Consider the following 72,089-nt stretch of genomic DNA (forward strand, 5'->3'; position numbering starts at 1 on the left):
GGAGATGGACAATTGAAACCTGTCTCGGTGTTGATTGTGTTAAACCCGAAAAAATAAGACAGACATTAAACTTGCTCGAGTTGAATGAGTTAAGCTTTTTTTTAAAAATAAAGATAAGACATTGGTTTTGTGAAGGGGTTATTTTCTTGCTTCCATCGTGTGATGTGGACTATTAAAGAAAGTGGTAAAGTGTGACCCAAAGGCCTTCTAGTAATAATTGGGGTTGTGGGGGGTTAAGTCATTCTCTTCTTATGTTGCTACTTTGTTAGGATCAAGTGCTTTTTTGCCGCCTCCTTTTCCTCTTCTTCTCCTTCTTCCCACTCGAGAGCTCATATCAAGCTTGGAAGGCTATGGCGCCTCACAATTTGAAGAAGAAGAAGCCCACGCCCAAGAGAAAGGCCAAAGTGCCTGCTGTGAAGAAGAAGGCCTCGGCTCGCGGGAAGAAGGCAGGCACCACCCCTGCGCTGAAGGCCTGCGACTCCACGGCCAAAAAGGGCGGCAAGAAGCAGCAGGCCAAGTCCAAGGAGGAGGCCCCTCCCCCTCCTACCACCACCGACGCTTGATTTGGGTTTCTCTCTCTCTCTCTCTCTCTCTCTCTCTCTCTCTCTCTCTCTCTCTCTGCGTCTAGCCTTGATGTAGCCGCCATAAGAGTAGTTTGACTCTCTCTCTCTCTCTCTCTCTCTCTCTCTCTCTCTCTCTCTCTCTGTGTGTGTGTGTGTGAAGAATAGCTCATCATATGTACAGGCAACAAAGCTCTTAAACAGGATGTACTCTTCCTTGTTTTAATCAAGTGCCAAAAAAAAAAAAAAAAGGTATTCAACTGTGCTTTTCCCATCTACAAGGCTTCATGCCAAATTGAAGCTTGGTGTGATATAAAATATTTGACATTTTATTTTCTTTTTTGTTGTATATTTACTTGTTATACACACGTGGTTTTTTAAGGGTGGTTTGAAGAGGGGCTTTAGATGATAACTTGATCCCAAGAGGTCTTTCAACTCCACTATTCATCCCTCTTCTAAAGCCTCCAAAGCCTCTTAATTATCTCCCTCTCTCCCTCCCTCTGACCAAACATGCCTTATGTGAAAAAGGCATAGGCCTCAGTTGGAGTGAAGCAAGCACCATGACCCCATTTTGAAGGGTGTGACTCCATGCTAAAGAAGAATCAACGAGTAGGCCAAACCTAAGAAGGGGCCCACCTCTCTCCCCACCCAAAAAAAAAAGGTGTTCCTCAATATGTACAAACAACAAAGTTCTCAACAAAGATGTACTCTTATCCTATTTGTTGTGATTTCTCCTTGTAATTGCTGTTAATCTTCTTTGATAGATAACATTTTATTTCATTAAATGAATATTTATGTAGTAGGGAGTTGTTTTGTTTCAAAAGTGCCAATAACGCATGAAGGTTTGTGTGGTGTAGTGTCGTTTTGTTTCACTATCCTCTCTATATTAAAGAATGGGGAAATTTGAATTCGCCTTGTTAGTTTTTCCTACAATTTCCTTGACTTTTGCTTCATAAGGTTATTCTTTCCCACCAATTTTCTAGATTTTTGTGTTAATTTCTTTGGAAACTTGGACCCAAGAAACTTCTAATCTCTATAATGCATCTCTTATAAACCCTTCATCTCTCTTTTTTCCCTTCCTTTTAAAAAAGTAAGGCTCTCTCTCTCACCATGGAGGTCATAATTGCTTTGAGATTGACTCCTAGCAATCATGCTCACCATTTTCAATGTGTGCTTTCTCAATTTTATTAAGATTTTTTCACCCCATCAAAAGATATAAACAATCGTCCTTGGCTTACCTCACCACTAATCACTGTATAGAAACAAAGCATCCCATCATGTAGGCTTTTTTTGCAACCAAAGTATTACCACCATTGCCATCCACTACCAAACATATGGTATGTGAAAGAAAGTCAGTGAGTCTATTTCCACACTACATATGTGGCTAGGCACACCGGTGACCGTGGTGGTTGAGAAAGATAATCTAACTATGGGTTTTCTTGAAAATTCCATTGCTAGTCCAACCTCTTGCTTAAAGAGGGAGGGTCTTCATAATTACCCTTGCCAAAAGAAAATTTGTTGAAGATACAACCTTTTTTGGGGGGGGGGGGGGTAGTGTTCACTAACTGAGAATACTTGAGCCTTGCAAAATAGAGAGAAGGATGCAAGGGTCTTATACCAGTTTGTACCTCAAGCCACTCTTGGTAGAGTAACTCTCTCTCTTGTGAAGAGCTAGGGTCCTCAACCTTGCCTCCTTAATTGTCACCACAAAGGAGCATTGCAAATGGGTGGGGAGCAAAGAGAGAGAGAGAGAGAGCTATGGAAAGGTCAGCCTCTACTTCGATGCCATGGTGAGTGATGGCATGAGAGAGTAGACAAGAGAAGGAGAGAGAGAGAAGAGAGCATACACCAATACCATCACTCACCTACACAATCCCTAAGCATGCATGCAACAACAAGAAGAAGAGGAAGCATACAAGCTATTTCAACCACAAAAGCAAGAAGAATCAAACTCAATTGTGCGAATGGGATTACTTGTTTTTTCATTAGTCAAAATGTCTTATATATAAGACTCATTTGTAAAATCCCCAGCCGTCGCGCCTAAATAATGTTCAAGACCAGCATTACACAAGTCGTAAGCTCAGTGTTTGACTATCTTCTGGCATTACATAAGTCATAAGCTCAGAGTTTTTCCATAATCATTTTACGTAAAATGCATTTCACAATACAAAAATATGGCTTGAAGATGTTGTGCATTTTGGACTATTGTTAGCTAATGTGGTTAACATACCCCCTCCCTAATCACACTTCTATCCCCAGAATCGACAATGAAGCTTCAGAGAGGCTAGTGGTAGAAGTTGCAGAAGGCTGTCTCGAGCATATCTTTGAATGTGAGAATGTGTTACACTATGGTAGCTATAGGGTTTGGGGAGCTCTTCCCATCCCGTGGTGTAGTAGAGGATCCTGATGGACCACGATTGCTTCGAACTTGCGGACCAGATTCACATAGATATTGTGGACTTTGTGATGGAAATGGTCGGCCCAACTCACTGGGCCCTTGCTTGAGGTGGGCAAGGAGGGAGAGGTTGCACCTACCATACTTATCCATCCAGCAAATATTGATCAGCAGCATGGTGAGGACTCAAGCTAGGGTACGTAGGTCAAGTTGAGTAATGTCCTCCCATTTGACTCCATCTTTGTTGAATGGGCCGCTAATAATATCTCTGACCATGCCTTGTTCTCTGCACGGCTTTTGGGGAAAGGCTCTATAGCTTGAGGTAGGTGTAAGTCTTCACAGACCACAGTGAACATGAGGGGCAATGTTAAGTCGACACCTAGAACGTCACAGACTGTGCTAGTGCTGAGGTGGGTATAAGAGGAGATGAATCTAAAACAAGTGCTAAGGTCGAGACCCCAAGCAGGAAGAGCTGCCAACCCAGCGAATCCAAGTCTATGTAGGTGCTCCATGACTTATGGTCTCTTGGAAATTCGGTAGCACTCTTGGATGTGGTAGAGCTTAGGTGTCAGACTAGATATGATTATGAATCATGTGGGGCCATCGACTTCACGAAGTAGCTCCACTCCCATTGGGGAACAATAGTGACCTGGTATTCCAAGAGCTTGGCAACCTTGGTCACCTTCCTCTTCTTGGTGGATGTGAGGAGCACAATATCTGAATAGGTCTCAAAGGGCCCTACTGTAGTTGCCATGAGGATAGTGAAGGAGGTAAAAGGCTAGGAGGCAGGGAGGATTCTAGATAGATTTGGCAATAATTCGCTAGCTAGAGAGTAGTAGAAAATGAGAGAAGGGCCCTCTATATTTATAGGTTTTTCCTGGGAACGTAAGTACGGAGTGGTGGGTACGTACATTCCATTCTTTGAAACATGATACATAGAACATCGTACATGCATTATTAACTCTGAATGTGTGTGCTAAGATGTGAATGTGCATACACAAAAAATGTGGAAATATGCATACGCAAAAATGAGAACATGCATGTGCATATGAGAATGTGCATGTGCAAATGTGAATATGCATGCACAAATGTGAATATGCGTGCGCATCTTGTACTTTTTTTTAAAGAATGATGCAGTGCCTTACGTAGTGGTGTTCTTGATCACTAGGAATCAGGGCGATGGACCACATTTTCACCTGCCATGACCTCCCATCCTAAGATGTACCTAGAAGGCTAGTGATTAGAGAACCATTCGACATAAATAGTATTGGCTTTCTTTTGCCGAATCTCCTTCCCTTTGGTTTCCTTGACTCTTTTTTCTACTTTCTTTGACATTTTTAATGAGTTTTTCTAATGGGTATCCCTCGTCATCTGGCCAGAGTGAGGTACCTATTTTTGGCCCACTTAGTGAGGCTTAAGAGGAATGCCAGTTGTTATGGTAGGGAAATGGGTGGTCCAAAGCCATCTACTACATCATAGGCTTCTGAGTTGGAGGTGGAAGGATTATTCTATGCATACTATGTTTGGAGATGGTCATGGGGCTCTTTAAATTGGTCCATTTTTGCCTTATCCTTTGCTAGGGTTACACCTCGGGTTTCCATGTTGTTGGTAGCCTTGGGTTGCCATTGCCATCTCTCCTCAGTTCTTTTTGTGTGACTAAAGAGGTTGGGGGATCTGATGGTGTGACCTTAGGGACCCAAATTCTTATGTTACCTTCATAATACCCTTGAGCCACTAGGATCATGTCAAGCACCCACCATCTTTAGCTAGTGCACTTTTATAGCAATTGTCTTGACATTTGATGGGTTGGCTTTAACTATGCACAACTTTGGGTACCTACAATTTTTTAAACCCTTGGGCTTCTTAACAACTCCCTTTTGATGAACCATGTTTTGGGTCTGGGATCGGGATTATGTATTTTGCTACAATTGGTGGCATGGCTGGGACTAGCATATGCTGGAACTTTCTCTTGGGCACCTAGATTTTCCTTTGCCCTTCATATAGTGACCTTATGCTCGGAGCATAACTTCTTGTACCCACCACTTATCTCCCTTACGATGGAAACATTGGTGTTGCTAGGGACTGATGGGTGGCATCAGTGGCCTTGATTTTGCAAGGTTAGAGATATTAGCAAAACTAGTGCTAGGTTAGTTTCTAGAGAGGCCACTTGTGTCCAGGGGGGAGGTGGTACTCAACAGTGAAAGCTGATCCTACTTAGGCGAGGCTTTTATTGGAGCTTGGTTACTTACCCTTTGCAATCAATAAGTATAGTGTGGGGAACCTTTGGATGTTTGATGTGTTCGAGCACTTCTTTGATGGGAGAATTGTATTGAAGATTGACAAGAAATGGGCTCCTCATCTATCATTAGGACACTTACCCATCCACGAGCAGTTAATTGCATGATGGTAGCAGTTCGCAAGTCCCAATCTATTTGACATCAATTATGCCCCATCCATACTCATCTGAGGAGCACTTCTTCACACATGGTACTTGTTGCAGGCATAACATAGAACTTTCCTTCTAAGGGGTTATTTTAAATGTGAAACATAGCAGTGTGATTCTATGCATAAGATTTTTAATGTGTCTACTCCTTCAACTCTCACTTTTGTGGGTTTCAACAAATGGTTGTTGTAGCACACACCAAGTTGTGTGGGACATTAGGTTATGGTGGCTAGTACTCGTATCAATGAGTGTGAGCTTGTGTTCTAGGCCAGACTTTGTGGTTACGCTCGGGCGGGCTTCACCTCCCAGTCCTCCTCTTCTAAGTCAACGACTTGGGCCATGTTAACAAAAATGTGGTGATTGCGTAACTTTTCTTATCTAGCATTAGCTTCTCTTTCAACCTCTGCTAAGGCTTTATGTTTTCCATTCTTGTAGAGAGCAAGAGAGTTTTATAGGCTCATTTAATCCTAAAGGTTCATCTCTCTCCATGGCCAATAACCTCACTGGCACTTAAGAGAAAGATTGAGTAATTGCAAAAGTCTAAATGGGAGTCTATAGCTTTGACATATCAATGTCAATGGCCTTTATTTCCTCCTTGGAAAAGATATAGGTCACCCCTTTTCATCTTTTTGGTCCCCAAGCTATCACCTCTTGGTCGTCAATATCACCTTCAAATTTTGGCGCATGCCACATTGTTGCAGCACTCACATATATATGGAAGTGATTTCCTTGCCATTTGCCATGGCATATCTTGTGCTTGTTCTTGTTGGGAGGATGTCCATAGTTGTAATAATCTGTATCCAATTCTTGGATTCACTCTAGAAGTGAGGCCAATTTTGGGCTCTGACATTCCTCTTCCAACATTTTATGACAAGTTTGTGTTTAGCTCAATGGTGTTAACAATTGGTGGTTATGGAGTCTTTGGCAAAAGGTCCCCACTCATAAGATGGGTTCCATTCCTTTTTTGAACGTCGATGTGTTATGTGTCCTAATCATGGACCATTCAGGTCTCTCTCAGATGAGGATATGCCAAGGATACAATCATAGGAATTAGAGAGAGAGAGAGAGAGAGAGAGAGAGAGAGAGAGAGAGAGCTATGGAAAGCTCAACCTCTAATTTGATGCCACAATGCGTGATGGCATGAGAAAGTAGGCAAGAGAAGGAGAGAGGGAGAAGAGAAGGAGAGAAGGAGAGAGGGAGAAGAGAACATACACCAACACCATCACTCACCCACACAATCCCTAAGCATGCATGCAAAAAGAAGAAGAGGAAGCATACAATCTATTTCAACCACAAGAGCAAGAAGAATCAAACTCAATTGTGATAATGGGATTATTTGATTTCTCATTAGTCAAAATGTCTTATATACAAGACTCATTTGTAAAATTCCGAGCTGCTGCCCAAATAATGTCCGGGACAAGCATTACACAAGTCGTAAGCTTGGTGTTCTGGCATTACATAAGTTACACAAGCCCGGAGATTTTCCATAATCATTTTACGTAAAGTGCATTTCGTAATACAAAAATATGGTTTGAAGATGTGAATTTTGAAGTAATGTTAGCTAATGTGGTTAACATACCCCATCCCTAATCATGGTTTCATCCTCAAAATCGACAATGAAGCTTCGGAGAGACTAGTGGTAGAAGTTGAAGTTCCAGTAAAAGTTAAAGCAATGAGACTTTATGTATTGGGTTGTTCAATGAAAGGATTTGTAGGATGTCCAGAAGGCTATCTCGAGCATATATTCGAATGTTATTATATGCTACACTATGGTAGCTATAAGGTTTGGGGAGCTCATTCCATCCTGTGGTGTAGTAGAGGATCTTGATCGACCATGGCTGCTCCGAACAACTTACTAACCAGGTTCATGTAGATGTTGTGGAATTCGTGATGCAAATGGTTGGCCTAGTTCATTGGGCCCTTGCTTGAGGTGGGCAAGGAGGGAGAGGTTATACCTATTATACATGTCCATCCAGCAAAGATTGGTCAGCATGGTGAGTACTCAGGCTAGGGTATGAAGGTCAAGTCGAATAATGTCCTCCCATTTGACTCAATCTTTGTTGAGACTAGACCCCTAATAATGTCTCCGCTACTCTACTCATCTTTGGGTATAGCTCTATTGCCTCTAGGTAGGTGTAAGGCTTCACAAACCACATCGAGCATGAGGGACAATGTCAAGTCAACACCTATAACATCACAGATTGTGCCAATGCTAAGGTGGGTATTAGAGGAGATGAATCTAAAATAGGTGCTAAGGTCAGGGCCCCGAGTAGGAAGGCTGACAACCCACCGAGTCCAAGTCTATGTAGGTGCTCCATGACTTCTAGTCTCCTAGAAATCTAGTACCGCTCCTGGGTGTGGTAGGTGAGCTTGTGCTCCACCTTCTTGTCAGACTGGATGTGACTGTTGTGAATCATGTGGGGTCATCGACTTCACAGAGAGTAGCTCCACTCCTAGTGGGGAGAAGTGAGTTATGGCAGCAACAACAACAATGACCTGGTATTCCAAGAGCTTAGCAAACTTGTTGGTGGTCTTCCTCTTCTTGGTGGGTGTGGGGAGCATAGTATCTAAAGAGGTCTCAGAGGCCCCTACTGTGATTGCCATGAGGATAGGAGCCAGAAGGCTAGGAGGCACGGAGGATTCTAGATAAATTTTGCAATAGTTTGCTAGCTAGAGAGTAGAAGAAAATGAGAGGAGGGCCCTCTATATTCATAGCTTTTTCTTATGAATCTATATATGCAGTGGTTTGGGTACGTATGTTCACAGACCATTCTTGGAAACGTGCATACGCAAAATGGCATATGTGCATTCTTAACTTTGAATATGCATGCTGAGATGTGAATGTGCATACATAGAAATGTGAAATTATGTGTACGCAAAAATGAGAGTGTGCATGTGAAGATGAGAAAATGCATGTGCAAATGAGAACGTGCATGTGCAAATGAGAACGTGCATGTGCAGATCGTTGAGATATCAAGCTCAAGTAGTGCTACGAGACGGACATTGATGACCCACCTGGGTGATAGCTTCTGCACTTATACCACTGGCATGGTTAGTGAGATTATGGTTGATATGCTGCTGCTGGTGGTGGATGACAGGCTATGTGATAGCCACTTTGGAGTACTAGAGTTATGGTATAGTTATAGTGCCATCTCATATAGTCGGGTTCACACTATGGACCAACCATTTTGTATGTTAATTTAGGAGAGTGCTTTCACTTTATGTATGTACTCTTATCTTTTAGTTATACGGTTGTAGAGAAGAGAAAATTCAACTATCCATCTCTCTTATGTCTTGCTCTCTATTGTGTGTATGTGTGTTTTTGCGTGCAAGGAACTCAAGCTCTCTCTCCCCCCCTACATTCTCTTTATGGTATTAGAGCTCTGGTTTGTGTGAGAGATAAGGAGGCAAGCAAGAGGCAAGAACAAGCAAGCAAGAAAGCAATACATGGGTAAGAGCATCATCATCTCTTTCCCTTCTTGGTTTAGGTACAATACCCCTCAATAGCTCCGAGAGCTTCACATCTCCAATTGAGGAGTTGTCTTTGCAGGCTTGGAGGTGCTTGTGCGGTAAAGTACTTTATACTAGTGTTTTGTAGCCAAATTTGTGTTTCAGGCATGTCTTAGTCTCCGTTTTATCACTGCAAGGTATTTTCAATAGTTTCGAGAACTTGTGGTGTAGAACTCTCTGGTCAAAATCTGGTTACTGCAATCCAGTCCAGCATTGCATTTTGGGAGTGCAGACACTCTTTTCACATGTATTTTTTATATTGGGTGTATGTACATGTACTCTGGTCAGATCTAGTGACCTACAGGTTGTGCTGAAGTACCACTACAGCAGTCCACAGAAGATACTATTATGTTACATGTTGCATATAGAAATTGTCAGTTTGCATGTTTGTGATTGTTACAAGAAAACATGTCTAACAGACTCAATCAGATTGTCAGTGAGAAGCTGGACAAGAACAACTTCCATACCTAGAAATTCAAAATGACCAATTTCCTGATGGTGGGTAAAGGATTAGGATTTTGGGACTATGTCGAAGGAGAAAATGAGGAGTCTCCAAAGTCGTCTGAAGAGAATGCCACCTTAGCAGATATAAAGGCATTCAAGGATTGGAATTAGGGTGCAAGGAAAGTCATGTATTGGCTTTCGATCAGTGTCACAGACACAATGATAAGACACATACAGGATGTCAACACTCTAGCAGAAGTTTAAGCCAAAGGATTTGGGTAGGCGACCTCAATTGTAGAGCACAAAAGATTTACTGTGTGCGACTGAGGTCATGGATATGGCAAGCTTGGAATGTAGAAGGCAGCATGATAATAACTATGGGATACGGAGAGAAAGAGGCTACGAGGAGGAACATGACCCAACAATGTCAGGGAATCTAAGGATTGAGCTGGAGCTAGTGAGCTGGAGCTAGAGTCTGAGCGTGCTACAGAAATAACTCGGCGCACAGCAAGAGCATTCAACGGGCGGGTGCAGCTTTTCAAAGATTTTTTTTTTTAATCACTTCTTCAAGAAGTGAATATTTCCATGTCTTTGCAAAGTTGTCATGTAAAAGGATGCATTCACATGCCGGTCCCCTTCTTGGTTGCAGCCAAAATAGTTTATATAATTTCTCACCCATAGTGTGAGGGTAATCGTACCTGAGCTCACCAAGAAGCTCAAAATTAGTAGATGTATGCATGTGTATGTCTCGATGGATGTGCAAGCAGCTAGCTTCACATGGATGCCCTACCCGAGATCGTGGATCTCAAAATGGATTGTTGATATGGTGTGTTGGTGTGCACTAGTAGATGGGGTGCACGTGGGGTGGTTCTGCCCAGGCCATTTGGTGTCCAAAATGGACTTGGTGTCTAGGTTGGCTAGGCATGCGCACATATTTTTACACATGCTAGAGCGGCATAAGAGTGACTAGCCACATTTGAGATGACACTCCAATTCAGCATTAAGGGGGGTGTTAACAGAGAGCATTCGCACATTATATCACAATGCTAAATTTTTGTATGGGTGAGTGAGATATTCCTCGCTTAAGAGGGGGTATTGAAATATGTATGCTCGGTTTATGTTTGTGTGGGAACACAACTTATGGGTGAGATGAGATATTATGTGGGATGTGATTTATGAGAGTCACACAAGAAGATGTGGGGATAGCAATTGCCACATGGCATGATGATGTGTAAAGGCGATTGGGTCAATGGCTTATCTATATTTGAAGCCACATTTGTATGGTTCATAACATCATATGCAATAAAGATTGTGTGTTGAGTGTGCTACTCTCTCTCGCTCATGGATTTCTTGGTGTGGTTCAACCCACCTTAGTTGATGCTCAATCTATGTTGCTAATCACCACATGATCAATCCCATATTAGGATTCTTAACACAGATGAGAACATGCATGTGCAAATGTGAACATGCATGCACATATGTGAACATGCATGCACATCTTGTACTTTTTGGATCGGGTTTTCACCCGAAATGGCCCCCCATCCTCAGATGTTCCGAGAAGGCCAGTGATTAGAGAACCATTCTACATAAACAGTATTGGCTTTCTTGTTGACTCTTTTTTCTACTTTCTTTGACATTTTAATGAGTTTTTCTTATGGGTATCCCTCGTCATCTAGTAAGAGTGAGGTACCTATTTTTCTTGATGACTCTTTTTCTACTCTTCCTTCACTAGTCTCCTTTCCTTTGGTTTCCTTGACTCTTTTTTATACTTTATGACTCTTTTTCTACTCTTCCTTCACAAGTCTCCTTTCCTTTGGTTTCCTTGACTCTTTTTTATACTTTATTTGATATTTTTAATGAGTTTTTCTTATGGGTATCCCTCGTCATCTGGTAAGGGTTATGTTCCTTTTTTTGGCCCACTTAGTGAGGCTTAAGAGTGATGCCGGTTATGGTACGGAAATGGGTGGTTCAAAGCCATCTACTACATCATAGGCTTCTGAGTGGGAGGAATATTCTATGCATGATATGTTTGGAGATGGTCATGGGGCTCCATTAATTGGTCCATTTTTGCCTTACCCTTTTCTAGGGTTACACCTCGGGTTTTTGTGTAGTTGGTAGCCTTGGGTTGCCATTGACATCTCTCTTTGGTTCTCTTTGGTTCTCTTTGGTTCTCTTTGTTGTGAGTGACGACTAAAGAGGTTGGGAGAGCCGATGGTGTGACCTTAATTAGGGACCCAAGCCACTAGGAGCATGTCATGCACCCACCATCTTTGGCTAGTGAACTTTTGTCGAGGTTGTCTTGTTTGATGGGTTGGCTTTGATTGTGCACTAATTTGGGTAGCTAGAGATTTTTTTATCTGGCAAAGCACCCTTGGGCTTCTTATAACAACTCCCTTTTTTTGATGAACCATGTTTTGGGTCTGGGGTTGGGGTTCTATCTTTTGATATATGGTCCAGTTGGTAGCATGGCTGGGACTGGCATATGCTGGAACTTTTTTTTGGGCACCCAGATTTTCCTTTGTCCTTCATAGTGACCTTATGCTTAGAGAATTACTTTTGGTACCACCACTTGTCGCCCTTATGATGGAAATATTGGTGTTTCTAGGGACTAATGGTGGGTGGCATCGACAGTCTTGATTTTGCAAGGTTAGAGATATTAGTAATACTAGTGTTATGTTAGTTTCTGGAGAGGCCTCTTGTGTCTAGGGGGAGGGGGGTACTCAATGGGGAATGTTGATCCTACTTAGGTGAGGCTTTTATTGGAGCTTGGTTACTTAGCCTTTGCAGTCAAGTATATAATAGGCCTCTCTTTAAGTGGCACAGCTAGAGTGTGGGGAACCTTTGGATGTTTGATAACACAAGTCATAAGTTCGGTGTTTGACTATCTTTTGGCATTACAAAAGTCGTAAGCTCGGAGATTTTCCATAACCATTTTACATAAAGTGACTACATCAACACAGTGAAATACCTCCACTCTCGATGCTTTGACAATGGCAAAATTCTTTGACGAACAGTTAACTAAAAGATTCTTAGAAGGAATCCTCGATTCAACCTTGCATATGCCTTTTGTACTCAGAAAAGCATAAAAACTTTAAGCCATGCTGTAGAACTGCCATAGACTTTGATGATGACTTCATGGGGACTTCTCTAAGGAATCTCCCTGAAGGAACCGCTTCTGAAGCATCCTTTGGCACAATATCTTCAAAGGTCGACGATAACCAAGGGAAAGAGCCACAAGTTGCACCAGCCCATAGAAGACCTAGCGATCGTGCTTATGTAACAGATGACTGAGCAGTGGTAGTGGTAAGAAAAGATAACATAGGACAACTCCATTTGTACCCCAGATGTGAGCTGGTATGGTGTTCAATATACCGCTTGTCCACACAAGCATGGAATGCCCCCACCTAAAGTTGAGACAAGGAGGAATCTGGTGTGCGTATTGCATGAGGATGAGAAATTGTGACACTACCCATTGTAACCTCAGACGCAGTGGCTAGTTGCACCAACTCTAACACCCACATCTGTCTCATGCCAACCACACAAGCACGGAATTCCCCCACCTAAGATCGAGATAAGGAGGAATCTGGTGTGCGTAGGGAGTAAGAGGGAATGAGGGGACAATAACTACCTACAACCACTAGAGCCCCAAAGTGACACAAGTCAAATCCTAAGTCACTACATTCAAGATGGCGATAGTGTTTACCTTGTATATATAGCTGTAGTACATTCAAGATGGCGATAATGTTTACCTTGTATATATAGTCGTAGTACAGTCAAATAGGGGGAGGAACGTCAATATTGGAATAGGAGATCCACCGCTCACAAATCCGGGCAAGCTTTGGATTCGGGTACTCAAAGGGTGCAAAAACTAGCTCGAGTCCCCAGCCACGATGATGTTTCAAAACATGCTAGAATTAACCCTAAGAGCAGATGACGAAGGTCCAAGAAAATAGGATAATGGGAAGAATGGGTGACATTTCAAGAGAGGAGATGGTGTCCAACATCTCTTTATCCTCTTCGAAGGAAGAATTGAATCCCTAGCCTGCCAGAGACCTGTTGGAAGAACTAGTCATAGACCCTAGCAACCTACCTAAGAAGCTGGTAGATTATACCTACCCTATTGAGGAAAAAAGTGGGCTAGAAGTACTCTAGGAATTGATAATGGCATGCTAAGTACAAATGGATGATGAACTGTTAGTAGTGCAATGGTTGGAAAGGATGCCAATGCAGAGACCACTTTCACCTTGCTCAAGAGAAGACAAGGGAAATAACCAATCCATTCCACAACCCAAGAAAACTCAGAACATGGATTAAGGGATGAGGGAAAAAGCTTTGAGGCCATGACCTCCAAACTTTGGGTGATGCCAAAGGGTCCCACAATCAAAGGGACCTATGCACATTCCATACACCATTATCAGTCCCGAAAGCTATGTAAGTGGTAATGGACAACCAAACACCTAGAGACAGCTAGACTTGCTGCCTTCCTTTCCTCCCAAGAGTAGATTTCTATTGGCTCCTTACTTCAAAGAAGTCCAAGACTATGGAAGGACTTAAAGGATTGGATGGATGGAAAGTTAAAAGCAGGAATGGAAGAACAACCAATTCAAGACTCCTCGGATGAGTCGGATAATGATGAACCCACTAAGGGGGAAGTTCACCAAGCCTTTCCAAAGGTACTGGTAATAAGCTAAGTCACTACTTTGAGATTGATGACATGAATGCCATCCTTCCTATAAAATACAAGGACAACCAAGTCATTGGCATCTTAGATGGAGGGGATAGAGTCAACATCATTACCAAGTAGTGCTGGGAAAAGTGGGGTCAACCATCACTTAACACTACCATCCTAATAGTCAAGCTCGCTAATGGGGCCATAGTGAATCCCATGGAGCTATTGAGGAATCAGAGAATTTAAACTTTTGGTCTAAGTTTCCACCACTCTTTTGTGGCGATGAACTTTTTATTGTAGCCTAATTCCTATGACTATATCCTTGGCATACCCTTCATGTGAAAGAGACATGAATGGTCCATGATTAGGACACAAACCACATCTATGTTTGGAAAATCCCTCAAAGCAAACTTACGAACATGGAAAACTCATCCTATGAGTGGGGGACCTTTTGCCAAAGACTCCATTACCATCAATAACACCATTGAGCTAAACATATGCCAAAATTGTCATAAAATGTTGGATGAGGAATGTGAGAGCTCGAAGTTGACCTTACTTCCATATCTCGCACAATCCAAGAATTGGATGCACATTATTGCAACTATGAACATCCTTCCAATGAGAATAGGAACAAGATATGCCATGGAAGATGGCAAGGAAATCACTTCCATATTTATATGAGTCTTGTAGCAAAAATGAAACGTGCACCCGAATTTGAAGACAATATCCCACGAGAGGTGGTAGATTGGGGACCAAAAGATAAAAAAGGGGTGATCTATATCTTTTCCAAGGAGGAAATAAAGGCCATTGGCTTTGGTATGTCAAAGCCATAGACTCCCATCTATAGACTTTTGCCATTAGTGGTGGTAGATGGAGCATCTTTCTGAAGTGCCAACCTGCAAAATTACATGAGCCTATTAAACTCTCTCTCTCTCTCTCTCTCTCTCTCTCTCTCTCTCTCTCTCTCTCCATATATATATATGTATATATATATATGTATATATATATATGTATATATATATATGTATATATATATGCAAGAAGGGCAAAAACAAAGCCTCAATAGAGGTTGAAAGAGAAGCTAATGCTAGACAAGAAAAGTTGTGCAATCGTGCATTTCTGTTAACATGGCCCAAGTCGTCGACTTCAAAGAGGAGATATGGGAGGTGAAGCCCGCTAGACTCATTTATTGTAACCACAAAGACTGGCCTAGAGAACAAGCTTACACTCATCGACATGGGTTCTAGCCATAACTTAATGTCCCATGCAACTTGGTGTGCGCTGCTACAACAACTGTTTGTTGACACCCACAAAAGTGAGAGTTGGAGTAGACACATTAAAAACCTTATTCATAGAATCCTTCACTGCTATGTTTTACATTGAAAATAACCCCTTTATAAGGGAAGTCCTATGTTATGCCTGCAAGCACCATGCATGAAGAAGTGCTCCTTAGACGTGTATGGATGGGGCATAATCGATGGAAGTAGATTGGGACATGCGAATTGCTACCGTCATCGTGCAACTAGCCCGCCGGAAAAGTAACTTTCCTAATGGTAGATGAGGAGCTCATTTCTTGTCAATATTCAATACCATTCTCCCATGAAAGAAGTGCTCCAACAGGTAATGTACATTTAGCCTAAAAAATTAGCCTAGACTAACTTATTGGGGCCTGGACATTATTTGGGTAGCCAGACATTATACAAATGAGTCTTGTATATAAGACATTTTGACTAATGAGAAAACCCATAATCCCATTCTCACAATTAAGTTTGAGTCTTTTACTCTTGTGGTTGAAGGAGCTTGTATGCTTTCTCTTCTTCTAGTTGCATGCATGCTTAGGGATTGTGTGGGTGGGTGATCGTGTTGGTGTATGTTCTCCCTCTCTCCTTCTCTTATCTACTCTCCCATGTGTTCACTCACACTATGGCATCAAAGTAGAGGGTGATCTTTCCATAGCTTTCTCTCTCTTTTCTCCCCAAACATTTGTGGAGCTCCCTTGTGGGTGACAATGAAAGAGGTAAGGTTAAGCACCCTAACTCTCCATCACAAGAGTACTCTACCAAGAGTGGCTTGAGGTGCCAACCGTCCTTCTCTCTATCTTGCAAGGCTCAAGCGTTCTCAATCGATGAACATCTTTGGTGCCGCTATTGAGCAAGCGACTTTGCTTAGGACTCCCTTGCTATACTTTGTATTTGTCGCAATTACATAGCCTGGTTGGAGTGCAAATCCATTGGTTTAACTTTTGTTTGTTGCTGTTTTATGGTTTATTTTTCCCACCTTAATGCAGTGGAGCACAGAGCAATCTTTCAAGCTCAAGTTGTTTCATGACTACAAGTAAGTGTTCGATTCAATTTCCTTTGATTTTGGCTAGTTCTTTCTTGCATTTGCAATTTTTTCAGTTTTTGTTCATGTTAGGACTTATTCTCACCACCATTAATCTTTGTAGAAAAACTAGTAAGTTGCATTGTGCACATCATTAGATAGGTCAGGGAAAACTAAAGTATGTTATCAAATAAAAAATCAAAAAACATGCACCATTAAGGAGAAATTAGAAAGAAATCTAGCATAGAAACTACTCTCTGGTTTACCTTGGTTTGCATGCTCAACTAGACCCACATATGCATGGTCGCATGTGGCAAATGCACGTTCCTAAGTCTAACATGGAAGATGTGCACAATATTTTCATTAAGGATTGCTCAGATAATTTTCTTGCCATAAACTACTATAATTATAAAAACTGTTGAAAACTAACCATCACGTGGCCTTGATTTCCACCATTGCAAGTGGTAGTACTTGTCAGAATTCTGTACGTATGTGCCAAGCGCAACACTAGGAACCGAACATTCGAGCGAGGATGCTAGCTTGAGTGAGGAACACTAGGAACCGAACAGTAGAGCGGCAGTGAGGACGCTAGGAACCGAACAGTAGAGCGGCAATGAGGATGCTAGCTTGAGTGAGGCCTATTATTGGGAACCTATCTCCTCAAAGAGATCTATTAATAATTTTATGCTAAGAAATATTGAAGGAAGAAATCTAGCTATCCAAATATAGGACCCATGTACTATGTGCATCCACTACATGTGCATGTGATTAACCCAACTAGCCATGTGATATCCTCATCTAACAGCAGTGCCATCCTCCTCTATGATGATGCAACATAGGGCTATGAGGTCCATGTCTTCACAGTATGTCCTATAACAAGTCATGATTTTGTTGAATTTTGGGCAAGGACCCTTTTTTAAAAAAATCAGCATGTTCACCACTACAACCAGCAAAAAAAGCACATTGTACTTAGGCTTAAACCCTTCAACCAATTGGACTACACTATAAGGAGGTGAGAACATGTCCTTATTATCAATCTACCATTTTGTCGGCTCTTTAGGGACTTTTATAGTAGATGTTGAAAAGCTCATCTTTGTCTTCGTCAAATGGGGCCATGCCAAAGTTAAGTTAATGTGATGAGTCTTCACAAGAGTTTCCCAAATAAGACCCAGTGAAATTTGATGGCATGGCAAATTGTGTGTTCTTTGTACACACTTTTTGTGGAATGTCTATTCTAAGTTTGTTTCTTGTTCTGGAAACAATGAGTTTGGCCCAAACTACCAAACTTGATTATTAAGTGGAAACAATATGTGTTTGCAATAATTGTCAACTAAATGTATTACAAGCAAGATTCTAATTGAAAGCTAGAGGAAGGGATATGGCTCAATGATGTTAACCCAATTTCCCTCACTACATAATAGTGTTTTGAGAGTGCTTGTTTGGTTGTTTGGGCAATCCCTTAATATTTTTATACAAGAAATTTGGGCTTGTTCATTTTTTTACTATAAAAGGCATTTCATTGTGCATGGGTTGCAAGTCTTTAAAGCATTTTAATGTTGAGAGGAGTGAAAATATACTTCCACTTCCTACTATAAGCTTTCTCTTGTACATAATTATAAGTGATCTTGAATGGTGTATACTACAACTATGCATATAAAATTGTAAGACATTAGAAGGAAATAACATCAAAATGTGTCCTTAGGTGGGTGATTTGTAGACTCTTAATAAGGAAGGTTTGCTATCGACAAAGTTGGGGGAGAATGTTATCTCTCATACAAAAGTTCTCTTTTACATAGGAAAGAGATCCAAAGAAAAAGCTTGCATGTATCTTCTTCTCTAAATTTGCTAGAATGCTATGTACAATTGTGCTAAATTTGAGTTTACAAAATATAGCTTGCTTTTATTTTTGACATTTTTCCTCAAGCCTAGGTTGATCTAAGTCTGGATTGAAAATCTTCAAAATTCTCCTTCGATTGTGCCTTCATTAAAATATCTACAAATTGATGATGCCATCCAATACTTTCTTCATGATGAAATAATAATGTACTTTCAAATGCTTTGTTCTAGCATGAAATATATGTGATTATGATCTAACATAATAGAACTCGTAATATCAGTGTACTGCAATTGGTTTGTAACAAGGAGGAGAGGAGAGAGAGAGAGAGAGAGACCATCACATAATCTAAACAAGTACATAACTTCACGAGTTGCCATAATTGTAGTTCAATGTTCTGCTTTTGTATTTGATAAAAACAATGGTGGGTCGCTTTTTAGAAATCCAAGAAACTATTGCATTAGAAGATCAAAAAGTGAGTATAAAATCTGAAGTAAACCTTTTATTCTTAGATTGCCAACCCAATCTGCATCCACATATCCTTGTATGTCTCGACATCCCTTTTATAATGTGATCCATTATTTAAAGTACCTTTTGCATGCCTCAAAATCCTTTTAATAGCATCCATACGTTACTTCCTCAAACTTTACATGATTTCACTCACCAATCTAATTGAATAAGGCAAATTTGGCCTTGTAAAAGTGTGGTCTCACCTTTACAAGCTTTCAAGCACTATCATACGCTTATAACTTCACATTAGCATTCAAGGAACTTGCTAGTGGTTTACACCTTGTACGACCAAGTAACAAACCTCCCATTTCAAATACCAAATAGCTACATTGCTTGTAACACTTCTATATTAAGAAAGACCAAGTAACAAATCCAAAGTATCCTCCCTTTTCAAATACCAAATAGCTACATTGCTTGTAACACATCTATATTAAGAAAATACTTGGGCTCTCCAAGCTCAATCATATGAAATGAGCTCCCATTTGCTTCTTCCAAACGCTATATGTTCCACAACATTTCCTCTGAGAACTTGTAAGAATGAGGTCATCAACCAAGATTACATCTACTTCCCTATAAACTTCATATAAAGATTAATCCACATTAGCCTATCTGTTGAAATCGATTCCAACAAGGTGTTGCGTAAACTTTTCATGCCATGTCTCAAGTGCTTGACTTGTATCATGCATACAAAGCCTTCTTTTTACTTACAAACCAAAAGTGGATATTTTGAATACACATTACCTAGGATTATTCCATGTACACTTTTCTCATTTGAATCACCATTTAAGAAAGCATTCTTTATATCCGTTTGACATAATTTCCAAGCTTACAAAGCTGTAATGAAATAATACTTCTAATTGTATTCAATTTTCACAATCAATAACACTTTTGTCATACAAGATCCCATGTACGAGTGTTTCTATCCAGTGTGTTTATCCATAACACTCTATCAATCAGCATTACCAATAACTTCTTCGAAGGGGGTTCAAAACATTGACGTAAGTCGTGTTGAGCTCCATAACCTTCGCAAGTGAATTTAGTCATTAGAGATCAAGCTCTAGCAGACCTTTGCTATTGTTGAGAAGAGGGAGGAGGAGGAGGAGGAGGAGGAGAATGGCAACGGCAACGCTGAGTGCTAGGAATATCTCCAAATGAAATCATTGTTCACATCCAAAGTATCTTCCAAAAAAAAAAACCTTTCCCCTGTTGTTGAAGTTGTTCTTCTTGTGGTATTGCTTTAATCTCTCTTACCAAGGAGATACAACCACATCTTGTTTTGCACGTCCATGATCACCTTCAATTGTAATAGAACATACGTATATCAACTTTACAACTCATCAAAGACCACATCACAAGGAATCTGTAACATCTTCAAGTCTAGTAGACAGCAGAAATAGTAAAAATCATCATTACAAGCCCGATGAGAAACATCATTTCAATTAATGGAATGGTCATTATAAGGGACTTCCACAATAGGAACTCCCACAGAATGGACTCATCTTTCATGTGGGAGCTTTGTGGTCCTAAGTAGCTGTCAGCTGTTGTGTTCATGATACCCAGCAAGTTGACAAGTGCTTACATATCTTCATGTAAAGGTAGCCGAATGTACCTTAATGGGTGGACTGTATTGCAAATAGCATTCCAAAGACAAAAATAGTATCAAAGTATTAAACTCTGAAACTAAAAGCTGCACGTTCTCGCACCATCTTCAAGGCAGGAAAAGCTTCCTCTGGGCATTTTAAGGCTGAAAAAACAGAAAAAAGAAGCTCTGACACTTCTGCAACACTCATGACATTCACTGAGCCTTCGTCTTCAAGGTACTCCTTGTCCTTGAGGTCATGCACATTATTCCTCAAACTAGGATCATTGTTTTCTTCAGTATGATCTTTAGTTGCTTGCGACTCATTACAGCTATTATTACACACACTAGTACATGCTTCGTGTAGCCCATCTTCACTTGCTGCATGTGACTTCTCCAGAATTCCATATCTTTCCAGCGAGCATGCTCGTGATCTTACTTGATCCTCCAATTTTGCAGCCATAGTTGATGCTTTTAATATACAAGCTTCAGGAATCTGCAGAAAAGAAGCAAGTATACGAAATGGCCAGATCTCTCTCTCTCTCTCTCTCTCTCTCTCTCTCTCTCTCTCTCGGTCAAAAAGGGCTGGCTGCCCACTATTGGGGTCAAACAGGGCTGCCCACTCTCCTACACTCTTTGGACTATACATTGATGAGATCTCAGGATTCATCAATCAACTGGGTGGCACAAGGCCTCGTGGCTAGCGCAGAGACGATGATACCCATTCTCTTATATGCAGATGACATAGTCCTCATTTCAGACTCAGCCGAGGGATTGCAACATCTGAATGCATTGCAGGCTTTTTGTGATGAGAGGAATCTTAGAAAGACCAAGATTATACTTTTTAACAAGTGCAGCCACACTCTTTCACATACAGAGGAGATGAGGTTGACTTGGTCAAATGATATGCATATCTGGGGATCACTTTCACTGGCTCACTATTTACCATGTCCCCGGCTGCCAAGCACGTTTGGCACGGGGATATCCCGCACTTGCTCATTTGGAGAGAATGTTTTCAGGTCCACTTCCAGGAACCTGGTACCAATTCTGGTTGGCACAGGGATATGCCGCACTTGCTCGTTTGGAGAGAGAACGTTTTCAGGCCCACTTCAAAGACCCTAGAACCAAATCCTGATTATTTTCGGACAGGTTGCCAAGGAGAGTGGGAAGCAAGCTGTAAAAATGCAAAAGACCAAGATATTAAGATTGCCAAGGATAGCATGGGAAGGAAGCGGCAAAATGCAGAAAACATGCAAGAGCAAGATATCAAGGTTTGGGTGGATGATGAGCAACACTGGTTTTCTCAATGGAGTTCTCTACACCTTCACACTGTTGCCTCCATTGAATGAAGCATTTCTTCAACAAAAATACTTAACTAGTTGGGAAAGTGAAGGCAGCTCCAAACATCAGTATTAAACATCACAGATTTGTCTTACCCATAAGCTCTCTTTTTTTTAGAGAGAGGTTGCAGGACATGGAACTAGTGCCACGATATACTTCGCTTACTATTGCTGCCATTTGACTCATTTCCCACCATTCACGGTGTGTGACGGTGGTGGAACGTGGATTAGAGTCGCAGGGGATACGCACACATTATTCCCTTGCATGGAGCAACACTCTCTTGGAATGCCCAGCTTATGCTGCTAACCGCATGCAATTCCCTCATATATTTGAGGAATGCCATGACATTCACAGTTTCCTCTCACAAGAGGAAGACCATTGCCCTTGCCGTCTTCGTTATAGAGATACTCCAGCACCACAAGGGACTCGCACTTAGCCTTTTTCTCTACCTGTACATGATTTGTTTGGGCCCCATACACCACATTTGGCCTCAGCAGATACTGAAATTATCTCTCTCTCTCTCTCTCTCTTTCATGGCGTGAAGCCCTGTAGCCCGCACTAAACAGGCTCTCTCTCTCCTTGTGCTGCCTTCCTCTCTTTGAAACCCTATTCGGCTGCTTTCTCTGTTCAAAACCCTAATTCGTCACCACCTCTCTTTGCTGCCTCCACCCCCCCTCCTCGTGTCAGCTTTCGCCCTTCGCGCTGCCCATACACGTCGCCATCACTGTCCCTCGCCATAACTGCCTGCCGCCACCGCTCATCAAGACCCTCTTTTTCTGCTGGCCGCTCTGGTCTCTCTTCCCCTTATTGTCTACTGCATGCCTGCCCTGCTGGTGTTCTGTAGGAAGCTAGTTTCTCATGCTTTCCTCCGCATGATAACCAGTCTTCTGCCCACATGACCCTTCTGCTCAGAGGCTGCAACCAGCCTTCTGCTATAAATTCAGGGCTCCATGACTCGTACCCTTGCCCACATGTTTATAAACATATTTTCTGGTACTTCAGAGTCACAACCATCATTTTCTAGTGATAGCATACATGTCATGTGCACAATGTGTATCTACCATGTGCTACGCGCACGCAAGACTAGTTTCGAGGCTTGGGGAAACTTGGAAGTAGGCAGGCTGATTGACGAGCTGAGTTAGGGATAAACTAACAGGCGGGCACCCAAGTATGGACGGACGGGCGCCCAAGTGTGGACGCCCGATGACCGGCCAAGAGCCTATAAAAGGGTGGGTGGCCAAGGTTAGTTATTGGGATATAGAGAGTCTCGCGAGTTTGTGAGAGCTCTATGGTCTTGGAGCCTGGATCTAGTGCAAACGTGCACCTGCTTTATGCAACCGAGGCCAGCAGCAATCTCGAGGCCCGCGAGGGCAGCTTCGTGGCGGTATGGGATGTCGCGAGGAGGAGATTGGTCGGTACGTCAACCTAGTTAACTCGGTGGGGACAGCCAAGACTGTGGGCTTGCCCACGGCTGTCATGGTTGGGAGGTGAGTCAGGCCTGCACCCCCTTGTTTGTTTGTTCGTTTGTTTGCAAGTTTAGAGTCTCGTACCAAGAACGATCACGAGGAGATCTGTGGGGATTTGACAGTGGTATCAGTGCATACCAATTGCACGAGCAAGTCGGTAGGTAGAGAAGATGAGGTCAAAGAAAGGTATGTGTTAAAAAGCTTGCTGTTTTTTCTGTGCATACTGCTGTTTTCAAAAATAGTATGTGCTTTTCTTCATCAAAGAAACCCATGTTGATGGGAGATGGTAGATGGTAGGGTCATTTGCGTTGCAAAGAAGAGAAGAGACTTGTTTGTGGAGTCGCATGAACTGCAAGGAGAGAAAACAGAAAAAGCACGATGCTTTTTTTTGGTTGAACGCGAACAAGAGAGAGAGAGTGCGAGAGAGAGCGTGCGAGGCGAACGCTGCACTGCTAGTCGTGAAGAGCTGCTGGTCGCGAAGATCTGCACATTGGGCAGGCGTTGGCTTTTGGTGTCTATGCAAGCGGCTAGGCTTGCAACCGGCCAAGTATTCGAAGGCGCCCAAGGCTATGTAGGCAAGCGGCCTAGGCCTGCGTAGCCAGGGCTTGCGTAGCCAGCCCAAGCAGCGCCTACACCAGGCGGGCAAGTGCCCAGGCCAGGCCAGGCGGCGCCCAGGCCAAGTACAGCCGGCGCCCAGGCCCACGTAGCCTCATGGCCAGACCTATGAGAGGATGGCACAGACGCTGGACAGCAAGTGCAGGCAGCTTCAACGACGGCAGCTTCAATCGGCGGGCTCATCCAGGAGGAGAAAAAAAAAACAAGGAAAGCATACGTTTTTTTTTGAGCTTTCGTTTTTTTTTTTTAGTTTAAACTTTTCTTTTTTTTTTTTAAGTTTAAAAGACCCCTCCTCCAAGGTTTCAAAGGTGTGTTTTTTTTTTTAAGAACCTAGAATATATATATCCATATATATATATATTAATATACATACATATATATATATATATAAACACAAAAGCAAAAGCTAAAGATAGCTTTTGGGAGCTTTTAGTTTTTTTGGGTGGAAACCTTTATAAACCCTCTTAAGTGGGCTTCTTGCTATACATCTCTCAAGTTTTCAAGCTCTCAAGCTCCCAAGTTCACTCGCACTCTTGTTGTGCAAAGATCGAATTTTCTCTCCACGTACCCTCTTCACGATGTTGACCCAAGAATCGGAGTTGGAGCCCCTTGTGGAACGCGAAGGCTTGCCGGCTACAGAAGGCACCGATGCCGATCTTTTTGACGATTTTGAAAATCAGATTTCCAAGAGTTCAAAGTAGCTCTCGAAGCTTCTTCATCGGAACGTCAGGCACAAATCGCAGCCCAGATGCAAGCTTTGCAGAACTCCATCGCTCTATTGACCACTACCCTCTCTACTTTCTTGGGTATGGATACCTTGGCTTCTGCTTTAGGCCCCAACATTACTCCGGAACCCGTTTGGGGGCGAGCAAAAGCAGCACACCAAGGAGATCGTGGACACGTGGCTACATAAGTGGCAAGTTCACTTTCAGTTTCATCCATATGATAACAGAAAGAAGATCCAGCAGGTTTCCTGTCCGACAAAGCTTTGCTTTAGTGGAAGGAACTCGATCCTAAGCCAACGACTTGGGCACAATTCGAAGACGTCTTCAAGAAAGAATTCCTCAAGAAAGAGGATGATTATGATGTTGTTGCCCGGTTTTCAACTTTGACCATGACCTCGCAGCACCTCACTTATGAGGTCTATCTCCAAAAGTTTTGTGACTTGCAGATGAAAGCTACAAAGATAGATCCCGCTACTCTTTTGGGGTTTTTCGTAGCTGGATTACCAAACTCGTACCGATTACAGGTTAAATACAAACCCGTTACCGAGCAAGGGAACAAGCATAAAAGAAAGTTCTCCGCACCTATAGCTAACACGACAGAAGGAAAGTCTTTGGACCAACCTTCGAAGAATTCCAGTTCGACACCAACGAAGAAGAAACTACTCCTTAGGGCTTTAAAGCTCAAGAAGAAAGGATGTTGTTTTATCTGCGAAGAAAAAGGACACATGTGTAACGAGTACCCAAAGCAAAAGGGTACCAAGACAAACGCAAGACCCAAGCCAAAGACAGCTAACCAGTTGTCTTTGACAGGTACATCAATTACTGTACTTTCTCGCCCTAGTACTTATTCTGATTGTCTGTTCAATTCTAAAGTGTTTGGCTTGCATGATCTTCTCCGAGTTTATTGAGAAGTGAATGGCCATAAAATTCACATTCTTTTAGACCCTGGCACTTTGTTAACTACAAACTTCTGCAAAAATTGAGTCTTGATACGACACTTAGCGACCATACCTATGAGGTACGCCTACCTGCGGGAAGGCAAGTTTGGGATCGCAAAGTGGAGATGCTTCCAATCCAGATTCAAGACTACAAAGATACTCTGGAATGCTATGTAATGCATCTAAAAAATGTAGACTTATTATTAGAGATTGAGTGATTTAAGACTCTTCAAGTCCAGATAGATTAGTCTACTCATATTTTTTCTTTTCAGCATAAGAGTACGACTATATATCAAAATATCATCCAGGAACACCACCACAAATTTTTCCAAATGTTTACGAAAAAGATCGTTCATCATTTGCTGGAAAGTGGCTGGAGCATTGGTTAACCCAAAAGGTAATACGAGAAACACGTAATGGCCAGTCCGAAAGGCGGTTCTTTCGACATGCCTTTCATGAATACGTATCTGGTGATAGCCAGTACGTAAATCTATCTTCGTGAAATATTTCGCTCCTGCTAACTGGTCAATCAGGTCATCTGATCTAACGGTTCTTAATGGTCAGCTTGTTTAATCTCTTGTAATCTATACACATTCTCCAGGTGTTGTCCTTCTTTCTCCTAAGCAACACAGGTGCACCCCAAGGTGATTTACTTGGACGGATCTGACCCATCCTCAAATAATCTTCGAGTTGTTTAGCCAACTCATCTTCCTCAGCTTCGCTCATCCTGTAAGGTGGAATACTGATAGGATGAGCACAAGGGATCAAGTCAATACGATGATCTACTGCCCGTTCAGGTGGTAAACCCGATGGCAGTTCCTTAGGAAATATGTCTTGAAACGAATTAAGTATCTTCTGTAATTCTTTGCTTTCAAACACACTTAATTCATTTACATCCATAGAAGGGATGAGAAAAGAAGAAAGTGGAATCAATACACAATGGAAAGCGGTATACAAAGAAGAATTCATTATATTTCCAAAATCAATTGTATTTAGAAGAGGTCCCTGAGAGGGATGAATACAATCACCTAAAATACTATACTGGGTGTCCCTGAGGATCATGTCAGACACCTCACGATTGTCTTATCTATTTTAAGACAGAATCGACTATATGCTAAGTTAAGTAAATGTGAGTTCTTTATGACCGACATCATTTACTTGGGACACAAGATCACTTGAGATGGATTGAGCATTGACTATGACTGAGTTCAGAAGGTTCTGGACTGGCCTATACCGCGAACAGTGAAACAACTTCGTTCTTTTCTCGGTTTTGTAGTCTTTCTTCGAAAATCTGTGCGGAAGTACTCTCAGCTCACACCATCAATGACCGACTTATTGAAAGGTCGTGGACGTAAGTCAAATCAGCCTATCACTTGGAAAGTCTGTGTGTGATGCGGATGATTTGAGAGGAAGGAAAGCTCGTTGTGCGGAGTTAATGCAAGATTTTGGTTTTGAGATCCGTTATCGGAAAGGGTCCATGAATAGTATTGCAGATGCGCTTAGTCGAATTAGAGAGATGAATTCTTTGTCGTTCACCGAGATTTCTATTGACTTATTTCAGTCGTTGAGAGGGCTTTGCAGGACTGATAGTTATTTTGGTCTATTTTGGCAGAAGATACAGGACGGGAGCTCATTGATTGACCAAGACTCGATGACTGAGCAGTGGCTGCAGGAGGCCAGTGGGATGATTCGGAATGGTTTACTATTCCGTAATGACAAAATTTGTGTACCACAGATCCCGGACATTAGGTCCAAGATTCTTAAAGAATGTCACAACGCCCCTTCTGCTGGACACCCTGGGATACACAGGACGTTATCATTAGTGAAACACACTTTTTATTGGCCAAAGATGAAAGGATATGTAGAAGATTATGTTCTCAAGTGTCAGATTTGTCAGGCAAATAAAGCTGAACGCTTTAGACAGGCTGGGTTATTGCATCCTTTGCAAATCCCAGGTAATAAATGGGAAAGTATTTCCATGGATTTTATTACCGGATTGCCAAGAACACATCAAGGCCACGATTCTATTTGGGTTGTGATAGATCGCTTGACAAAAATGGCTAGATTTTTACCGACCGGGAAGACTATTACAACTACGCAATTAGCACGGTAGTTTATCGAGCAATTGTTTAGACTGTACGGGTTACTGCAGGACATAGTCAGTGATAGGGACTCTAAATTTACGAGTGACTTTTGGAAACTTGTTTTTGAGAAGTTGGAAACAACTTTGAATTTGAGTTCCTCTGAGCATCCTCAATCTGATGGCCAGACTGAAAGAGTGAATCAGATTTTGGAGGATATGCTTCGAGCATATGTATCCAAAAGACAAAGTTCATGGGAGGATTATCTTCCTATGTTAGAATTTGCATATAACAGTACTAAGCATACGAGTACAAGGTTTAGTCCTTTCATGCTTATGTATGGTTTTCAACCAAGATCACCTGTTACAGTAGGATTCTCAGGACTTCAGCATGATGCAGCACGTAATTTTTTGCAAGATATGCAGGAAATGTTACAAGTTGCGAAGGAATCTATTAGACGTGCTCAAGACCGAGACAGGTTTTATTCTAATAGACATCGTTCACCCAGAGAGTTCTCTGAAGGAACGATGGTGTATTTGCGAGTTCCGAAAGATTCCGAGACTTTACGGACAGGTCGATCTCCGAAATTATCCCCTAGATACTGTGGACCATTTCGTGTTACACGACGGATTGGTTCAGTTGCATATGAATTGGATTTGCCTTCTCATGTGAAAGTTCATCCTGTATTTCATGTCAGTAGACTTAAGGAAGTACTGGGTGGAGTAGATCAATTAGTTACTCCTCAAGAAATTATAGATGTCGAGGACATGACATTTGTTCCGCACGAACCTAAAAGGATTCTTGGATTTCGTGAACGAAGATTGCGTAATACGCTGATCACGAAATACAAGATCAAGTGGAAGGATCGTGTTGAGGAGGACGCTATATGGGAGACATTGACTACTCTCCAGAGAGATTACCCCGGCTTTTTAGTGAGCTCAGGAATGAGCTCTTAGAGGAAGGGGAGTATGTCATGTGCACAGTGTGTATCTACCGTGTGCTACATGCACGCAAGACTAGTTTCGAGGCTTGGGGAAGCTTGGAACTCGGCAGGCTGATTGACGAGCTGAGTTAGGGATAAACTAACGGGCGGGCACCCAAGTATGGACGGACGGACATCCAAGTATGGACGGGCGGGCACCCAAGTGTGGACGCCCGATGACCGGCCAAGAGCCTATAAAAGGGTGGCCAAGGTTAGTTATTGGGATATAGAGAGTCTCGCAAGTTTGTGAGAGCTCTATGGTCTTGGAACCTAGATCTAGTGCAGCTGCACCTGCTTTATGCAGCCGAGGCCGATAGCAATCTCGAGGCCCGCGAGGACAGCTTCGTGGCGGTATGGGACATCGCGAGGAGGAAATTGGTCGGTACGTCAACCTAGTTAGCTCAGCTCGTGGCTCGGTGGGGACAGCCAAGACTGTGGGCTTGCCCACGGCTGTCATGGTTGGGAGGTGAGTCGGGCCTGCACCCCCTTGTTTGTTTGTTCGTTTGTTTGCAGGTTTCGAGTCTCGTACCAAGAACGATCACGAGGAGATCCGTGGGGATTTGACAATACATACCAATCACAGCACCACCTACACGCGACTAGCAACCAAGCCCATGCTAGAGATGGCAGATTTGCAATAGCATAGCAGCCTGGCACATTTGGTGTGCTAGATGCAACGAGGCCATCGAGGGTACCCACACTCCACCGACTGAGACCATCAGGAGCATATGGCTTGATATCATTCACACCCTCCGCGGTCAATGGGGGAAGTTACAAGGAGGTTCTGACCGCATGCGGAAGCGGCGGGGAGCTTTCTTGAGGCTTTGGAGGCTTGGCCCTTTCCTCACAGATAGAGGCGGTGACCCCATTTAGCATTACAGAGCACCTGTGTGGTTGTTTCCCCCCCCCCCCCCCCGCCTTATGAAATAGCCTTCTCCTCACAGAGCGGCCAGTCGGAGGAGAAGCGTCTCTTCCCCCTTATGATCATGTGATTCCCGCCCTTAAATGAGGCAAGTCTGTATTTAGCCCTTCGTGGTTGTATCTAGCCCTCTGTGGCTGTTTTTTCTTTAACTAATAGAAGGATCTTTTTCACAGAAAAATTGATTGTCCAAGGGGGGCATCCTTTACACGGCTGTCCACAAAGTTGTGATTAAAAGCCTTGCTTACACACAGAGCTGTAGTAGATAATCTAGCAAATTACAATCGTCTCATAAATTTCAAACATGTGCACAGCTAGTGCGTTAGTCCCACCCCACTGGCATATGAAGAAAATACCTGTGCAAGCCTGGCCACATGCAAACCAAAACTTCTGCTGGCGACTCCTTGAACAAGCTTGTAAAGGAAAGTGATTTTATGTGCAGCCTCAGATGCCACACTCTGTCCATAGCATTCTTTTGGAACTGCAGAGTCACAACCATCATTCTCTGGTGATAGCATACATGCCACTTCAGACCCTTCCATAGAATCAGATGATGGTTCTGCGAGATATGAAACATGATATGCACCAATCTCCCCTGGGAACCTCTCTCTTAATTCTGCAAGCTTGGGATAGTGGGTGACAAATAATGTGAGGCACCTGATATCCTTCAACAGATACTCTAGTGTTGCATATGCAATAGCGACCCCATCATGTGTACTTGTTCCTCTACCAAGCTCATCCATGATCACCAGAGAGTAAGGAGTGGCTCTTCGAAGGATAGTTGATGCTTCACCAAGTTCCTCCAGAAAGGTGCTTGAACCACGCTGGAGACTGTCCGATGCACCCATTCTTGTGTAAATTGCATCAAACGCATGAAGCTTTGCAGACACAGCAGGAACATATGATCCAACCTACAAAACAAAAAAGCCTTATGCTCTTGTCTCTGCTTTGAAGGTATGATTAGTTACTTTAACTTAACCTAAGTTAACTCAATTCTAAACTGTTACCTGAGCCATTATGGCTATCAAAGCCACTTGGCGTATATAACAACTCTTGCCACCCATATTTGGGCCAGTGATAATCTGGCAACGCTCATGGTCAGCATGCAAGCAAGTATCGTTAGGTACAAAGCCCTCTTGCAAAGTTGCCTCTAGAACCTGTTCAGAATTAACCAGAGAAAGTTGAGGCAAAATAATAATTGTCAAGAGCCAGTTCAGAAAAGAATGCTTCCAAGACATGGACAGATTCATACAGGGTGTCGACCACCTTCAATAATCAACTGAGCGGACTCCTTTTGTACAAAGTTTGGTCGAGTATAACCCTGCAAGCCCGAAGCATGGTTTTTTGCACAATCTTTATCAAACAGAGAAGTACAAGAGACATGAAAAGTGATCCAATTGTAGTCACCTGATTCTGGGAGACAATAGCAAGTGAATAGAGACAATCAAGGGTGGCAAGAGCATGGACTGTAGCACGGAAATCAACATAGTAAGAGGCAAACTCCGCAAGAAAAGAGTCCCATGCTTTGTTGCATTCTACAAGCAGCTCCTCTTTAGCAAGCGTGAGGACATCCAATGCTTGTAGCACCTCTGGTGAGTGGTAACGATTCATCTTCTTTGTGCTGCTGATCTTGACCCAATCTTGTGGGACACGCTGCGCTGCTGGCACCTTAACAACCACACACAAGCATCAAACATTTTGACCATTGAAGGCTTCAAAAACATGTAAGAAAGCAATTTGACAAATTACCTCGATTAAGTGAGTACTGCCAGACACGCTCATATACTGCAAGGTTGGTGTCTTCAGTAGCTTCCTATATTGAGGAAGCAAGGAATCGAGACACTGCTCTGCTGCTTTGACTGCAGCTTTGCATTTTACTACCTATTAAAAAAAATCAATCAGCAGGCTGACATTGAGACTAGGTAAAACACAAAAAGCACAAATCAGTTATAAAATGTTCAAGAATATCCTTACCATTGGAAATTTGCCACTAGCACAGGTGAATAGATTGTGTTTGTCTCCCGCAGAGGCAGCTTCTTTGTCCAGAAAAGATAGCAGCCTCAGCGCATGCTCACTCACAACTGAAGATGATGCCGCTGCAAACAGTCTCTTTAGAAGTGGACAGCTAAATATTCTCAACTTTTCCGTATGGGGCTCGACCATCTCTGATTCGTCATCATCCTCTGGATGAATCTGCTGCAACTGCTTCACTGCTGTGAGCAATGCTTGGATCACAGCAACAAACTGCATTTTGGCACTAGATGGTTACACTACTTAAAGGTAAGGCATAAAAATCATGTAGCACACAAATGTCCTCTGATTGAAGAAAGTGATTGCCAAGTAAGTAGGTTAAAGCTGTGACGATGAACTCAAAAATGATGGCGATGATGCGCAATGACTAAAACAAACAAATGGAAAGGATGTAAAAATGCAGGTTTGAAGCAAACATTACCTCTGATGCTGTTGCAGTACCATGAAAAATTCTGGTTATTCCCCGTTCAACATCTGGTATCTTCTTCAGCGCCATCAAGACGGCTCCAAGCGATCCCCGTGAGCCTTTGGTAAGCCCCTCTGTGCGGCCCCTACTGGAAGCACCAATAAAGCCACCTCCTCTACCACTACCTGGAAAGGAACCCTCACTTTGTGAACCTCCAACACTTATCATGGAGTCCACAATCTCAGAAACAGCATCAAGACGGGCTGATATGAGAGCTTGATCACGTAAAGGGTGGGTCAACTGGAAGCAAAGAATAAAGGTAAGTTCATATACTTCAATTAAAAACAACATTGAGTCTAATGTGCATGCTCAATTGAGATTACCCAATGGTGAAACAAGCGTGCACCAAAGGCTGTATGAGTGTGGTCCATAAGCCACAGAAGAGATCCTTTAGTGGTTCCATCCGCATTGTTTTGCAGTATCTGCTTGACATAACAAGATAAAATTGACCTGAGTCTGCATGTAAGAACTCAATTAAGAGACTTAAGTCTGCATGTAAGAACTTGATTAAGAGAATCTTTAAAACCTCACGACCAGCACCACTAGCACCACCAGCACCTTAAAGTCAGCAACTCATATTTACAACAATAATACAATAGTACCTCAAGTTGTTGCAATGTATTGGAAGAGAGAGACATCTCACAAACTCTGGCAAAAGGCCGGAATGTAGCACCAAGACGAAGAACTCTCTCCAGACCAAATTGCTTCAAGTGCCTTAGAGCTAAGGCAAGAGCCTGTATGACTAACTCTGGCATTGCCATAATTGCCTGTGCAAGTCCCCAAACAATTTCTTAACAACAAAGACCCAACACACAAAGTAGATAAAGCACGTAAAACCATGACTACAGCAACCTTGCCCTTCTCAACAACACAAGACCATTTGGATTGTGTCACTTACTTCCAAGCCTTCATCAAACTTTTCTTCCATTTTACACCTTTCATGATTGAAATTGGTACTCTCATTGCTCCCATAAAACCCAAGGACCTCTGACATTGCAGCACCATTTCCCAACGTGTCATGAGGGACTCGTTCTATTCGCACATTTGAGGAAGGTCCAGCAAAGTCCACGAGAAGCTACATGTTCAGCACAAGCATCACAAAAATATTTAAGCAACAAATAGACACTTGGGCAAATATCTTTCAAAACCTTGCAAAAAACATCTATATTTTATTATGGACCTTCAAGTGCATGGCAATCATAGAAAAGACTTAGCATTTGTGTTGAAATAATGCTGTAATGATTGTGTCATCTATACCAAGTTGCTATGTTCCATGATAGAGACAATGAGCAATCAATACATTCAGGGATTAGAAGATGCAGGGATCATTTTGAGATTCTAAATTCAATGGAGGAACTCGACCATGGGTGATCTAGAGGTCTAGGGTATTTGAAGTGACTCATCATCACTGCAACATCATCTTTCCGAACCTCCAAGCTCCGTTGCCTCAAACTTGAGTCTCCCTCTCTCTGGATGCTTGCCTCCCTCATTTCTCACTGCTTGCTTAGCATTGTTTGCTGCAGTCCCTCACATAGGAGGTTTTCTCCCCTCTTGCTCAGGACATGTATTCCTTTTGATGATGATATTGAGAGCAGGATCTCACCTGTGTTTCCTCTCTCTCTCTCTCTCTCTCTCTCTCTCTCTCTCTCTCCTACTCTCCTATGTTTCCACTTTCCCTTCTTCCGCTGCACATTCTATCATGGTATCAAAGCGCCGATGATCTTCAGTGTTGGATGCTCCCTCCTGCGTTTTTTGCGTTTTCAGCAAGGTGGACAGGTCTGCGTTTTTCTCAGAAGTGCTGCTGGCCGCCTGCCTCTTCCAAGCATTTCTTCTCAACAGCCCGTGGTCTTTCTTCATCAGTTTGACCTCTGAGAACACCTGTTTTCTGCACTGTTTTCAGGGCAATAGCAATAGGTTGCTGCGTTTTTCTACAGGTGGCTGTTTACAGCAGTTTGCAGCATTTCTCAGCATTCATACCCCCCCCTTAGTGCTGGTCGCCTGTTTTGTACAGGCTAGCAGCATATTTGCTGCGTTTTTTTTCTTCTACAGGTTTCTGATGCTGATTTTCTGCTCCGAGGCTTGGGTGTACCTATTTCTTCTGCATTTCCAGATTCAGCCCTTTCTACTACCCTGAATACCTCTGCGTTTTTCAGCAGGTTTCCTGTCCAGCAAAGCTTTGCTATGGTGGAAGGAACTGAACCCAAAGCCAACGACTTGGGCACAATTTGAAGACATTTTCAAGAAAGAATTCCTCAAGAAAGAGGATGACTATGATGTTGTTGCCCGGTTTTCAGCTTTGACCATGACCTCGCAGCACCTCACTTATGAGGTCTACCTCCAGAAGTTTCGTGACTTGCAGATGAAAGCTACAAAGATGGATCCCACTACTCTTTTGGGGTTTTTCGTAGCTGGTTTACCAAACTCGTACCATTTACATGTTAAAAATAACAAATGTAAAACATTGGACGAGGCCATTCATTCAGCTCGTATCTATGATGATACGATGGTCTCTTCCAAGTCAAAACCCGTTACCGAGCAGGGGAACAAGCATAAAAGAAAGTTCTCCGCACCTATGGCTAACACGACTGAAGGCAAGTCTTCGGACCAACCTTCGAAGAATACAAGTTCGACACCAGCGAAGAAGAAACGACTCCTCAGGGCTTTGAAGCTCAAGAAGAAAGGACGTTGTTTTATCTGCGAAGAAAAAGGACACATGCGTAACGAGTGCCCGAAGCAAAAGGGTACCAAGTCAAACGCAGGACCCAAGCCAAAGACAGCTAACCAATTGTCTTTGACAGGTACGTCAATAACTGTACTTTCTCGCCCTAATACTTGTTCTGATTGTCTGTTCAATTCTAAGTATTTGGCATACATGATCTTCTCCGCGTTTATGGAGAAGTGAATGGCCATAAAATTCACATTCTTTTAGACCCTGGCAGTTCGCATAACTTTGTTAACTACAAACTTGTGTAGAAATTGAGTCTTGATACGACACTCAGCAACCATACCTATGAGGTACGTCTACCTGCGGGAAGACAAGTTTGGGATCGCAAGGTGGAGATGCTTCCAATCCAGATTCAGGACTACAAAGATACTCTGGAATGCTATGTTATGCATCTGGAAAATGTAGACTTGTTATTAGAGATTGAGTGGTTTAAGACTCTTGATGTCCAGATAGATTGGTCTAGTCATATTTTTTCTTTTCACCATAGGGACACCAAGTATAGTATTTTAGGTGATTGTATTCATCCCTCTCAAGGACCTCTTGTAAATACAATTGATTTTGGAAATATAATGGATTCTTCTTTGTACACCGCTTTCCATTGTGTCTTGACTCCACTTTCTTCTTTTCTCATCCCTTTCATGGATGTGAATGAATTAAGTGTGTTTGAAAGCAAAGAATTACAGAAGATACTTGATTCGTTTCAAGATGTATTTCCTAAGGAATTGCCATCGGGTTTACCACCTGAACGGGCAGTAGATCATCGTATTGACTTGATCCCTGGTGCTCATCCTGTGAGTATTCCACCTTATAGGATGAGCCAAGCTGAGGAAAAAGAGTTGGCTAAACAACTCGAAGATTATTTGAGGATGGGCCAGATCCGTCCAAGTAAATCACCTTGGGGTGCACCTGTGTTGCTTAGGAGAAAGAAGGACAATACTTGGAGAATGTGTATAGATTACAAAAGATTGAACAAGCTGACTATTAAGAACCGTTATCCTCTCCCTAGATTAGATGACCTAAATGACTGATTAGCAGGAGCGAAATATTTCACGAAGATAGATTTACGTACTGGCTATCACCAGATACGTATTCATGAAAGGCATGTCGAAAGAACCGCCTTTCGGACTAGGTATGGCCATTACGAGTTTCTCGTATTACCTTTTGGGTTAACCAATGCTCCAGCCACTTTCCAGCAAATGATGAACGATCTTTTTCGTGAACATTTGGGAAAATTTGTGGTGGGTGTTCCTGGATGATATTTTGATTTATAGTCGTACTCTTGAGGATCATGTCAGACACCTCACGATTGTCTTATCTATTTTAAGACAGAATCGACTATATGCTAAATTGAGTAAATGTGAGTTCTTTATGACCGACATCATTTACTTGGGACACAAGATCACTAGAGATGGATTGAGCATTGACTATGACCGAGTTCAAAAGGTTTTAGACTGGCCTATACCACGAACAGTCAAACAACTTCGTTCTTTTCTCGGTTTTGTTGTTTTTCTTCGGAAATCTGTACGGGAGTACTCTCAGCTCACACTGCCGATGACCGACTTATTGAAAGGTCGTGGACGTAAGTCCAATCAGCCTATCACTTGGAATAACGATTTGGATATGGCCTTCAGACTTTTGAAAGATAACGTCAAGGAAGCACCTATCTTAGCATTGCCTGATCCTAGTCGGCCTTATGTTCTTGAAACTGATGCCAATGACTATGCTATCGAGGTTGCTTTATTTCAAGATGGTAGACTGGTTGCTTTTGAAAGTAAAAAGCTAGACGACACTCAATCTCGTTGGCCAACCCTTGAGAAGGAGCTTTATGCTGTGATTCATGCTCTCAAGGTTTGGAGACATTATTTATATGGCTCCAAGTTTGTGGTATTGACTGATCATCAGTCAATCAAGTATGTGTGTGATGCGGATGATTTGAGAGGCAGGAAAGCTCGTTGGGCAGAGTTAATGCAAGATTTTGATTTTGAGATCCGTTATCGGAAAGGGTCCATGAATAATATTGCAGATGCGCTTAGTCGGATTAGAGAGGTGAATACTTTGTCGTTCACCGAGATTTCTATTGACTTATTTCAGTCGTTGTTGAGAGGGCTTTGCAGGACTGATAGTTATTTTGGTCCATTTTGACAGAAGATCCAGGACGGGAGCTCATTGATTGACCAAGACTCGGTGACTGTTACCATATTATAGTAGTGATGTGTGTGAACACACTTAGGACCGCCGGGGCACTTTTTCCCTCACTAGGAGGTTTTTTCCCCCGTGCATTGTATATACGCCCATTATCTTCTAGGGCTTGTAATCTTTCATTTTTGGCACTCATAATACACTACTGTGTTGTGCTCAAGCTTCCTCATCTTCTTGAAGTTGTGTGTGCATTCCTGCAACCCTAATTCCAACAATTGGTATCAGAGCAGGCTTCCTCCTCCCGGGCAGCATCACCGGCACCTGCCGCTTCATCTCCTCCGATTGCGACGAGGTTTCACGAGCGTCTGCAGGTTAGTATATGCCGTGGGAGAGCCCGTAGGGCTTGGTCATTTCAGAATTTTGATCTGAAGTCATTTCGCCCTCCGTTTTTGCATTCCAAGTACTGCGCAGGCAAAATCGTCCTACTGTGCAGATTTTCTGTCAAGATTAAAATCTGCAGGACAGGTGCCCACTCGTCTGTTTTGGGCTGTGCTACATAGCACAGGTCGATTTTATACAGGTTTACCTCTTACAGACAGCATTTACATCTAGTAGTACAGTCATTGGCCATGGCTGACAACAATGATGTATTCCGCATGTTGGCTGCTGAGGATAAGTTGGATGGCACCAACTATCCATTGTGGGCATATATGATGCGACATGTATTGGTAGCAAAGGGGTTATGGAACATTGTGCAGGGTATTGATGCACGTCCTATTGTGGCTGGGAATGCTGCAAACACATCAGAAACAGGTACTGTTGATGATGGTGCAGGCACAAGTGCTGTAGCAGCTGTTCGAGAACCACCACTTTCAGCAGAGCAGATTCGTTGGGATGGTAGAGATGCGCAGGCTCATGCCTTGATTGCGCTGTCTGTCAAACGTACCATTATCCCACATATTCGCTCCTGCAGGACTTCTAAGGATGCTTGGGATGTACTTGCCACATTGTATCAGGCAAGAAATGAGGCTCGTGTTGCTTACCTCCGAAAACAGTTGGAGAGTGAGCATATGAACGAAGGTGATTCTATGGATAGCTTTTTGACAAAGATCAAGGATTTCAAAGAGCAGCTCATTTCTGCAGATGAAATCCTGTCAGACAGTTCACTTGTGCAGACTGTTTTGAATGGTCTACCAGATTCTTATCAGGGTTTTGCTTCCACTCTTCGCTTGATGATGAAAGGCAATCCCAATGCCTTATCATTTGAGGAGTTAGTTTCTGTTTTGCTGCAAGAAGACCAGTCAAGGCAAAACAGGAATATTATGCGTGTCGCAGATCAAGCTTTCGTTGCTAGTCAGAGAAGCGGGAAAGGTAAAGCTGGCTTTTCTTCTAGTAAGCAGAAATCTGCAAATGCTGCGCAACCAAAGAAGGAAGACAAAGATGAGAAGAAGGGTGACAAACAGAAGACATTTTGCAAGTACTGTAAGGAAAATGATCATGTCATCAAAGCGTGTCCTAAGCTGGCTGCGAAAGAGGCTAAGAAGAAAGAGGCTGGTATGGCTGTTGTTGCAGATGCCTCTCCTTCTAACAATGAATCTGCTAATGTTGTGCTAGATACAGAATGGACATTCAATGCGCAGTGCAGTTATGACCCATCTTTGCATGACACATGTATGTCTGCAGTAGATTCAGATGTATGGTACTTTGACAGTGGTGCCACTAAGCATATCACCTCGCAGCGCAGTTTATTCACTTTCCTTGAGTCTGCTCCCACAGGGAATACTGTCACTTGTGCCAATAACTCCTCTTATCCCGTTAAAGGAGTTGGACAGATTGTGCTGAATGTTGCAAATGGCAACACCTTTACACTTTTTGATGCATTGTATGTGCCAGGGATCAAAAAGAATCTGCTGTCAGTCTCCGCATTTGCCAAAACAGGTTTGGTTGTAAAATTTGTGGATGACAGATGTATTGTTCATGATCTCTCTTGTGGTGACATCATTGTAGCATCTGGTTCACTATGTCGAGGGCTGTATAAGCTCAATATGGATGGCAAATGTGTAGAGGATTCAGCATGTGCTATTATGGATACGCAGGCTATTTCAAATGCAAAACTGTGGCATGCACGTTTTGGTCATCTGAATTTTGCAAGTTTGCTGCGCCTGCAAAAATCTGAAATGGTGTCTTCTTTGCCTAAGCTTGAGGCACCTGTCAAGCATGTTTGTGAGGGCTGCATATTGGGTAAAATGCAGCGTGCTTCCTTTCCCAAAGATGGATCAGTGAGAGCTGAACGCAGATTACAGCTTGTTCACAGTGATGTTTGTGGTCCCATGCAAACTCCATCATTTGGAAACTACCTTTACTTCGTGACTTTCATTGATGATTTTACCAGGCATGCATGGGTATATCCTTTGAAGGCAAAGTCCGAAGTGTTTTTGTGCTTCAAACAGTTTTTGGTTATGGCTGAAAATGTGTCAGAAAGTAAGATGGGCACCCTCCGTTCAGATCGAGGGGGGGAGTATATGTCTTCAGAATTTAATGCATTTCTGGCTGAGCGTGGGATAAAACACCAATGTACAGTGCCGTATACACCACAGCAAAATGGTGTGGCTGAGAGAAAAAACAGGTCTCTCATGGAAATGGCAAGATGTATGGTTAAGAGTCAAAGTCTACCACATGGTTTTTGGCTTGAGGCTGTCATGTGTGCCACTTATGTACTAAACAGGTGTCCCACCAAAGCATTACAGGTTGTCACTCCATATGAAGCTTGGCATAGCCGCAAGCCATCTGTTGGCCATTTACGTGTTTTTGGTTGCCTGGCATATGCATTAGTGCCTGTGCAACATCGCAGAAAATTGGATGACAAAGCTGTCAAATGTATTTTTGTTGGATATAGTGCTGAGAGCAAAGGCTATCGTTTGTATCATCCACAGACAAAGCGCATTTTGGTTAGCCGTGATGTTGTATTTGTGGAAGATGCAGTTCAGCCCTTGGTTTCATGTACTAAGGAGACAGATATCAGCTCACGTGATGTCTATGATACATTGTTGCCTCTTTTCAGTGGTGCACAGTCAAGTGCAATACCTCATGAGGCAGTTTTTCAGCCTATGCAGGTTTTAAATGATGGCACAGATCAGCCTATATCTGATGCAGATGTGCATGATGCACTTGAGGATGAGAGACAAGAGATGGAGGGCTCTAGGAATATGCCTAGATGGCTGGTGCAGACTTTGCGTGACAGCAAGTTGGATACCCCTTTGTCTAGTCGCACTCGTTCTGGCTCTCATGGTGCCTCTTATGCGTCAGATTGTTATGCATTGGCTGTTTCTAGTATGTGCGATGAAAGTGAGCCTGTTTCATTTGATGAGGCTCAAAGTTCAAAAAATTGGATGGCTGCTATGCAAGCAGAATACGATGCTATTATGAAGAATGGTACATGGTCTTTATGTGACTTGCCCCCTGGCAAGAAGGCCATTGGCACTAAGTGGGTATACAAATTGAAGCGTAAGCCTGATGGCACAGTGGATCGCCATAAGGCTAGGCTTGTTGCAAAAGGTTATGCTCAAGAGAAGGGCATTGATTTTGATGAGACTTTTGCTCCCACATGTCGTATGACCACTGTTCGTAGCATCTGTGCATTAGCAGCTCATAATGGTTGGAATGTACATCAGCTGGACATAAAGACTGCGTTCTTAAATGGAGATTTGCATGAGGAGGTGTATGTATCGCAGCCTCGTGGTTTTGTTCAAAGAGGGCAGGAAAACAAAGTGTGCAGGTTAAAAAAGGCTTTATATGGTTTAAAGCAAGCTCCACGAGCTTGGTATGAAAAAATACATGCATATTTGACTGCACATGGGTTTCAGAATAGTCCAACAGAAAGCACTTTGTATGTTAAACGTGTGGATGGTGTACATCTAATCATTGCTCTCTATGTCGATGACATGCTGCTCACAGGACCAAATGAGAGTCATATTGCTGATTTTAAGGCTGATTTGAATGCCTCTTTTGAGATGTCAGATTTGGGGCATTTGCATCATTATTTGGGGATACAATTTAAGCAGTGTGATGGAGGTATTGCTTTGTGTCAGACAAAGTATATTGAAACATTGTTGCGGAGATTTGGCCTTGAAGACTGCAAGCCTATTGCTACTCCAATGGAGACAGGTTTGAAGTTGAGTCTTCATGATGCTGGAGATCACTTTGATGTCACACTCTATCAGACAGCTGTTGGTTGCCTCATTTATGTATGCATTACGAGGCCAGACATTCAGTTTGCAGTCTCACAGGTGAGCAGATTTATGCATAGCCCAGGCATTAAGCATTGGCAGGCAGTGAAGCGTATCTTTCGCTATTTGAGTGGTACTCGGCATCTTGGGTTGTTTTATCCCAAGGGGGGATCATTGCCGCCAGATTTACATGCTTTTTCAGATTCTGACTGGGCTGGTTGTTATGACACACGCGTGTCCACGAGTGGTTTTTGCTTCATGCTTGGAAGCTCATGCATATCATGGTTGAGCAAGAAGCAGCCTACTGTGGCCACTTCTAGTTGTGAAGCTGAGTACAGGGCAGCTTTCACAGCTACGGTTGAGTGTGTGTGGCTCAGACGCCTTATGGCTGATTTGGGTGTTGGGCAGCCATCTGCCACCACCATCTTCACTGACAGTCAGAGCGCATTGGCAGTTGCGCGGAACCCAGTGTTCCATGCTCGTACGAAGCACAATGAGGTGCACTACCATTATGTCAGGGAGAGACTCTCTGCAGGAGAGATCAGTTTGGCTTATGTGCCAACACAGGATAACCTTGCAGACCTTTTCACAAAGGCTCTGCCTCGTGAGAAGTTCGAAGCTTTTCGCAAAGCTTTGGGCTTACTCCCTTTTGTGGATTCGTCCACATAGCTAGACACTTCCCTATACATGAGTGCTAGCTCTTGTTCACCGCATCACTCCAGGGGGGATTTGTTACCATATTATAGTAGTGATGTGTGTGAACACACTTAGGACCGCCGGGGCACTTTTTCCCTCACTAGGAGGTTTTTTCCCCCGTGCATTGTATATACGCCCATTATCTTCTAGGGCTTGTAATCTTTCATTTTTGGCACTCATAATACACTACTGTGTTGTGCTCAAGCTTCCTCATCTTCTTGAAGTTGTGTGTGCATTCCTGCAACCCTAATTCCAACAAGACTGAGCAGTCTACTATTCAGACTGCAGGAGGTCATTGGATGATTCGGAATGGTTTACTATTCCGTAATGACAAAATTTGTGTACCACAGATCCCGGACATTAGGTCCAAGATTCTGAGAGAGTGTCACGACGCCCCTTCTGCTGGACACCTCGGGGTACACAGGACACTATCAATAGTGAAACACACTTTTTATTGGCCAAAGATGAAAGGGTATGTAGAAGATTATGTTCTCAAGTGTCAGATTTGTCAGGCAAATAAAGCTGAACGCTTTAGACAGGCTGGGTTGTTGCATCCTTTGCAAATCTCAGGTAATAAATGGGAAAGTATTTCCATGGATTTTATTACCGGATTGCCAAGAACACATCAAGGCCATGATTCTATTTGGGTTGTGGTAGATCGCTTGACAAAAATGGCTAGATTTTTACCGACCCAGAAGACTATTACAGCTACACAATTAGCTCGGCAGTTTATCGAGCAATTGTTTAGACTGTACGGGTTACCGTAGGACATAGTCAATGATAGGGACTCTAAGTTTACAAGTGACTTTTGGAAACTTGTTTTTGAGAAGTTAGAAACAACTTTGAATTTGAGTTCCTCTGATCATCCTCAATCTGATGGCCAGACTGAAAGAGTGAATCAGATTTTGGAGGTTATGCTTCGAGCATATGTATCCAAAAGACAAAGTTCATGGGAGGATTATCTTCCTATGTTAGAATTTACATATAACAATACTAAGCATACGAGTACAGGGTTTAGTCCTTTCATGCTTATGTATGGTTTTCAACCAAGATCACCTGTTACAGTAGGATTCTCAGGACTTCAGCATGATGCAACACGTAATTTTTTGCAAGATATGCAGGAAATGTTACAAGATATGCAGGAAATGTTACAAGTTGCGAAGGAATCTATTAGACGTGCTCAAGACAGAGACAGGTTTTATTCTAATAGACATCGTTCACCCAGAAAGTTCTATGAAGGAACGATGGTGTATTTGCGAGTTCCGAAAGATTCCGAGACTTTACGAACAGGTAGATCTCCGAAATTATCCCCTAGATACTGTGGACCATTTCGTGTTACACGACGGATTGGTTCAGTTGCATATGAATTGGATTTGCCTTCTCATGTGAAAGTTCATCCTGTATTTCATGTCAGTAGACTTAAGGAAGTACTGGGTGGAGCAGATCAGTTAGTTACTCCTCAAGAAATCATAGATGTCCAGGACATGACATTTATTCCGCACGAACCTGAAAAGATTCTTGGATTTCATGAACGAAGATTACTTCATACGCTTATCACGGAATACAAGATCAAGTGGAAGGATCGTGTTGAGAACGACGCTACATGGGAGACATTGACTTCTCTTCAGAGAGATTACCCTGGCTTTTTAGTGAGCTCAGGAGTGAGCTCTTAGAGGAAGGGGAGTATGTCATGTGCACAGTGGGTATCTACCGTGTGCTATACGCATGCAAGACTAGTTTCGAGGCTTGGGGAAGCTTGGAACTAGACAGGCTGATTGACGAGCTGAGTTAGGGATATACTAACGGGCGGGCATCCAAGTATGGACGGGCGGGCGGCCAAGTGTGGACGCCCAATGACCAGCCAAGAGCTTATAAAAGGGTGGCCAAGGTTAGTTATTATGAGATAGAGAGTCTCGCGAGTTCCCCGCGGATCCCCTTGTGATCGATCTTGGTTCGAAACTCGAATCCTGCAAACAAACGAACAAACAAACAAGCAAGGGGGTGTAGGCCTGACTCACCTCCCAACCATGACAGCCGTGGGCAAGCCCACAGTCTTGGCTGTCCCCACCGAGCCACGAGCTGAGCTAACTAGGTTGACGTACCGACCAATCTCCTCCTCGAGACGTCCCATACCGCCACGAAGCTACCCTCGTGGGCCTCGAGACTGCTGCCGGCCTCGGCTGCACAAAGCAGGTGCACGTCTGCACTAGATCCAGGCTCCAAGATCATAAAGCTCTCACAAACTCGCGAGACTCTCTCAATAACTAACCTTGGCCACCCTTTTATAGGCTCTTGGCCGGTCATCGGGCGTCCACACTTGGCCGCCCGCTCGTCCATACTTGGGTGCCCGCCCGTTAGTATATTCCTAACTCAGCTCGTCAATCAGCCTGCCTAGTTCCAAGCTTCCCCAAGCCTCGAAACTAGTCTTGCATGCGTATAGCACACGGTAGATACCCACTGTGCACATGACACAAGCATAGGTGGAGCAATTTGGAAATCTTGTACAGCTAGTAGGAATGCACGATCTATCACATTGTGCGGGAGTGGGGAAGACTCCTTGGCATCCTGGCTGTTGATGGAGGCGCGTTCTAGTAGCCCCAGTGCCTTGCTTTGAGCCCAAGTGATTGCTGCTACAGTAGTGGGGTAAACCTCCTCTGGACTCTCCTTGGAACAACCATGTACATTCCGACTTCTTCTAAGTCTAGCAACAAGAGCTTGATGAGTTCCCTATCCCGGTTAGCAAGGTAACCATTAAAGGGGAAGAGTCACCTGACTTCTTACAATTAGAACCCCAAAATCTCTCTCTCTACTCGTAGAACATGAAACAAAATGTTGGTGCAAGCCGATTAAGAATCCAAAAAAAGAATGGACGAGGAAAGCGCTAAAGCGGAGAAGACCAAACAGGTTCTCGAACACTTCAAAGCCTACAAGGTGGGCATTAGGGGAATTTTGGACTTAACTTTGGGCCCTCTAAGAAGTGCCAACTAAGCTTAGAGAGAGATAATCGAAAAAGCCTAAAAAAATAAGGTGAAATTGATTTTGGCGTATGTTCTCTCGACATTTTCATGAGATATAAAAGATATATTTCTATTCTTAAATGTACACAAAAATGATAGAATATGGCTATAATGGTCTCCTAGCATATACACATCATTTGAAAGCAACAAGCAATGTTTTTAAATTAGAAAGAGATTTGTTTGAGAAGGAGAACATTCATTTGAAAAAAACCATGGAGCATTGTGTGCAGAAGTTATTAAGCAATAAGGAAACCATTTTAGGGCTTGAAAAATAAATGTCTGAATTAAAACATAAGTAGACCTCATTAGGTCTCTGTAAGACGATAAAAAAAACTAAGGGATATTGAGCAAATGAAGCTAGGAGGTGGTGGCATCAAGAAGAGAATACATGCAGTCAAGTAAGCTCCTTTCTGCTATTAATTGGTTTATTGTTTTTATTGTGATATTTTATGAATAGCAATCATTATTACATATGTTCATGTATATCAATTTTTGCATTTCAATTTGATATTAGATCATTATTGTACCCTGATAAAGAATCAACGACGAAAGAACCTTTTGGCGCACATTTAAGTCTTCTTTGCAGAAGCACTGATGAACGAGAAGAAATATAAGGAGGTCTCAGAAAAGCAAATAGACGACTTTTTCAAAGAGAATCAACTCAATCCACAAGACATCCAGGCAATACTTGATGATGTTGGTATATCACACAAAGGGTACTCAGCCATTTATAAGACTTTGCAGGAAAAGATGAAGGATTCTAGTATGAAATGGGGGTTGGAATGAGCCATGGAAGTAGAGGGAATAGCCCTAGGCTCACCCACTGTAATCAAGTGAGAGGCATGGAATGTGAAATCTGATGGGGGTGGTGCAGCATACGTCTCTCTTGGACAGTCCCTAGTATAGTGATCTTTCGCCTCTGGGCCGAACTTACATGGAGGTGAGCCTTCAAGCAAGGGACACCAGGAGTAGCTGCTATAGTGACACGGGTTGTCGAAGGAGTTGGAATGAGAGGGATTTGGGAAGAGTAGGTGGAGGGCTGCACCATAAGGGGTAGTATAATGATTAATGGGGTGGCAGGAGAGTTCAAGGTAGGGAACTGTTGTTGCTGGTGCAATTGATCCCTTAAGATAATAACAATCCTCATGCTCATGCTCATTCTTCTCATAGAAGGAGTAATATTTCCACTTGGAACATTCTAGGCTGGCATGCCCAGGAGACTCACACAGTGCACATCACAAACCTTTCCTAGACTCTTGCTGAGACTTGAGATCCTCAATCTCCTTCTTAAGCTGTGCAAAAGAGCTTTCTTCCTTCTGAGACTTATGGCTCAACTTCAGTGCCTCCAGCTCAAGCTTAAGCTGAACTACTCGGAAGTCACGCGGTAGAATGGTAAGAGTTGGGGAACCCGTATCATGTTCAAAAATCATACGTGCATTTTCCAGTTGGGAGGCAAACTCCTGAAATTCCAGCAAGGTGGTGGCTGGTCTACTTTCTCGGATCTTCTGTTTGTTGTCCTAGGCAAAGCCTGCATCGTCACTGACACACCATGAAGTCCCCTGGGCATGCTGACAGGCGGGCCACCAATACGGTGGTTCGTGTCATGAGCTCCGCTACACTTTCCTCAGGCAAGAGCTTCAGCTTCCCCAGTTCTTGTAGAATGACGTCTTCATAGTTGCACGGCCGGAACGTCCTAAGAAAGGTGTCCCTCATGGTGGGCCAATCTGCAAAATGATCCACAGGGAAGTGACTGAACCGTTTGTCAACAGAGCCTTCCAATGTGGAGGGAAAGAGCATCACTCAAGCATCATCTTGGTCCAATCCCCTGCTACTGCACATGGCCCAAAGCATCGAACATGGTCATCCACGTCTTCCATGGCAGAACCTCTGAAAGTAGGAAGCTTGACATTCACCCGGCCCAGCATGGTGGTCAATGGTTCTGGAGCAGGGGGATTTCCACCCTGTTTGTTACCAGTAGGATTTCCTAGATGTGCATGTGCCATGGGAAGGGGTGGAGGAGGATTTGGGGGGGAATCTGAGAGAAATCAGAATAAGGCGAGCCGACCCTCTGCCACAAGGTCAAAGTCCAGCCTGTACTTGAAGAGGAGTAACTTCCGTGGGCCAAGGGGAAAAGAGCTGCCGGCAAGTGCCTAAGATGTGGCTTCCAAGGAATTGAAGTCAACTTGGAAAAACCCTTGTCCAAGTAAACGTGCATCAAGAAAGTGCACAGCCAGCTCCAAAGGGAGGACTGCCAGAAGCCAATCTCTAACTTGAGAAGAGCGAGAAGGGTGAGAGCCGTAGACCCTCCCAATGAGAGTGGTCTTCATTTCATTGTGGATGTCGCTTTGGAGGATGAGACGCTCGTCTTGTGAAAAATTGAGAGTTCTCATGGCCTGTGGGAGTGGAGAAGGATTGGCTTGGCAGAAGCCATAATGCCAATCAAGGGATGGGCAGCCGACTTGAACACAATTGGAGTTTTCCGTAAGGTGGCACAGGCAACAAAGCGGGAGGGGCAAGAAGAAGGGCTGGAAAAGAGGCAAAGAGGGGTGGAAGAGGAAGGAAGGCGGGATGACTACAGAACAGGCGGAAGCTGGGTGAGAAGGCAGGCAGGAGCACAGGCAGGCAGCAGAGAGAACAGAGGCGCTCAGGAAAGGAGAGGGCTGGTAGCACTGGCAGGCAGGAGGAAGGACAGGCAGGAGAGAAGGCGGACAGATGGCAGGAATGGAGAAGGCAGGCAGCAGGTGGAAGGCGCTCGGGTGCAGGGACTTGCGCAGCAATATGGGCTCTATTCCAGATCCACCCTCTAAAAAATCCCATAGCCTCTATTCCAGATCCACCCTCTAAAAAAATCCCATAGCCTCTTAAGATCATTAAAGGTGGGAATAAAAAGCCTACTCAAAATCAGTGCCATATTGATGAATTGGATAAAAAGGATGCACAGGCCAAGCTACTGGTTGCCATGTCCATCAAAGGGACATTGCTCGATCAAATCATGGAAGCATGACACTTACATCATTTCCAAACAACAGGATGCATGACTATTAAAGGGCGTTGTCTAGCAGAGAATGTTGTGGCCATTGTAAGTCGTGTATAAATGCAGGCCCTCAATGTAGGAGAGGTTAGCCATGGGCATGGGTAGCATTCTAAGGTGAGGTCAGCCATGGGCATGGGTAGCAGCCGGAGATCCTAAGGGAAAAAAGATAAGTGCGGAGTTAACAGAGCATAAAGTTTTGCATAAATTGCACTCCTCCTAAAGGGATACACCACTGGGGCAGTATACTCTGGCCATAGGACACCCAATAGAGACAAAAAGGAGCCCAAAAGGTATGCAAGCTCAACTGGACCCGCTCACATTGGCCGCACCAAGGAGCAAATCAGCAGGACAATTGACTACTAGAAAGACTACTTAAGATACCTTAAAGACCAATTAGAAGACAAACTCTAAAACAAATGAGAATTGTGAAGCCAAAAAATGCATTTTTAAGGAAAAGTAGACCGACTAAGCTCACTCGGTCATGCAGCTTTGCCATCAGATTATGAAAGCAGCTGAAAGCTCCCCAATCGCTCATACCAGCCACATGACATCCCCAATCCAAAAAGCAAGCTATTAATCAAGATTGCTCATTCCAAGTCAACATGCATTCCAGAAAATAGTAGTTTTGTCCAGGGTCTAAGAACTATTTCAAAGCCTTCAAATGGGACAACGGACAGTACCTTCTCAGTTGGGGATGCCAAAGGAGAAGCAAGGAGCAGCTCTGCAGGCGAGCAGGTGAGAAGGTGTGCTTCTAATTCTGTTCGCGTCACTGTGTCTTTGAATTGTCCATACATAACATCACCTGTGGCAGTTTCCACAGCTATGACACCAATAGTGGTATCATAGGCACCTTTTGACACTGCTTCGGTATCAGCCTTTCCTTTGTCACTTGCCCCTTGCTTGCGAATAGGGCTCTTGGCACTTGATTTCAAAGCGTCCACCTGCTCTGCAATACACATGAGGTAGTTTCTGGAACTGCCTTTCTCTGTGGAGGGTTCCCCACCACCCAAATCTGCTGCAGCCTCAAGAGTAGCCCTGCTGTATAATGCAGACAAGCCCCTTGTAAAAGGACCCAGTTTGTTACCTCCATGGGCTTTAATTGCTGCGGTTTCTGTTTGGCGAACTAGGCCCACCTTGTAGCCCGCCTCCACAAGACGCCTGACATGGACATGCAGTCGGAAAGAGGGAACACTAGCTGTTATAAAATTGTGATTATTGTAAGCAAATATACCCAAAACTCTTGCAGCAGTTTCAGCATCCTCTCCAAACATCCTATATCTGTAACCCACCTCTACCATGAGGAGCACATCCTTGTGTTTTGCCTTCAACTCCACCACTTGCTGCTCCAAGGGAGTATACTGGTCTTTAGACGGGACCTTACAGGGCCTGGATGCTTGCATCTCAGAATCATTGGAAGTTAAAAGCTTTTCCACAAATTTCTTATGCCGGATGGGGTCTGATGCCGGGATCTCCAAGCTATCTTTAGATTTCCAATATGTGGAAACACTAATGGGCTCCTCTGTCCCAGGCTCCTGAGACCCATTCTCTGTGAGAGCACTTAATGAGTTTTTTCCATCCAAAAACCCTAGCTTTGGGTACTCTTCTGCAGTGCTTTCTTTCTTGCGTCTCCTTTTATATGTGAAGCTTACAGTAGCCGACCTTGGTTCATTGTTTTCGCTTGCTACAGCATGTTCGGCAACATCATGTACATACCTTTGGTCTGTTTCTCCGCCCAGAGAGACGGCTCCACTGCAGATTTCAGGCCTGTCGAGGTCCACGGGCTCTGTGTCTTCTTCTTCTTCTTCTCGCCCTTCTGCAAAACCCCTTCTGGAATCAGGCGAGATAGGGCGTTTTCTGTGTCCAGGAGAGGCCTCCTCCAATGCTTTCTTGGTGGGCGATTGAGAAGACAATCGCTGCAGATTTCTGAGCGAAGCAGAGGTTCTTGCAGGGGGCCACTGTACTGCTGTAGAAGGGGAGGGACGCGAGGCAGGAGACGGCTTGGAACATGACTCACCGGCTGCTTTGGGAGAAAAGAATCGTGAGATAACCTGCTGTTTCTGCCTCATGACGCTGAGGACGATGATGATGAAGCAGCAGGCTATGAGGAAGGGTCACCTTCCATAGCTATGGAAAAAAGCAAGCTGTCGACGCCGCGAAGGAAATAGAATATCTAAGTCAGGACCATGCATTTGGCGCCAAATTTTAGGCAATTGGATGATTCCTAATGTGTGGTGGGTGGATTTACCCTTTATAAGGTCGAGGAGGCTAATAAGATGAATCATCAATTCTGCATCTCCATGGTGGATTTTTTTTTTGATCAATAAAGTATTTATATTAACTATTCATAATCAGACATACATCATATATCACCCCCAAAACCGACTATCAAACTCTGTCATATATCACCCCACAACCACAGTTATCTACTCTCATTCAAAAATCCCATCTTTCATCTAAACTGATCCCATGAGATCTGATATCCCAATAGTAAGCAAGCCTCCATCATGGCCTCAGTAGTGCAGCCTCGGGGAGATTGTTTTCTCCATGCTTTGACCACACCTTGACAATAGGTCTAGTGCAACAGGGTTCTCAATAAAAGCCACAAAAATATGATCCAATTAGTACCATCTCTGAGTTTTGGGGCCAAATCTGGGAGGCCTTTTCTTCTCAATCCATCACCTCACCTGCATCCAACAAATTGGGAAGTACCTTGCCACATCAAGAAAATGTAGACTAGCTACCTAAAGAAGGTGTACAAATCCCCCTACAATGTGCTTACAAGTATTCTTCAAAATTTGAGCTCAACTTCCTTCGTTTGAGCAACAAATCTTGTGCTTCAAATACCAGACTTCATCTTCATCTATTAAGGAAATCTTTAAAAAGGAGTTATAGATTCTTTCATGTGATTGACCAAGAAACCACAACTTTGGACACTGTAAGATTTAGGGCCCTCACCCATTTAAGCCCAAAGAACAGCTCCTATCATGTATCTCTTCCACCCACCCAAGGAAATAATATGTGTGTCACAAGTAATAATTGTGCTCACACTCTTACATATATTATTAATAAAAACTACTCAAATTTGATTCCTCTTCATTATGTACTAGCTAATCTATCTTTTGAACTGGAGGTGGTGCCATTGTCACTTTATGAAGAGTACAAGCTTTCTCTCTCTTGTGAGGAATACAAGCTAAAGCAAAAAGACATTGACTATAGCACATGTCACCAAATCCATGATTACAACAAATGGGATAAATTCATGACCACTGAATGGACCGAGCTGCAACAAATACAAAATGTACAAGGCTTTAGGCCTCTCTCTCATGTGCACGCGAGGATGCAACAAGCCTCACCATGGACAAATACCAATGAAGCACAAATAGGATCATGCTGATGATGAACACATGAAGTAAATCGAGGGAATGTAGGTAACAACACATTTACCAAGACCTTTTAGGTCATGATTTTGTGTATGTATTGCTTATAGACATTCCAACACTAAATCCACCAGAGTTTTGCTTTTACAAATTCCTACACTAAATCTAATAGAGTGGCAAAATTCAATCCGACCACCCCATAGCTTATTACAAGTGTTGAGGATTCATCCCACAAAATTTGAAAAGCGTGTAAAAAGTAACAAAATCATACATGATCCTTGAGTTGCCACACTGAAGTTGTATTAAGGATTAAGTGATTAGTGATGATGCCTAGTAAATGTAAGCACTTGTGAATTTTGCCCCTCTCTTGTTTTGAGAGTATCCTTGGGAAATAAAGCAAGCTTTGCACTTATCCACAATTCCTTGTTCCTTGATCTTTTGCTTAAGATTCATGCTATGTGGTTAGCTTCCACTCAAGATGCATTTTACTACTTCTTGATAACTTTATGGATCCTACCTATCCGGCCATTATGAGCATTTACCCTCTATTTAGTTGAAGTATAGCTTTAATCTTTCGAATCAAAGTAGCACTTTAAGCTTTCCTCTTGTGAGATACTTGTAATGGAATCTCTTGTAGCACCAAACTGTAAGGTACTAATAGACAAAGAAGGTGCTTATGTCAAATGGTGTTTTGATAAATGGTGTTTTTTACATTTTCATGGAGCAATTTGAACCTTATTTGTTGATGGAAGACTTTGTTGGACTCTCAAATAGTAGCCACCATTGGTATGCTTTCAGAATCTAACTATTATATGTATCAAAAATTAACATGTGGGATTTAATCAATTTGCTAAGGTTCTCGGAATAGTAGGTCCACAGGTTGAATTATCTATCACTAATTATGAAGAAGCATATATGAGCACAGGCAAGGAAAGAAAGTGTAAAAACATGTAATTTTAAAGCAACGTATGAGCAAATAAAAAGATACTTATGGCGACAATTGTTGGTGGGAGCCTACCTACCACTCCTCAATCCTCCAAAATGTGTGCCTCAGCCTCTCAATTCATGCCATGTAGCAGCTCAAGACTTCTCCATGGGAGAAAAGAAAAGAAGCGTAGCAACAATATCAAGGACAAAGATTGCACTCATTGGATGACAAACACAAACAATTTAGTGGTTGCTTTGCTTCATCAAGGTCGAAGTTGAAATTATTGAAAAAAGAAGTGTACAACGAGCAAATGGCACCAAAGCCTCTCACCACGCCTAATATCTCCAAAAGTATACTAATGCTCTTACATTCTTATGGCACTTTGAGAGTAGTGGGAATGTGGGAACAAGTCCTAGGTGGTTGTGTGGCACCCATCTGAGCCTCTCCCAGTTTTTGACCCAGAGCCAGTCGTCATCGCTTGTTTTCACCATCATTTTTTTGGGGAGAGCTACTAGCCACCGTCTCCCACTGGGTGGCACCGCCATCTTGCTAGCTGCATTCTTCTGACATAACCACCAACAACACTATCAGAGCTAGTGTAGAGCTAACCACTGCCATCGCTGCTCAGCCCGCTTTTGCCAGTCCACGCCCAGATCCGGCGGCACTCAGTTTTGCCCTGCCTTGACACTCCATCCTCCACGCTCCTCACTCCGCTTCACCATCATCATCATGCTCGAGATCTTGTTTATCTCGCTAACAAAACTGAGGTGTTTTTTTTTGGGGGGGGGGGGGGGGGGGGGGGGGGGCTTGAGTTATCCTTTTGGATTAGGCATCCATAGACACTCCTGAATTCAATGCAAATCTAAGCACTCCTGCATCGGTGCAATTAACTTTCTAGAGCATTGTTTAAGCTCATTCAAGTGTGCACCTTACTTTTAGTATGACCGTATCTTATATACGGTCGAGTCTTAGTTCCTTTTGCATGCACAGTCCAGTTTCTTTCCCCTGTACTTTCACACCAGAAGTTCCCATTCAAGGGGGGACTGTCTTGTTTTTTTGCTCATAATTCTGCTTTGGGAAATATCTTACTGTGAGGATTGCACAAAGATGATGAAATATCTTTGATTATATGATCACTCAGGATAGGCTGTGGATGGGTCTAATTGCTCTTTGTGAAGCTTTATGTTGAAAACTTTGTTAATAGCGAGAGGCTTATAGGAGTTATCACTAGGGAGGAACCTCATCCTCTTCCACCAACAACAGCTGCACAAGCTCGTATTGTTAATAGCGAGAGGTTTATGGGAGTTATCACTAGGGAGGAACCTCATCCTCTTCCACCACCAACAATTGCACAAGCTCATATAGTTTCTCAAAGATGGTAGTTTTGTTACGTCCATGGCAGTATCCAAAATCTTAACTTCCCTTCCAACCCCATGTCCTTGGTATCATCGACGAGGGATACTACTAATGGAGGTGCTCACACCAACACTCCCACACAAGCACTACCAAAATATCAAGGGGAAAAAGAAGAGACTTTGCACAAGAGCACGCTCACACTCTCACTCAAGGACAAGACACAAGAGTGGATTCCAACTTAGGGTAGAGGGGAATGAGCTCTCCCTCAATCATGCTCTATTTTATATAATAGAAGCAAGGCTATCCATATGCCACATGGCAAGCATAGGAGAGTCACACAAAATACAACCAATGAGGTGTGGTTAAGCCCATCATCCCCATTACCTAAGGTAAATTTTTTAGGCTCTATGCACCAAATAAATAATACAATGTGTGCAATGTGTAGCACCAAATATATCATACAATGTGTGCAATGTGCATGTACACCTAGAGTGGTCAATGAAGTTCAATGTTGGCCTAGGTATTAACCCCAAGGGCTAATAGTGATACATGAATATCTTCAGAAGGCCTTGATATGCCCTAACTTCTCACGATTCACCTCTATGATTTGTTAAGAAAAAGGATGGTACTTTTCATATGTGTGTCGATTACATGGCATTGAACAAGCTTAAAATCAAGAATAGGTATACAATGCCAAGAATCGACGATCTCTTAGATGCCTTGCATGGTGCCATAATATTTAGTAAGATAGATTTAAAAAGTGGTTTACCATCAAATAAGTTTAAGAGATGATGATGTATATAAGCTAGCTTTTAGTACCAGTTTGGTCATTATGAGTATTTGGTGATACAGTTTGGGTTAACCAATGCTCCTGCTACTTTTATGTTGCTCATAAATGACATTCTTAGGCCATTCATGGGTCGGTTTGTAGTAGACTTTATAGATGATATTTGTGTACAATCTATTTTAAGCATAAATATATCTTTGTACAAATTTTCAAGCTTTAAGGGAAAACTCTTTGTACAAATTTTCAAGCTTTAAGGGAAAACTCTCTGTATGCTAATGCATATAAAACAATGTTATGTTTGGTTCAAATAGAATATTTGGGTCATCTTGTTTTGCATGCTGACTGATGAAGTGACTATGGATCATATTATTTTGCATGCTGACTGATGAAGTGACTATGGATCATATTGTTTTGCATGCTGACTGATGAAGTGACTATGGATCATATTGTTTTGCATGCTGACTGATCCCAAGAAAGTCGTGATAATTTCAGCATGGTCAATGCTAGAGAATGTCACGACTTTACGATCTTTTCTAGGACTTTCTAGTTTTTATAGAGGCGATTCATAGAGGCTTACTACTTACTTGTCGCACCTATGACCAATTTGTTTTACAAGAGCAAACCCTTTATGAGTGGACTTCTATGTAATAAAATAGCTTTGAAGAGTTGAAGTAAACCATTTCAATAGCTCCAATTCTCAAGATAGTTGATTCTAAGAAACCTTTTGGTTTAGAGACTGATGCTAGTAGCATTGCGATAGGGGTTGTGCTTAACCAAGAAGGTATATTTATAGATTTTGAGAGTAGAATTATTTATATGGTGCTTAGTTTTATGGTGTACACTAATCATCATACACTTAAGTATTTTTACACTCAACCTAACTTGAGAGGTCGTCAAGCCAGGTGGGCTGAGCTTATGTAGGAATTTCATATGAAAATTCAATGCCACGAGATGCTCTTTTGAGAATCATGTACAACATGAGTTTATTGATTTTGGATAGTGTATTGCTTCAAGAAATAAAGGAAGCACGTGCACAAGATCCATTTATTAAAATATTGTGGTCAAAGACCAGTCTAGGAAATTTTGTTGTTGTTGTGTGGTGAGTTGGTCCTGTCTCAACACAACCATAACCCTTTTCAAACTTTTGAGCTAAGAATGGATTTCTCAAACCAAAAGGCAAAGTCTATGTCCCTAGTGTAAATGAATTCAAGGAACAGGGTTCTCAAAGAGAACCATGATAGTCCTTCATCAGATCGAGATAAATAAGACTATATAGTTAATTAAGAGAACATTTTGGTGGCTAAATCTCTGAAGAGATATCCACAAATACGTTACTCATTGTTTTAAGTGTCAGGTAAATAATCTAAAAGAGTTCGGCCACGTGGATTACTTTGCTCCCTACAAGTTCTAGAAAGGTAATGGCAAAGTATATCCATGGATTTTCTAGTTGGTATTCCAAGGACCCATAGGGAAGGATGTCATATTAGTGGTAGTTGACCGCTTGTCTAAAATGGCACACTTCTTTTCCACAATCAAGACTATGCATGCACATCTACTAACTCGGGTGGTTGAGTTATTTCTACAACATATTTTAGGCTGCATGGACTCCTAGAGTCCATTATATTTGATATGGATTCAAAGTTTGCTATGCCATTTTGGCAGCATGTCTTTAATAAGCTTGGAGTTACTCTTTGTATGAGTAGTGGGGAGCTGTTGAGATATCGAGCTCATCTAGTGAGGCGGTGGACACTGATGACCCGCCTAGGGGATAGGCCCCACACTTACAACACTGGCATAGTTGGTGAGATCATGGGTGATATGCGGCCAATGGGATGATAGGCTGTGTGACAGCCATTCTAGAGACTGGCATAGTTATAGCGCCAACTCATTTAGTTGGGTTCACACTATAGAGAACCCTAGTATGTATTTGGTTGAGTACCTTTTCATATGTGTGTACTCTTATCTTTGTATATGGAGTGAAGAAGAAGATTTTCAGCCTCTCACCTAGTGTGTTATCTTTTAGGGTTTTGTGAGTGTGTGTATGCTTGCAAGAGCTCAAGCTCTTTTCTCCTCTGCATCTTTTAATGGTATCAGAGCCTGGTTCATGCTAAGGGCTGAGCTGCAAGTAAGAGAAGCACAGGAAACGGTACGAGGGTAAGAGCTTCAACTACTCTTTCCTATTTGTGTTGGCGACGAGTACACCCTTGTCGGGAGCTCTACGGGAGGCACCGGCAAACGATCTCTGATTGAGCAGCTTTCTTCGTGGGAGTAAAGCTATAGGACAACAATATTGTCTTATTGGACGGAATTTTTTAGGCTGAAAACACGTTTCGGGCGCGTTACGACCTCCGTTTTTCAGAAAGCAAGCGATTTCGAGCACTGCCGGGGGTAAGTCATCGATTCTCTGTAGAACTCTGTTTTAAGAACTGTAGGAAGACAGATTGGTTGTGCAGACATTGTGTGTGCTACAAGGAGGTCAACAGTTGTCATTGGGTGTATGTATGCTACATTTTAGTGTAATACTGTACCGCTACAGAAAATACAGCAGTTTGTGCAGGACAAACCAGAGTGCTGTTTCTAGTAAATTTGTGTGTCTGGCAAGATGTCAAATGATGGCATAAACCAGATTGTTGTTGAAAAGCTTGATAAGAACAACTTCCATGCTTGGAGGTTCAGGTTGACAAATTTCCTAATGGGAAAGGGTTACTGGGACTATATAGAAAGTGAGCATAAAGAGGCACCGGAGATATCGAAGATCAATCCGACTGCCTGCAGATGTGAAAGAGTTCAAGGATTGGAACTAAGGAGCCAGAAAAGTTATGTATTGGCTCTCTGTCAGTATATAGGACACCATGATTGGGCACGTACAGGATGCCAAGTCCCCCAAGGAGGTGTGGGACACCTTGGTAAAACTCTATGAAACAAATACCAAGGCACGAAAGATACAATTGAAGAATGAACTTCATACTATGGAGAAAAAGAGTATATCTGTGAATGACTATGCATTGAAGATCAAGGGTATTGTGGAATCCCTTGCATCTATTGGCGTTTCAGTAGATGATGATGATAAGGTGGAAGTCTGTCTACGTGGTCTTTGGCCACAATACAAGGCGTTCAAGATGTCTATTCAGACTCGGGAAAACATTCCCAATTCATAGATTTGGTGTCTATGTTGATTATAGAAGAGAAGAGCTTGGGTGAAGACCAATAGCCTTCACAAAACAAAAACATTTCAGAGCAACATGCCTTCTACACAACTTCAAGAAGAGGACAAGGTAGAGGAGGCCGTGGACGCGGCCAAGGAGGTAGCCGAATAGGTAATCAGAATTATGGCCGAGCAGCAACAACAACAACAGTCCCAGAATTCACAACAACAACAACACGTAGGTGGAAGAGGCCAATTCAGAGACAGGGGGAGCCAAAGAGGTCGTGGAAATTGGCAAAGGCAATATAATGATATACGTGGATGCTTTTATTGTCAGCCTGGACATGTGCAGGCAGATTGTTATAAGAAGCAGGCTAACATGCAAAATGGGAAATTGCAGCAAAACAACTATGCATCCTCGAGCAAAAACAATGAGGATAATGAAAGGTTGTTTGTTATGCAGCATGTTGTTAATGCCATGTCTGAAAATGTTGAAGCATCACATAAAGATGATGTATGGTACGTTGATTCAGGTGCTTCGAACCACATGACAAGTCATGGGGAGTGGTTCAAGGAGATGAAAAACGTTGAAAGACCAGGTTTTGTGGAAACAGGAGATCACTGCTCATCCAATTTCCCATGTTGGAGATGTGCCATTGTCTATGCAGGATGGTAAAGTGAAGTACCTTGCAGATGTACTTCATGTTCCGAACATAACAAAGAATCTGGTTTCAGTTGGCCAAATGATTGAGCAGGGTTTGCAGCTTCGGTTTAACCCTGATGGTTGAAGACTTTAAAGACAAGTGCAGGTTGGTTGCAAAAGGCAACAGAATGGGCAGAATGTTTACATTGAATGTAAACATGCCTGAAGTGAGTGCTGCAATGTTTGCAAATGGTTCAAGAATTGTTGCAGACATAGACATTTGGCATAAAAGAATTGGACATGTGAATGTGCAGAGAATGAAGTCTATGCAGACTAAAGGAATTGTGACAGGGTTGCCAAAGTTTAAAGTTGAAGGTATGCAGAAAATATGTGAAGCATGCCAATTTGGAAAGCAAACAAAGAATGTATTTCCACATGACAAAAATGTGAGCAGAAATGCACTAGATGTTGTGCATTCAGATGTATAGGGTCCTACAAAGACCATGTCTATGGGAGGCTGCAGGTATTATGTGACATTAATTGATGACCACACAAGGAAAGTGTGGGTATACTTCATGAAGGAGAAGGGTGAGGTGTTCACTCATTTTCAGAATTTCAAAGTTATGGTTGAAAAGCAAACAGGGAAATATATAAAGTGCCTAAGGTCAGATGGAGGGGGAGAGTACTTCTCCAATGAGTTCTCTGAATTTTTGAAGAAGAATGGTATTTGGAGACAGTTTACATGCAGATACACTCTGCAGCAAAATGGAGTTGCTGAGCGAAAAAATAGGCACATTGCTAAGATTGCGCGAGCATTGATGGGAGAGAAGAATATGCCGCATAGCTATTGGACTGAGGCTGTTTCTATAGCAGTTTACATCATGAACAGAACTCCAACTGCAGCCATACATGATGTAACTCCAGAACTCCTTGGAAGGTTATGGCATGCACTCACTCCCTCTAGTCTCAACTCTTATCCCTCTCTCTCTCTCTCTTTCTCTCTCTCTCTACTGTGACCTTAGTGCCTCCCTCTTCTTTTCCCCTATCAACTCCCTCTAAGAATGGCATTGCATGAAATCACTAACACTAATGTGCCATTGCATTGATACAAGGTGGATTTGCATGTGTGGGTGTTGGAAGAGTATGCAACTTCGGGCAAGGTTCATCTTACAGAACAGGAGAGGAACGTACGTAGACAAGGGGGTCACATTAATGTGGATCTATGGGTTGCTGGGCATCTATACCTAGCTAACCCAAGAGCGCATTAACAACTCATTTTCAAAGACTTACCATCATTTATTTAGTATGTGGGAGATGGTGAGAATGGGATGCTCGGCTACTGCGAGATTAGCAACAACTGACGCTGGTAGAGTCTTCTACTTGTCATCACAGTTGCATACGCTTCAAGTTAACTTTGTTAGTGTACACCAAGGCCTACTTCAGGCTCAAGTGAAAATCAAGGAGCTTGAGGGTATAAATCAAGAGGAGCAATGTGTGGAAAAGCTTACACAGACCATCTCCCACATGAAAAACACTCTTATTGGAGCTAGGGAGAGCGTAAGAGGCCACTCAACCACATCGAAACCCTTGCCATTGTTGAGGGGGGGCGCTTGTAAGTGGAGAGTTCAAGAAGTGCAGTATAGCTCCTCTTTCTTATTCTCTAGTACTTCCAATTCAAAATGCCAATGTAAATCATGTGTGCACTTATGTAATGTCAATTTAATTTTGTTGGTTTTTAGAGTATTCCTTCAAGATGCCATAGGTTTTGATCAAACCGAGGATCGTAATGAGCTCTTGCGCTCTATCATAAAAACGAGGGAGCATGTGCTTAAAATGATTAGGGATCCCTGTTTTGCAAGAAGATACGTAGGGCTGTTTCCAATGATATCATACAAGAAGATACGTAGGGCTATTTCCAATGATATCATATAAGAGGTTTCCCAAAGTATCAGTAGTGTTGATGTTGTTAATGCATGCGATGAGGTAGGCATTAGTATGAAGGGCTATACAAAGATCTTCATCAATTACTATGAGACACCCCTTGTAAAAAAGGTATCACGCACAACCTTTTCCCGCTGCCAAAGAGGGTTCGTCTAGCAAAGGGAGTGAGTAATGAAGATGTAAAATAAGATGTAAAATGCAGGATTGAGGATTACTACCACATTAACGACACACTTTGCATTATAGCATGGACAAAGAAGAAGTCTATGGATGGTAATGTTTCATTCAAATTCAATGAGTTCAATAACATTTTTATTGAAATGCGAAAGCTACAAAAGGCAATGATATTGTTCTATGGGCTACCTTCTGGATGTAAGTAGGTTTCGTAACATTGTACGCATTAGTTCTATCTCATTTATGGGGAATGACTTAACATTTTCTTTGATTTTCGTGTTTTATAGGTTCCAAGGTCTCCTTCGTGCTGAAGTTGGATGAGTACCAGATTGTGAAGGGAAGAAGGCTAGAGTCACACTCATGTACCATGCTATGGCAAAAGCCTTTAAGTCTCCATCTGCTACTACCACTGTGTTGCAGAGGGGCCCGATGATGAGGGAGAGAGCACAGTTGATTTTCAAGAGCAAGGGAATGGCAATATTTCACACACTAAACCATTGTTTAATGTTTAATCAGAGAAAGATATATGGTGGTTAGGATCATTTGAGGTTTCCAAGGAGACACATGAGCTTCTAGCATGGGTATTTGAGAGGTTGCCTTGGGTTAGTGATGTGATAAAGTTACAAATAGGGGGTGAGAATCTCAATGTTGATGGTTTAGGGAGCTTTGACATTGATTGGCATCTTGGCGGGGATCTGAAGACAATTAAGTGTATGTTGGGTTGCACTCAAGGTGCAACTCAACCATGTCCTTGGTGCATGCATGGATTGTGACAAAAAACCAAGAAGAAATGTAGGGGGATGGCCAATGGTGAAGAGGAATGTGAGAAAACAGGAAATTGTGAGGGAGAGTGGGACAGTGTTGTCCTTTCATTACCTATGTTGGCGCCTCCAAATAGGGACTTATTAAGGGATAATGACTGGAACCTCATAATTCTTTTCCCTCCAAATAGGGACTTAAGGGATAATGGCTGGAACCTCATAATTCTTTTCCCTCTTAGGAATGGTCACTTTTGTACTTTGCATGCTTTCATACATATCCTCCAAATAGGGACTTAAGGGATAATGGCTGGAACCTCATATTTGGCGCCTCCAAATAGGGACTTAAGGGATAATGGCTGGAACCTCATATTTGGCGCCTCCAAATAGGGACTTAAGGGATAATGGCTGGAACCTCATAATTCTTTTCCCTCTTAGGAATGGTCACTTTTGTACTTTGCATGCTTTCATACATATCTTTGATCGCCTCTTAAAGTGTCACATAGACTATGCGTTCACTATGCCTGGTAAAACTCGACAAGATGAGGTGATTGCTAAAGTGGAGAAGATTTTAAATGATATTGGTTGCCATGGGGGTAACGTGGAGATACAAGTTAACCAAAATACCTCTGGAGTTTCACATATGGTTGCTCAAAAGGTTTCAATGAGTGGAGGCAAGGCAAGAAGGTTTCTCCAGAAGCCTGCCACCAACAAACGGGAGAAGGTTCAGAGAAATGCAGACAAGCAACATGTCGAGGAAGGTGAAAATGTTCCTGTAAAGAGATGGGAGCTATGGAAAGACCTTTGTGCTTGTACTACTTCAGACTGCTTGGATGCAAACATTGTTGTTTTGCATGAGCAACTGTAAGAAAATTTCAATAAGGTAGTACGGTTGATAAGAAAGCAGCACAAGAGAGGAAAACTGCAAACAATTTCAAGCAAGGTTGCAAAGCTTCATTAAAGCCATGGTTTGCACATGGGGTGAATTGAAGATTATGAATTACATGGTAATATACTACTTTTAAAGGTTTTGCAAAACAGATTTCTTCTTCTAATTCACTTTTCTTAAATGGTGGTTTTGTTTGGTGTCTGCGGCACATCTTGTATGCTCACGGTGCATGGTTCATGAACACCTACAGCTCGCTTGACATGTGGAGCACCCAAGGAATGGAAAAAAGTCATTACCATGCAAGGGGAGTTTATTTCAAGAACACAAGACATGGCAGTGGTGGCAGGACTCGATCAAACTATCTCAAAGAAATGTTTGATTGGTTCTTTCATTATACTTTTGGAAGAAACCTTTCAAGGGAGAGGGCTCAAATGTCCAAATTGGCATGAATTGCTAAAATGAAAAGTAAGGGCCAGAAAAAAGCAAGGTGGAGGGTAGGAGGACAAAACCTGCATGTCATGTGGCATGGAGGGTTACACGTAGGAGAGCTGGTAAAGTATGGGTCCCTATAGACTTGAATAAGACCTAGGGTTTATGTGTAGCTGATCTATAGCGATATTATCTATCGAATGTAATCAGGTGTTATAAATGAGAATGTAAATGGTTTGACTGTAAATATGAGGAAATGTTCTTTTTTGCCAAATATGGATCCATTTATCTTTTGTTTTTAAAAACTTGTTTTTCTGGTGTGTGACATTCCTCTAAAAACTAGGGTTTTGTGTAATGATTATGTTGGTCACTATAAATGATCACCCTCTCTCTTTTTTTCCATTTTGTACAAGCACTTTGAGAGCACAAGCACTCCACTCCTCATGGGCATGATCGATGCTTCCGAACTTGCATGATACTTATTCTCTATCGAGGCCCCCATCCAACCTAATGAGGATTCCGTCTCAGTCCAAAAACTTGACCGGGTTTAATTGGTAGTTTAATTGGTATGTGCTCAAGTCAAGGATTTACATAACCTTGCCACCTGTATTGACAATTTTGTTTTTGCATGTAGTATCAGCAGCAGGGCTCAGTTTTCCATGCTGACAGGCGGGAGGGCACGTAATGACCCCTCCATACCATAAGCGGACTGCACGAGGGCATTGTGGTTTGCTAGGAACATTGCAGAGCACCAGTAGGCTATGGTGCAAAATCTGTTGTAGTTTTTGGAGTCCCCCTTGGTTTCCTCGATCATGAAGTCATTCGTTTATTACCAATTTTGTTAGATTGATATACTTCCCTTGCTAGGTTTGATTGGTAGTGAACAACAAGCCTAACTCATTTTTAATACCTTGAAATATAGTTTTTTTTGATGACTTGAATTGTATCCCCAAGATTTACAATGCTTTGTAATACTCAAAGAAGTTGAAAGATGTTGATTTTTGAAATATTCCCATGTTATGACGGTCCAGAAGGGTGCAATGATGATGTTTAAGTTTTTTGATGCTATGTTATGATGGTCCAGAAGGGTGCAAAAATGCACTGTGTGCGGGGTGGCCGGACAGTCAATTTTTGCATCCTTCTAGGCTCAAAAAAATTTGGTCATTAAAAAAAATATCTTGTGATTCCGGTGTGATCAAAGAGTCTATGTTTGAAATCAATGAAATGCTTTGTATTCCTTATGTTTGTGTGTTTTGATGCTTTGTAGAAGGGTGCAAATATACACTGTGTGGGGTGGCCGAATAGGCTATTTTTGCACCCTTCTAGATTAATAAAAAATTTGGTCCATTTTTTCAATATTGTCTCGAGTGAACACTTTTTCAAATGATGCCCCATGCAGCTCGACATGAATTTAGCATGTATACGATTTGTTGGCATGCGTGAGTCACCTCTTAAAATTAAGGTTTTGTATTGTTATTGTAATGATGGCATTTTCTTGTATAAATAGAGGTCAACCTCTACTTTTGCCCATTCCTTGCCAATGAGAAAAACACACTATTGCCTTCCCATCCTTGCCCTCAGCTCCCCTCACCATGGTGCATATAAAGAAAACAGTGAGGAAGATGATCAAAGAACAACATGCGATGATTAAAGGACATCGCAAAGAAGAATTTGGAGTGATACAATCGCAGTCTGAAGAAAAAATTGAGAGCAAGCCAGCTCATCCCAGCGGAGGAAACATGTAAAGTTGGTGGATTACGGCACGGAAGATAGCAGTGCAATAGACACCGACTTATGACTTGGGGGAGCCTACATGGGGTGCATGGAGATTCCCAACCACCCAATCGTAGGAGCAAAGACCTTGCCACACAACAGCATGCAACAAACATTGTATTGATAGAAAAATTTATATGTGGGATTTGGGAATGCTCTTCTTAGCTACGGGGAGCTTGCTGGTTAGAAATAGCAGTGGCTATTTCTCAGGTGAGTCATGTCCAAGTGACTTGGCAATTCCTAATTGGGCAAGCACCTTGCCTCTATAGTCTCTCCCAAAAGTGGTCATAACTAGGGACGTTTTAAGGATTACAAAACTAACTGACTGGCCACCAATAGTGGCTACACAGAGTTACTTTGACAAGGTCTTTAATGCAAAAAGGGGGAAGCTGACATTGGGTGTGAATTCTTTGTGAATAATCACAGTCATTTGTTGGGAGGTGTCCGATGAGTGGCTAAGAGACGAATATGGTCCTGTAGTAGCACACATTCCTGCACCCCGCATATAGCATAACTGCCCATCTCAAGCACGTTCTCTTGCTTATCATCCTTGTCTACATTAGCCTTTCACTCCAAGTCAATGTTGGACTTGGAATCATTGGTATTTTGTGTTGGAGTTGGTGCCAAGGCATGATTGCACGGGAGACACTTTGTTATGCCGCTTGGAACTCCTCCTCGGTGACATTTTCTTGCTCTACATTCTTGGCTGCCTCCAGAGCAATGATGACCATCTCCTCCACTGAGTCTGTGAATGGGAGGAGGTTCTCCTCCATGTTACTTGTGTTGGAATCATCCAATGGGAACTCTGCCTTCACCTTGAGCATGCTCAAGCACTCATCCATGCGGAGGCCACATGACTTTTCAATATCGTAAAAAAATGAAAAGATCCCCCCCTACCCCACAACCGGACATAGAGAGTTAATCTCTATCTCAGGAAGGGGGATAGAGACATCTTTATCTTCAATCGCTGTGCCACTTCCACTGGCCTCAAAGTAGCACAAATTTTCTGTAAGCCCTTGTGCACCTCTTGGAAATTGTTGTGCAATGATCAGGCTTTCACTTACACCTATGCGCGCTACACTCTAAGGTTCTTCTTTGTTATGGATAAATTCTCCAAGGCGCAGTTGTCGGCATTTCAACCTCCTCTTCCTCCTCTCCTTCTGAAAGCAAAACAACAAAGCAGGCCAACCGTGATAGGAAGCAATAGCCAATGGCACCTCTGTTGAGGTTGCGTACTTGCTTCTTATCAAGCTCTAGGAAGTGTCGTGATTTCATTGCCATTGCTTCAAATCTTCTAAGACGCTTTTGGAAGGGCCTTTCATTATAGGTTGATGTACTCTAGAAGGTTGGACGGCACCCACAATCTATCAGCATTGGCCAGAGAGACAAAGTGCGGCTTGATGTGGGTGTCCATGTATAATGTGTCTACAAATAATACTTGAGGTGGAGTGTGGAGGTCCAATCGATCTTGTGAGTGAACATTACATGCAAGTGTGTGGCCTTTGGAAACTCACTCTATCAGCATTGGCCAGAGAGACAAAGTGCGGCTTGATGTGGGTGTCCATGTATAATGTGTCTACAAATAATACTTGAGGTGGAGTGTGGAGGTCCAATCGATCTTGTGAGTGAACATTACATGCAAGTGTGTGGCCTTTGGAAACTCACTCTCATGGAGAAAGTCCATGAAGCGATCGTAAGCAACAATGTGCTCTCAAGCTCGAGTGTGGAGGTGCCTTGTGCTCTTGAGAATGAGTGTAAAAATGACACATCAAGCCTTGAAAGTACTATTTATACAAGATAGCAGCCATTTCACACTGGACCAAAAAAAAAACGTTGATTTTTAAAAAGATGAAACCACCTCTTCAAGAAACCATATGAAGAAACCAGACAACATATTCTAAACACTGAAGTATCTCAGAATTTTTTTATTATTACAAAACTCCGGTGGAGCGAGATTACAAAATTACTTGCTTGGACAATCTCTACCCCCATATTAGGTAGGCCTATAGAGAGATATATAGGTTTTATAACCTCCTCTTGAGCTTGTAAGGGTATCCATGCACCCTTTTTCCTCATCCACTACTCATAACAAAAACGAGTACACAAAGTGCTACGAGCTCGCAAGAATCGAAAGGAGACACTGGAGTGCACTACATTGCACCTAAAATTCACTCCTTTGTGCGCCCCCTCCATAATGTCTCACCCTTGTCCAAGCAAATTGACAATCTCTTCAATGTCTACCACCTTGCACATGTACATTGTGGGCATTCGTGTGCAAGTAAAGGCCCAAAACATGTGGGCAAACACATTCACATGCCATGCCCCCAGCTAAGACCAACCGATCTTAAGGCCTTTATGTACCTCAAAGAAGAATGTATATCATTGGCCATCTCTACCATATCCTGCTCGCCCCATTACTCCTATAGATCACATGATGAAAACATAAGTAGCGTTAATTCAAAAGTTAATTAAAAAAATTATATTATCTTACTTATTGAATATACTTACAAATGCATTCGGTGGAACGGTAATCTCTGATTTCAATGTCCTATAGCCACACGATACGTGGTGGTTTGTATCTTCTTTGCACTCGGTATATGGTCATAATCTTTCGTCTGTTTATTTTTTTTAAAAATTAGCTGACGTCAATTGTGTATATGCACATGTGCACATAAAATAAATTAAACATAAAGATTTAGCTACATACAAAATTGGCAACAAAGTCCCTCCTCCCCATCCTCCCAAGATGGGATGTATGGCCACTCTGCACCCTCGCTCATGCACCCTCCTACATATAAGAAAATAGATGCCAAGAACATATTCACATAAGTTTTTATACATTCGTTACTTAATTATGATCTCGAATATAAAAACTATTACACTTTTCCTTTTGTTGCATCCACCGCAACTTTAGACGCATCTCTCTCCGTCGAAAGTGTCTCCATGACTCCTCACACATAGATGCAGGTTGATTATTATCTAGAACGAATGCAAATCGACTACATTGCAAAAAAATACATTTTAGAATTAGTATTTTTTAAATCATTCATATATCTATACTATCTATTAAAAGCAATAAAATTAAAGACAATAAAATCTTATAAACCTTAGAATTAAAGACAATAAAATCTTATAAACCTTAGTATAAAACAATAAGATGACAAACGATAAGCTTAGGCATGGTATAAAAATTATTACGCTTGAAATAAAGGGGGTGAATCGTCTTGCTAGGCCATTAATACATAGTATTTGAAATTTGAATTTTCAAAAGATATCACACTTAACGCGCGCGGGTTGTTAACTTGTTATTTAATTATGAATTTTCAATCATCCATACAAAATGGCTCCAAAGAGGTTATGTTCATAATATTTTACTATACCATAGTTTAATGTTTCATATATTCTAATTTTTTTTGTATTTCAGGTTTGGACTCATCATCTGGTACACCGCCACCTCCATTCCTCCTACGAGATTCTATGGCAGGATGAGGTGTGCCCTCTACTTCTGATCCTCATTCTATGCTCGTTGGATCCATGGCCAATGATTACTATGAGGAGAGGATTCCATGGTGGTGTGTTGATTGTCAAGGCTTGCATTGACAAGAGCGACGTGTTTGCCATTCTCATGAGCTTAGGGTTGGCATGTGTCGAGATGCACCTACTTTACAAGGCCAATAGCAACTTAGGGTATGTGATACAATTGTTTCTAAGAATTTAGGATTTATGTATGTAGTTATCACAGGTTCCACTTATTGAGGAGGATGATTACACCTATGGGATCGATCCATCTGCACATCATCGCACACGACATAGCCAAGCCATTTTACAGCTATACAGATGGAGGTAAATTCACATCAGTTTATCGCATGGTCCAAACCCAGAGACAGTTGGTGATCTTGCCTTGCCTACTCGCTACCATCATCTTGTGCATACTTATGATTGTAGATGTTATGGAGGATGGTTTGGAGAATCTCTTCCAAATGATGGAGAGATTTTCTCATTTTGGGGTGCTTGCTATGTCATTACACCATCTATGATACCTGGTGGAGGATGAGGCCTTTTCATTGCTCAAGATTTACATGTGCCTCGAAACTTAGAAGTCAGTTTGATGACATTTTGTGGACCTATCTACACTTGGGGTGCATGGCATCAACTTGTTCGCTATGTCAGGAGTACGACGACATATGGTTTATGTGCTAATGCTACCTCTCTTGCTGAAAGGGATATTACTCATGTGGAGGGAGAGAGATTGTATATAGATGGGAGAGAAATTGTATATATTGATGATATACAAGAGCTATGGAGGAAAGGAATAAATGTGCTTGACATATCCAAGCCCAAAAGCGAACACAACTTTATAGTATGAGGCATTCTTACATGGACAATTCATGATTTTCCTGCTTATGGATGTTGTTCAGGTATTTCATAACAGCCACCACATCTCGTTTCTTCATACATTTAATAATAAAAAAACTTGATTGAATAACACCTGTGTCATCACTTCGTTCACTCGCAGGTCCATCAACAAAGGGATATAAGGCATGTCCACCTTGAGGTGATCAGTTACGATCGAAGTATAGCAAGAACTTGAAGAAGAAGAACATAGAAGATTTCTACTTGAGGGACACATATTGAGATTGTTGCAACAAGCAAGACATTTTAATGGAAAGGTTGAGATAGGGATGTGCCTGCAAAACGGATGACTCTTGTGGATTGGTATAGAAAATGGATGTTTGGTCCTATTATAGATCCCAATTCAGAGTTAACAAGCAATGAAGAAGATGATGAATCTCATAGATATAGAGAGAAAAGATTAATGGCACCAAATATTTCTATTTAGTATAAGCTAGAGTATTGGAAGGACTTAAAAATTACGCATCTCCTCAATTCGATGCATATCTTTAAAAATGTTGAACACTTACTATGGAAACATCTCGTGGGACTTAAAGACACTGAAGCTACAAGAGTGGATTTGAAAGAAGAAAGAGTCAAACCATTTTTATGGCCTATTGTAGATAAAAGTACAGGAAAGATGACATATCATGCAGCACCTTGGGTGCTTACAAAGGAAGAGATAAAGACTATTAATTCTAGGATGAGATCAATCTGTACACCTATAGGCTATGACGCTTCTCTTCGAAACATGTTTACTATGGATGATAATTCATTGTCTGGGATCAAAGATGCATGATTGGCATAATTTTCTTAAGGTAAGCATTCTCTATTATGATATTCAACACCTTTTAAGTTTTGTGTATATACTAATATGTATTATGATTATGTTATAGCACGTATTACCCCTTGATGGATGCTTAACCGAGACCATTCAAGATATAATATATCGTCTAGGTTCATTTATTAGGTAAGCCCCTATAGTCATGTATTTTCATTTATCACTTTTTATTTATTTTTTCTTGATATTCCTTAACTAATTTACCAATTATCATTGACTAGATGGATCACATCAAAGGAGATAGACACCCAAGAGATACCATGAAGAAAATTGGAGTGTATAGAGCTTGTATGTCTAATGGAAAGAGAATTGCCTATGCCGTTTTTCGATATCTAGATTCATTTGCTTATCCATCTCCTTAAAGAGGTAGAGATTGCGGGCGTTGTTAGCACACGATGGATGTTTTGGGTAGAAAGGTTTATGGGTGTCTTAAAAGAAATTGTGTGTCAAAGAGCAAGGCCCGAAGGCTCTATGGTAGAGGGATGGATACAAAACAAATGTATGTATTATCTCTCTAAATACTTATAGGCTTAGACAATGAACGAGCTAGCCCAATTATCAGGCATTGGCCATTCAGCACTAGAGAGGGAAGGAGAGGGGACTTCTTCAAGCTTACCAACCCCGTTGATGTGTGTCATGACTACATAGTTGTGGGTGTAGAAGAAAATCTTTCGACTAGCAACGTTAGAAGGGGAATTGTCAGAGAATACACCATTCCCAATGTGCACGTGTACGGCATAGAATGTTCCTGTTAGGCTCCTTATGGGCTGCTCCTCAATGATGTTGGAAGGAAAAATATCTGGAAATGAGGAAACTATCAAAATAAAGTTGGAAAGAACAATTCACAGACCATGTACACTAACGTACTAAAGTGAAAGCATACAGTTGCAAGGGAAACGAGGAATATGACGATGTGGGCACAAAGAAATTTTCGATGCCGAGTACACATGTTGCACTAGAGCCACCGATCCATCACGCCTGTTTCTTTGAATCCTAGTAGACGCCCCTTCCAATGATGCTCAAACACATCTCGACATCGAGAACTCGATGCGGTCCAGTGGCACTAGTTTGTGGAGCACCCGTCCAAGTTGATAGGAACAGGTCCTACTCAGCAAGATTTGACAAGAATCCTGCCACACAAAGGGACATTATCGAAAGCCAATTACTTCAAATGATAAATGTCGCTTCAATGAATCAAATGAGAAACTGAGAATCACCATCTCGATCTGATGATTAAGTCTACGTTCCTCCGGATCCTTCCCTCTCTTCTCTCACATTATTAACATCTCTTAGCATCCCCACTAACACAAATCACATATAACCTTGCCGATGATTGCCAAAAACAAATTGAGTATATAAAAAAAAAGGACACACAAATATAGAAATGCAATCATTCACAAAAAACTCCACTCCCCACCCCGTTAGGAATTCCCAATACACCACTAAACTCTTCATTCATTAACTAGCTTTTCTTATTCCTTCCGGAGGAACAAAGACCATTGAACATCACTCAACATCGAAGCCCCACACAAAGGTCTTCAATGCAATCGAGGACACGATCGTTATCAGGAAGGGGGGATGTTAATCTAATTCTAGGATTAACAAGAGCTGCCGCCATTATCTTACATCAAGGAGTCACAGTAGATACACCAAAGGGTTATACATTCAAGATATGAAGCAATAGTGTCCAAAGCTACAACTTGGACGGGCGATATATATATATATATATATATATATATATATATATATATAGAGAGAGAGAGAGAGAGAGAGAGAGAGAGAGAGAGAGAGAGAGAGAGAGAAGGTTGCATAGTAGAGAGTGAATGAGCTATGGATATTTGAGGTTTGGGGTGAAGAGGATGATGTTGGAGGGAAGAATAATGTGTAGGGACAAAAATCTGAGGTGAAAAAAGAAGTTTTTTGATATAATATGGCTTGGGTTGGGTTTTGAGAGGGAAAATGCACTTTTGATTTTTTATTGAAGTCATTTATGTTCCTATTGTTTTGTGTCACACTATGTATCTTTTGCTTTAATTGCATCTTATTTGGTTGAGTAGTTGTATCATACAACTTCACCAATGTATCCCATGCAACCTTGGGATTGTCTGTATCCTAGATATGACATAACATTCCATCTGTCACACACACCGAGAAGTAATGCAAAACTTTAAATGCTCTTTCCATCCACAGTTCCTATGTGTTGTCTTAAGTTGAGTTGGAGTTGCATTAACTGCTGGAACCCTTGGCTCCAGTAGGAAGTTCGTATGAGGTACTTCCAAATCCGGAAGTTGTTTCTATCAAGATTTTCAAAGCCTTTTGCCTTTCAGAAAGTTCGTATGAGATACTTCCAAATCCGAAAGTTGTTTCTATCAAGATTTTCCCCCACAATTTTATCTAGACCATCACTCATCTTGCTATGCACAAGGTTCACTAAGTACACCAACCAATCAACTCAAACACTCATACATATATGTGCTTGATCACCAATGCTGTCCACACATCCCACAATTTTTATGGTGAGAGAATCTGGGACTCAAAACCACTGCTTGCTCTCAAGCTGAAACACACTTGGCACCGCTCACAAATTGTGGAAAACACATTCAAAACAATCCTCCACGCTCTCAATAAGCTCATTCACATGTAGATACATCCATACATCATATGTGCATACCATATGCTTCACTTGACATTGCATCACATACATCCCATGTCTCAAATCTATCCAACCAAGACATCACTTTGTTTAGTGTTGACTGAACTGTAGCACTTCCAAGCTTTCAATCATCAAATAAGAGCTCCATACATGTCACTTACCACTATACTGTATGCCATATACATGCGCATGGTCACCACCACTTGCAGTGATAAAAAACAGTCACAAGTACCTCACTGTACTACATTTGCAGGTCTGCACGCCACAATTTGTTTACTGTACGCTCACAACCAACTTAATGAGGCTTCTAGCAAGTAAATGCGATTCATTATTTAA

General features: G+C 42.3%; 1 protein-coding gene across 1 annotated transcript; it reads right to left on the reverse strand.

Moving 5' to 3' along the window:
* Positions 1-20,108: 20,108 nt before the first annotated feature.
* Positions 20,109-49,933, reverse strand: MSH3 (homolog of DNA mismatch repair protein MSH3). The gene is made up of 12 exons (XM_086772269.1): positions 48,348-49,933; positions 32,729-32,905; positions 32,433-32,597; positions 32,154-32,252; positions 31,786-32,070; positions 31,308-31,577; positions 31,083-31,214; positions 30,741-31,001; positions 30,586-30,654; positions 30,341-30,490; positions 29,690-30,244; positions 20,109-20,762 (listed from the first exon to the last, which is right to left on the reverse strand). The coding sequence occupies exons 1-12, from the start codon at positions 49,731-49,733 to the stop codon at positions 20,355-20,357; spliced, it is 3,957 nt and encodes a 1,318-aa protein (XP_086628395.1). The 5' UTR covers positions 49,734-49,933; the 3' UTR covers positions 20,109-20,354.
* Between the last annotated feature and the right edge of the window lie 22,156 nt (positions 49,934-72,089).

Source organism: Cibotium barometz, chromosome 3, assembly GCF_041138505.1.
Source record: "Cibotium barometz isolate CiBa-2024 chromosome 3, ASM4113850v1, whole genome shotgun sequence".
Classification (NCBI taxonomy): Eukaryota; Viridiplantae; Streptophyta; class Polypodiopsida; order Cyatheales; family Cibotiaceae; genus Cibotium; species Cibotium barometz.

What these genes read in the sequence shown, in the direction of transcription:
- MSH3 (XM_086772269.1), bottom strand. Translation starts at nt 49,733, where the DNA reads ATGAGGCAGAAACAGCAGGTTATCTCACGATTCTTTTCTCCCAAAGCA. An exon ending in TGATAGCCATAATGGCTCAG is followed by an intron (nt 30,245 to 30,340) that starts GTAACAGTTTAG and finishes TTTGTTTTGTAG; the next exon opens with GTTGGATCATATGTTCCTGC. An exon ending in ATGTGGCCAGGCTTGCACAG is followed by an intron (nt 20,763 to 29,689) that starts GTATTTTCTTCA and finishes TCTTTTCTGCAG; the next exon opens with ATTCCTGAAGCTTGTATATT.